At 46.0% G+C, this 72,089-nt stretch overlaps 1 protein-coding gene across 1 annotated transcript; it reads right to left on the bottom strand.

Annotated features, from left to right (window-relative positions):
• Window positions 1-22,243: 22,243 nt before the first annotated feature.
• LOC146854006 (proto-oncogene Mas-like) lies at window positions 22,244-50,385 on the bottom strand. The gene is made up of 2 exons (XM_085651872.1): window positions 49,555-50,385; window positions 22,244-25,138 (listed from the first exon to the last, which is right to left on the bottom strand). Exon 2 carries the CDS (start codon window positions 25,116-25,118, stop codon window positions 24,087-24,089), a length of 1,032 nt encoding a protein of 343 aa, XP_085507998.1. The 5' UTR covers window positions 25,119-25,138; window positions 49,555-50,385; the 3' UTR covers window positions 22,244-24,086.
• Between the last annotated feature and the right edge of the window lie 21,704 nt (window positions 50,386-72,089).

Genomic DNA, 72,089 nt, shown 5'->3' with positions numbered 1-72,089 from the left:
TCCCACACAGTAAGGAACTGACGCATCGCCTCCCCTGTGCCGCAGTAAGGAACAGATTCATCCCCTCTCCTGAGTGTAAGGAACAGATGCATCACCTTCCCTGTGGCCATTTTGTTTGCTTTGCATGTCGCATCTAAGGTACTTTTGGGAAAAGTGTTGCATTTACAACTTGCATTGAACTGAACTATTTCTACCATTTGAAAGCCTTATTAGGTCTCGCCTGACCCAGCGCATGCGCTGGTCTGGCAAGACTTTTTGAGAGGGCTCCAAAAAGTGCTACCAGGCCAGCCTAGACCTACAGTGCATGTGTGCGGCCACGCGCGCCGTGCTTGACGCAAGTACTTTCTCTTTCGTGGCCGCACGGCCGCATTGATGTTTGATCGCGATCACTTTCGCCGCTTTTTGGATTTATGGCCTTTAATCTCAGAACAAACCTTAACCCCTAAGAGCAAAGGGCAAGAGATCGATTTACACCAGGAACAAACTCTAAATGAGGCATTACTGTTAGTTAGCAATAAATAATCCAAGATAAAAAGCCTACACATCAAGTGACATTAAATTAAAAAAAGGCTTCTGCAATTGAACCCTTTAATGTCGCTTGTCTTAAAAAAAAACATTAAGACTCCCAAATATCATTCCTCTCCAGAAGATGTGCAAATCTGTTTCTCATAGTTTGCTTTTTCTAGGAATCGTATTAAACAATGAACTCTTCAAGTAATATTATGTTTTTATAACTAACCACCTTGTTCCAAATCTACGAAAACAAGAAGAAAAATACTACATCTAACAAAGGAATAAGCAGGGTAGAGCAACTGAAAAAGGCAAATGCATTTAAACACCACAGGCTTGCGATGGTAAAAACTCATACCAGGGTTTTCAATTTTGTTTAACAGATGACCTGCAGTTTGAGAACTCTTGAAAAGAAATGGACTGCATTCTCTGTACAGCTAGGAATAGGTACATTTTGGAGTACAATAACACAGGAGTCAGTGAGCACCAAGGATATGGGAAATAATATCGGCGCTTGTGGTGTTTAATCAGGGTTATTAAAAACAATAGGTGTTCATTTACAGCAGTCTCACCCTTCTTTGGACTGTAATTCCGTCTTACACTTTGTTTGAAATTTTTGCAGAGAATTGAACGTGGGCAGATCTTTTGTGCCAATGTGGAAACTCCACATTTGTTAAGGACTGTCACAGGTTTTCTCCATTGACATATCCCAATCCCTGTCAGATCAATACACTCAGAGTGATCAGCAGCATCAGCCTGCAAAGTGAGAGATCTAAATTAGGACTGTTTTTTTAGGTCTGGCCTAGAGTTTCCATTAGCTGACTCACCTGCCTCGTGTATTCCAAAAAATGTGAGAGAACGTATTTGTGAGAGACAGTGAGAGTGTGAGGGAGACAGCATCCTCGGTCAGCCTACTTCATTCATGGGTCTGTTCAAGTGCTATTCACATTTTGTTTCCACCCATGAGAGAGCATACGCCATTGCACAGTGGGTCAGCCTACTTCAGTCGCTGGCTCTCTTCAATGCGAGTGACAGTATTTTTTTTTAGCACTTCTACCTAAAACAGTAGTGGCAGAGTTGGTGGGTCAATTCTCTGCTTTCATTTCATGTTATTTAAATGTATTATTTGTGATGGGTAATTTATGTTTTTTACAAACATTTGCACACTATGTTTCGACAGCTGCAGTTTTACTTTTATTTGCTTTCAATGCCTACCGCATATGTTTGCAAAAGAAAGAAATAACACAAATTGAATACAAATTGAAACAAAAGTAGTCATTTTCTTAGAGTCCGCTATAATACCCTTAATTAGAATTGCATTAAAATGTGTTCAAACTAAGCTCTGCAATGTGGATTATGATTCCGCAGGATCCACAGAAATAAAATCCACACCAGGAGAGGTAACTGAGTTTATCAAGGGGATATCAAGGCCACTGTGATTCCAAAATCAAACAAGCATTGGCATAGCCAATAGGTCTCGCCTTTGGGACCTTATAAGTGTTTAGCCATGCAACGGTTAATGTTGCTGCACCAAGGATTTTGTGCTGGATAACTAAACACTTATAAGGTCCCAAAAGGCGAAACCTATTGACTATGCCAATGCTTGTTAAAGACTAGTAGGCCTGGAGACAGACACGCTCTTCAGAGATAAATCTAGATTAGCCATTAACTCTATCCCACACATTTGTAAGTGTTGGGTCTGCAAACACACGAATGTGTGCAGTGTGCTTCAGTTAACGCCAACATAATTTCTAGCAGCCGCTGCTCTGGCCACTTGTTTGTCGTGCATTTGGGAACGATTATACACAATATATTTATATATACAATAAACACAGTTGTGCAAACACAGAACGTACAAGAACACACACAAGCGCGTATACGGACTCATAAGCATGCACAGGAGAACACAGGCACACACAAACACACACAGACCGGTACTAGAACACAGGTAAGCACACACATATGCTATCAGATTTACAGTATGCATGGGTATATAAATATTTCCTGCGTCTCTCTTTAGCACCAGGACGCACACCACCAAGGCCAGTGCACTGTGTCTCCCTGCCCAGTGCTCTGGGTGCACCAGGACTCGCACCACCCAGCCCGTGCAGTGTCTCTCTGTCAGACGCTCTGGGTGCACACCATCTCTAGTGCAGTGCGTCTCCTTGCCCAGCGCTCTGGGTGCACCTGGAAGCACACCACCCAAGCAGTATCTGTAGTTAACAAATGTACTTCCTACCATTTTTATGTGAGTTTAGAATGTCTCTGTTTGTATCTTTTATGTTATTCATATACTCTAAAGTCCTTATGTCATGTAATGTAACTGGTTTTATTGTAAAGCGCTCTGACACCTTCGGGTACAGTTCACGCTATATAAAAACGCATAATAAATAAATCCCTGGGAGGCCCCACCCCGTCCTCCTCCTTCCTGCTGTACATTATATCTTCAATTACTGTAACTTGAGTATATTTGCACCACTCTGTGTGCCTTCTTCACATACCAAGCATTTACAATGCAATAGGTCTCACATTTGGAAAAGATTGAGCTATTGGCATTGTAAATGACAATGCTTTTTATTATTTATATGTTGGTTTTGAAAACGGATAAATAAAAGGCATTGTCATTTACTATGCCAATAGCTTACACTCCCGCAAATGCGAGACCTATTGCATTGCAAATGCTTGTTTTTGATACTGTATTGTGGATTTTTGTTGTTTTGTTTTGTTTTGGTTTAGAGAAAGATTACATATTTTTCTAAACTGGTGTGGTGTCTATTTGTAGTGTTTTCACTGTGTTACTGTATGTGTTCACAAATGCTTTACACACTGCCTCTGAGATAAGCCTGTCTGCTTGTGCCAACTACCAAGGGGGTGAGCATGGTTTATTTTAGGAGTGTATCCCCCTTACCCTGACAAGAAGCAAGGGTCCTTATTTGGACAAAGGTACATACCTCTGCCAACTAAAGACCCCCATTTCTAACAGGCTCCGACTGTAGAGATGCCTTAAGCGGCTCCTTGGTTTGCAAGGACATTTCTCTCCATGGGGCATGCAGTGCTTCAATGGCAAACTTGGCCTGTTATCTGAAGGGTTTCCCAGTTGTTGCGATTCATCTTGTGTTTAGGCTGATCTCGAAAGGGAGCTAATTGATGCTGAATGATCAAGGTTGCTGCGGAATGGAATGGGGCATCGCTTATCCTGTGACTGTTAATTCCATAGTCACTTGCTGTACACAAGTACTGTTTCCACCTGCACGCTCCATTAGGAAGGCAGCGCTATGGCCGTCGATAAACGTTTCCCACATAAAATTTGACTCCCTAAGCAAACTGAAAGCCAAACTTTTACAGAATGATGTGGCCTTAACTTCTGCCAAAGAGACCTTTTAATAGCCAAGGTTGCAAGGTCCTCCTCCGAGATACAGACACTACTCCATTCTAACTTCACGTTACGTATTGGGGAGCTAGTCCATTGTATCTTTAATATGTCTGATACAAAAGAAATAGTGCACTTTTTTAAATGTATTGGCTCTGGTTTGTTTAGCACCTTTCAGAAGATACTCAGAGTTATACCATCTTTTATACACTCCGTGTTGGGAAGTGTTTTTGGAGGGCTCCCACTTGTCCTGCTACTTGTGGCAGGAATACTAATTCTATTCTATCTGCTACACAATGGACATCCCATTTCAACTTGGAATGGAGACATCACTGCTAGTGCTGCATTGCCATGAGTAAATGATACACTACTACGGCACACCTTGGCTTCAAGAACTAAATGATCACTGGTTCTTGTCGCTCAGGCCAGTCAGGCTTGACTGCATACAACCTGCCTTCCGCTGCCTGCTTTGCAGCCATGAATGCATCCTGGATATCTGTCTCAGATCAGAATTGGTGGTGCCACAGGACATTAATGTACTGTTGGACCCTTTAAAGGCCCATGCATATTGCTATACCCAGGGTATTCCATTGATGATCAATGCATTCTTAGAGCCACCCTGGGATGCTTCAGCTCCTAGTGATGTGAACAACGGCTCTGTGGACAACTTATGGGACACAATGTATCCCCCGGTGGCTGCTCTGTAAACTGGATGGAATCCCCTTTGCTCCATAAACCTGCTACGAGTTGTACCCCTGGTAACGTCTGTGGATGTGGGCAACAGCAATGTTGCGTCTACCACTCGGAACACAAACAATTGCCATTTTCCTTGTGGGAATAATTTGATCTCTTTTTCAAACAAAATTTACCAAAACAGCTTTTTCTTTTTCTAGGCACCATGGCTTTCTGATTGCTTTGGATCTGCAATAATACACTGATTATTGAAACTTTTTGTAATATATTTTATTGGGTATCCTGTTTTTAGATTTTTTTACAGCGCAAATTGTCTGCTGGCTTTTTAGATAGCTTTTTCGATATTAACCCTTAGTATAAGGAGTGGGTGTTATATTCCCGAGTTAGGCCCATGTAGCAAAGCAAATCATTTCTTACATTGTCCTCACAAATAACATTTACAGCTGTGACCTTTGGCCAATGTTAGATTTGTTTCTCCGAAACTAAACTTGCTTTTACATCTGGCTTCGTGCAACATTATCACAACACCCTGAACATCATGTACAACGTTTTGTTTTACACTATGTACGGATGTCATCACTATCTTCATTCTTGGTGCGACAGGGCTATCTATATATCCATAACATCACTAATCTATGTGTACGTCGCAAGGCTGCTTTCTATTATAAAAGATGAGCATCCTGATAGATTAGCAGAAGAGGTGCTGCCGCTGGCACCGAGGGTTCTTGCATGCTGAGAAATCACCATGTTGCGATCTGACATCTTGTGAGAGGTGTCCAGTTCGTGACCACAATGGGGTTCTTCACTCAATTCCATCAGGCAATGGGGTTGGATTCTTGGCTCTTCAACTACACACACTCTAGGTACACTTGGAGTAGGGTTCACATAGTAGGTGTACACTAGCTTACTGCCTTGTGTATATGCCTGTATAAATACATTGATTTAGCACCATGGTAGAACACTACCTACTATTCATGCTTTTGGTGCTAGTAATCACGTTTATCTGCTTCTGTCTCCTAATCATTGAAGCATGCGTATTTTATGCAGCAATATTGTTGGTTCAATAAATATTATTGTAAAAATCCCACTGTGTATTCTTTGTATATTTCTCTGAGAATAAGTGAGCATGGGTGACTGATCGAAAGGTTCTGTACTGTTTCCACGATCCCTGAGTGGTCAGACTTGTCATGTTCAGTAGTTGCCAGATAGCCTTTCGCTCCATGGTAGGTTGGGGGTCTTACGGTTGTCTCTGCTGTGAGAGACATTAAATCTGGTTTTCCTTCAGATCCTTGCCCCCTTGAGTCCTTGACTTTGCAAAAAGACATCATTAGCCCAATCGCTACTGGAAGGCTGCAACCTTTAGATCACCTCCGCCATAGTTCCCTCCAACTGGAAGCAGGCTGCACTCACTCTTCCTAAGAAACGTTTGCCAGATGCCTTCTGCTCAGCAACTACTGATCTATACGTATCTCTCTGTCCTTTCCCTGCAATCTTTTGACTAGTTCAACAGCTGGCTTTCTCTGCAGGCAATGCACAAAAGTGCTCTTCGGTCAGTTTCTGATGACATTCGTACCATCCTAGATCAACCAGGGGCTTCACCTTGGTCTTACTCGATCCCTTTGAAACGATTGCACTTGGAATTTTCAACGCGTATCACTTTTCTCCTCACCTGGAACTTGTAAGAAAGTCGTAGCTTGGATAAAGATAATTCTGTACAACTGTAGCAAACAGTCCATATGCCAACCCTATGCTCTCCCTCTTATCCAATCACACGTGTGTGCCTCAGGGCTATATTTGATCCACACCCACTGTAACATATACATCACTTCATTATTTTGCCTCATTCATTCTTTCCACTTCAAGCCCATGTCCTATGCTGAGGAGATGCAAATTATTGTATCGATCAAGCACAAATCAATATCAACCAAGGCAGATTCTATCACTGTCTGCGAGAGGAGGCACATTGGATTCTAAAAAATTCCTCAAGCTTGACAGTGACAAGCAGGAGAGCCTAATCTATTGTACTTGTCCCTCAATCTGGACTTCCATCTCCAGGGCGGTTGCCATTTCCAGGGCCGTTGGAGCTAGGGAACCTTGAAGTCATCATTGACTTCGTCTCTCTGTCCCCACACCAGTTGGACACATTACTGCTGTCTGCTTGTATTGTCTTTGTATGCTTAGCAAACTTGTTCCTCAGATCCCCATGTCTATCTGAAAGACACCGGTAGAAGATCTCATCATGTCACCTCTGGAAAAGAGTAGTTCCCTTTATGTAGGCATTCCTATCCACTTATCTCGCCGAATATAAGTGACCCGGAATGCAGCTGCTCATCTCGCTCTTGGGCGCCCCCCTCGTTCCTTAGTTTCCATTTTCTACAACTCTGGCTCTTCTTACTTTGAAAACAAATACATATGGGGTAGATTTAATAACATATTGCGCCATGGCTGGGCCACTTTTTTGGCAAAATGTTAGCAGAGATTTACAAAGCCATGCAAGGGCCGATTTGTGGGACCTGGCGTGACTTTGTTAAAAAACACAATAAAAGCAATGCATTATCCTTGCGCTGAGGAGGCGCTCAACGTGTGGAGCATGGGCCTTTATATACATTCACACATGGATTCTGACACAATTCTAGATCTGCTAAGGTCAGTAAATCTGGATTGTGTCAAAATGGAGTGCCTCACAGAACCAGGCAAAATGAGGAGAAATATTTTTACTTCTCTTTGTTACTTTCTTTTTGTATGTGTGATGCATTCCACTTCACACACAGGAAAAGAAAAATGCCCTTAAGTATTGATTTTGTGCAGGTAGGCACCCATTACTGCACAAAAACAATACTGCTGGTAATACAGGCATCCTTGCAGCAAGGTGCATGGGTGCCTGCGTTGGTCCTAGGCTGCACACAGTACATCACCACAAGGCGGGAGAAGTACGCCATATATTAGTAGATGTAGCGCATTTCTGCTTTCTTCATTTCATGCTACTCAACTTTGCTTGCTGCCTCGTGTTGTGTGAAACCTTAGTAAATTTGCCCCCAGATATCTTCTAATAGTACTTTCTGGTGATCCAGTACCTTCTTGCCCTGTTCCTCATCATCAAGAAATCCAGTGTAGGGCGACGCTCTTTTTCCTTCCTATGTACTAAACACTGGAATTCACTGCCCCTTTCTATATCTATGATCCTTGACCATCTGACTTCCTGGAAACATCTGACAACTTGGCTCTTCAGATAATCTTAATTTACCATCTTTCAGTAGCCCTATGGGATGCTTTAGCTAAAGGTCATCCCCCAGGGTAACCACTGCTTTACAAATGTATCTCATTCAGTCATTTAGTGGGGCACTGTATGCACTTCTTAGAAGGACTACTATAGTTTAGTATAACAGACATAACACATCCTTGCAGAGATGTTCAATGGAATGGTAAGAGTATTTTACAGCAGGAGAGGACACCGTTGATGTGAGACGGCAGACAGTTCTGTGCAGGACAGCTCCACCTCTATTGGGAAAGCAACAGATCTTTGCAGATATCTGATATGGGACTGCGCCACCTTCTCAAGGGGTGGGGGGCTTCCCATTAAGGTTGATAGGCCTTTAAAGGGACAATAGGTTATCTCCTCAGTAGGGCTCCCCTATGTTGAAGAGCGCAGCTTGAAGTGCAGTGAAATGATGATCTGCAGAAGGTGGTTACATGAACCGAAACATGCTTGATGGTGTACTACCTGACATGTCCTTTCCAAAGATATTTTCTTTAATTCTACTCTACACAATCACTCGGTCATCACAGACCAAAAGCTCACTTCAGCTAGACCTAAAAAGAAGAATATTAGAAATACAGCGAAGAGCAGAGGAGAAAAGGGGCAGAGGGGAAGGAATGGGGAGAAGGCAGATAATTTGGGGAGAGGATACAGATATATCAGGTAAAGAAGGGACAGCAGAGGTAGGCTTTTAGATAGAGTAGGGTTGGTGGGAGGATGAGCTAGTAGATTAAAAGGCAAAAAGGAAGAGTGAGAGACAGGGAAAGGGAGGCAGAATAAAAGGCTAGAGAAGCAAAGGGAGGGGGGAGATGGAGAAAAAAGTGGAACGGATGTTCATATAAACCGTAAGAAATTATAGACAGAGAAAGAGGGACAGAAAGTATGGAAGCAGGAGTAAAGGGAATGACGATAAAAATACAACTTTGGTGATGTAGCAGAAAGGAAGAGCAAAGATGGACAAGAGATAGTATGGGTAAAGGATAAAGAGAGAGTGGAAGACAGAAATGCAGGGAGTAAAAAAGGGCATCAAAGGAAAACAGGAGAGAAAAAAAATAAAAGAAACAGAAGGAAATAGAGGTGTAGACTGGAAAAGGGCGAGAGATAGCAATGCGAGAGTGTGTGAGAGTGACCCAGATGAGACACAAAGTTGGACTATTTATTTTATTTATTTATTTTGAGAGTTTTATAGAGCGCGAACAAGATCCTTGCGGATATCAGAGCGCTTTACAATAGTACAAATGTAACTTAGCAAACAAGATAAAAGCAGGTAGCAGGCAAATAAACAACATATCGTACAAACAGCAGCAGGGTAGATATAGGGAAAGCATCCCCAAAGTGAAAAATCCGGCGCGAAGGGGGTGATTGGCACATTAAAATAGCATGGCCTAAACGTACAGGATCAGTATAAGTCGGTGCGTAAAGGGTTGTGTTCATGTGAATTTTGCCATGAGAATAGCTTTGACTTCCTTTTTGAAAGATGCGGTAGAGGCATTCAGTCTGGTTTCGGGGGTAGAGTGTTCCAGATTCTGGGGGCCATCCCAGAGAAGGATCGTTTGTATGTTTTCTTCTTGTTGAACCTTTGAGGTTTCAATAGTAGGTTAACGGCACTACTTGAGGATCTTAGACCACCAGAGATCGTTAATTTCTGTGCGAGGTAACTGGGAGTATTATGATGTAAGGCATTATGCGTCATGCATGCTATTTTTAGGTGGATCCTGGCTTCAAGCAGTAGCCAGTTCAAGGCTTTTAACTCAGGGGAGGTGTGAACTTCTTTTCGAGCCAGTGATGAGTCTTGCTGCAGCGTTTATTAAGGCTCTTAGGGGCGCAGTTGTCGGTTTTCGGAGGCCACAAAGGGAGACACTGCCGTAATCCACACGAGGGATGACTAGCGCTTGTACTGCCAACTTGAAGTCATCGACTGGAAGGAAGGGTTTCAGCTTCCTCAAAGTATTTAACTGGAAGTTTGCTCCCTTTGTTGCGTTGCTAATGTGTTTTTGCATAGAGAGTTTGCTATCAAGAGTAATACCCAGAGATTTTGCAGAGTCCACGATGGTTGGTTGCACGTTGAGTGCGGTAAACTGTTTGATCAAGTCTTGCATTAAGGGGACTCTGGCAGGTGGGGCTATAAGGAGGAATTCTGTTTTTAGACCGTTCAATTTGAGATGGTTATCTGCAAGCCATGACTGGGTATTCCTGAGAGTGGAGTTAAGCAAATTGATGTCTTCTAGGGTGTTGATCTTGAGGTAGAGTTATGTATCATCAGCGTACATGTGAAAATGTACGTTAGAATCATGGAGCATTTTGGTCAGGGGTTCCATGAGTAGGTTAAACAGTGTCGGAGAAAGTGGGGACCCTTGCGGCACTCCCAACGTTACTGGTGAGGAATTTGAGAGCGTGTTGTTGACCTTGAATTTTTGAGTACGGTTATGGAGAAAAGAGGTAAACCAGTTTAACACTGACCCTGATAAACCCATTCTGTGTTCCAGGCTGATGATAGGTCTAGTAGGATGAGTAAACAAGATCCGTTCTGGTCAAGGATTTGTAGCGCATCATCAATAATGTGAATCATGGCAGATTCGGTGCTGTGGCCTGCTCTGAAACCGGATTGGTGTTTATCAAGGAGGTCAAAGTGATCAATGTGTTTAGTCAATTGGCGTTGTACACATTTTTCAAGAAGTTTAGCGAGGGTGGGAATATTGGAAATAGGACGATAGTTATTAAGGTCAGTTGGGTCGGCTGTAGGTTTCTTTAGAATGGGTGAGACCTGTCCAATTTTGAGGGAGTCCGGTATGCAGCCTTGTTGAAGAGAACTCTATGATTTTTGTCCAGAGTGGAAGAAGCCATGGTGCGAGGTCTTTGACAGCATTCGCAGGGAGAGGATCAGTGAGGTGATTGGCCGGCTTCAAGGCGTTGAGTGTCCTACCTAAAGTTTCTTCGGTGTAAGTGTCAAAGGAAGACCAGGTTGCATCGTTTTTTGGGCAAGGCTTAGGGGGGAGTTGGCATGGCGGGGTGGGCGGGGGGGAGGTTGTGATTTTCGTAAGAGGATCAGAGCGTGGTGTTCGGTCATTTAGGAGATCCATCTTGATGTTGTCCATCTGATTAAAGAAAGAAGAGAGTTCTTCACAGTTGGGTAGTGGGCGAGCTACGTTTTGAAGCCGTGGAGGAGCGTCCTTGGGTTGTGTTTTGATTAACTCTAAAAGTTTTTGGGGACGATTTTTAGCTTGGTCTAATTGGTGGCTGAAGAAGTCTGCTTTAGTGCGCTTGATCTTTTTGTAGTATGCATCTCTCTTTTTCCTTAGTTCATTCAGGTGGTTAGCAGATGGAGCTGATCTCCAATTGCGTTCCAGGGATCTAAGGGCATGTCTATCCTCATTAAGAAGACCGTTGTACCAGGGCTTAGAAACTTTAGTGGGAGCTCTCTTCAGTTGCAAGGGGGCTACCTCATTGATTAACGTGGACATGGCGTTGAGGTAGTGGTTGGTGAGGTCATGGATGTCGAAGGTACCTAGAGGGGGCTGAAGCACGTTGTAGCTGGAGGAGGGTAATGAGTTAGGGTTGAGATTTTTCAGGTCTCTTTTCCAGATCTTAGGATTTGTAGAATGAGCCGAGGTGAGTTTTAAAGTTTCCTTGATGTAGAAAAGGTGATAATATGATGGTCCGACCAATCACAAGGGTGGATCGACTCCAGCTGAATGAAGTCATTTTTGGCGATTATAAGAACGAGGGTTGAGCCTTTGTTCGGTGTCGGGCTGTTGCAAGATTGGATGAGGGCTAGATCATCCAGGAAGATTTTGAGGCTGTTAACCGCGGCATCATTGCTGTCATTCCAATGGAGATTGAAGTCGCCAAGGAATATTTGGGTGTTTTGACGCCCGATGTTAGTAGAGATCATGTCCATGAAGTGTTCAGTGAAGAGGAGGTTGTCTCCTGGGGGATGATAGATGATGTGGAGTGAGCATACTTGTTTGACATTGCAGCTAATGTCCAGGCATAAGTATTCACATGAGGGGAAAATAGGTGATATGGCTCTATTTACAGTGAGGTTGCTACGATGAATACAAGCTATACCTCCCCCATCTTGTCCGATCTGTCCAATCTAATGATATCGTAGTCTGGTGGGATTAGGATGTCGATGAGTGGGGTGGAGGATTCTGTTAGCCAGGTTTCAGTTAGCACTATCATGTCCAACTCCTGTGACATGATGAGGTCAGCTATATCGGTTGCGTGTCTAGAGGCCGATCTACAATTTAGCAGAATACATTTAAGACGGTGTGAGATGAGGGAAGGGGAGGATCCCTGAGTGAGAGGGATTCTTCTAAGGTTGTTATCGCTGACTCCTCTATTGTTGTAGGTAGCAGGTCTGAAAGGGTTGAGGGGGATGGTCAACTGAGAAGACATACAGGGGTTGGGGAGAGCAGGATCGTAACAGTGTAGAAGAGAGAGAAGGTCGCTCTCTGAGAGCTGATTGATGCTACCCATAGGGCGTGTACGTGTGTTGTGGGACGGGACTGTTTTCCAATTGGACGGAGGAGTTTTAGAGGTGGAAGGAGTGTGGTGCGTGCGATCGATTGAGTTATAGGTTTTAGAGGAGACGGAGCGCCATGATTGTCTCGACAGCACCTCTTTAAAAGAGTGGAGCTCCGTTTTAATTTGGTGCAGCATGATCATAATTTCATCTAGTCTAGGGTCTGGAGCAGATATAGGCGAGGAAGGTGGCTGTGTAATGCATGTGGATGGTTGCGCTAAGGAAAGGATGGGTGTGTGAGCAGTAGCCGGTATGCAAGGAGGTGGAGGCATTGCCGTGCGTGAGAGTGGGTGGGTTGTGGGTGTGGGTGGGGGTGGGAGGATAGTAGGAGTGGTAGGCTGATGTGTGGGTGGGGGAGAAGAAGGGACGGGAGTAGGGATGGTGGTTTGCACTGCCGGACATGAGGTTTCTAAAAGATGGTGGGGTGTCAAGTTATGTGCCAGCAATCTAGGTGGAGGGGGATGGGTGTGCTGTGGGGAAGATGTGTAGGGAGAGGCCATATGGGGCGTAGATGAGGTAATGGGCCATTGGGCTCTTCGTTTCGTGTGGAGAATGAAATCCGTGGTAGAAATCCCATTGTGGGGTGAGAAATAAGGATCAGTGAAGAGAGTTTCGGGGTGAAGTTTTAAAAAGTTGTGCTTAAATCGTTTGGCAGATTGTTTGGTGAGATTAGTGGGATAAATGATGCTATAGGAGTGCAAACCTGCACGCTCCATGATGATGCGGGTAGCGCGGTAAGAGTCTAAACATGCCACGGGCGCCAAGTGAAGGTTAAGACAAAAAAAAAAAAAGTAGAGAGGCTGGAGGTGTGTAGTGTGAGGGAAATTACAGTAAAATCGCAATGTGCTGAGGGGAAGGGGAGGTCAGGCTAATGAGAGGTGGAGGGTTGGAGGAAACTAGGAGAGTCACATCAAAGGGAACGAACTAATGAAGCAGTTAGGTGGTCCATTGTCAGTTTCTTTAGCCTATGGGATCAACCGAGTAGTCCTAATTCCATGTCCATTAGGGAAGTGGGGGCTAGTCTAGTTTTGCTGAGCATAGGAGCTGAAAGATGGAAAGGAAGTCCTATTTCAGTGTTGACTGATTTATGTCAGTAGCTGTGGGCCGTGCTGGGAGTGGACAGGAGAAGGAGATATTTATGGTCTTGGCCATTTTAGGGGAGAATAAACTCTGGTTGCTGCCATCTTTAAGTATATAAGAGGGCATACATGTGCAAAAAAAGTTAGTAGAGTAACATGCCCATACGAGCGTTACCTTGACAAGACCGGTAAGTTTGTTTAGGCGTATAAAAAAAAAATCAGCAGCTGGGATGAGCCAGGTCCTCTTATGATTGGAGGGAGAGTTGCGGCCTTGAAATGTGCGAGTCCTTAGTATCCAGAATGATGATAAAAATTTAGACACTGGGGCAACATCGAGGCAGAGAACGCGTAATCCGCGTTATTTTGTGGGTGAAGGTCTTTTTCATCGGGATCATCCTAGGGGGCGGGCCGAGAGAGGGCTTCAAACTGAGGCCCGTCAAACCTCGCTGCCGCCGGTGAGCCCCGAGCGTCCTCGATGGAACCGAGCACCGAAGCCAGAAAGGGCAAGCCTCCAACAGCGCCATGCCCAATGCAAAGATCAACAGCTGGCGCTTAACACTACCAAACTGTCCTCGCTCCTGTGGCGGGAATCGGACAGGTCGCAGGGTCTGGCCGCACCATGGGCCAGATGAGCAGCGGCATGCAACCAAAGCCCTGATGCTTCAATCAGCTGCAAGCCGAGGGCCAGACAACAGCGGATCGTGGTCAGGTCTCGGGCCACATACTGAGGGTCAAACAGCTGGCGTCTGCTGCAGCTCCCGCCGGAGTTAGCTGCAGGGAGACAACCAACCAGCCAAGAACGCCTGGAGGCGGAAGGTAGCGCCCAGCTCCGTCTTCTCCAGCGAGGTGAAACGCCGACCAGCCACACAGGGAGCACAATCTTCGACGTCGGGGCCTACAGGGGAAGCAGCGAGGTGTACCAGCACTCACCCCTAGATCCTGCAGCGATGTGACCCTCGCGGCTGCCAACCAGGCATCCCAGGGGTCCCGGAGACCGTCTCCGTGCTGTCCTCCGCATCGGGAGGTGCAGGGGAGCAGCGGATGCAGCAGCACTCAACCCCCTGGATCGTCTGTCCTCAGCGTCGGGAGGTGCAGGGGGGCATCGGGTGCAGCAGCACTCGACCCTAGGTTCATCCAGCGATGCGTCCCTCGCAGCCGCCAGGGGTCCCGGAGACCGCCTCTCCATGTGCACCACAACACCACAGCAAACGGCGGCGGAGGGGCTGCAGAGCGTCGCGACGAGGTAAGTTGGGAAGGTCCAGGCGATCCAATGTTACAGGGCACACGATGCAATAGAGAGAGAAGGGCAGTTGACGAGGTTAACCAGGGATATACACCGATGCGGTAATCCCCAACCCGGAGCTCTTGCAGGGAGCTCCTACTCAGCGGCCATTTTACTTATGTAAAGAATCAGAGTGAGTCCGAGGGAGAGGCCCGTAGTGAAAGGAATTGCGTCTTTAAAGCTTACTGGGTTTTGGTCTTTTTAGTGGGCCAACGTGTTTACAATTACTGAATTATGCATTAAATAGGTATTTGGGTGAAAAAAACTAAATTGCCCATAAAAGGTCATTGGAATCCTATCAATTGCTGACAAATGTTACTGGCCCAATGAGCATTAACATGAGCCATTCACCATGATTGTTACTGAAAAGTTCCCAAAAGGTGAACTACTTGTCCTCTCTAGTCAAACGCACAATGTTGCTGCCATTTTCTGAAAAGGTAATTTGTCTTTAAAGAGCTATTGAGCACTGTTGCTTTGGCCAATAGTACTTCCTGGTATTTATAGCTCTAACAATGCAGAGATGTGGTCTGAAATATATATTTTTTTTATTGTTTTGGTTTCTACCAATGTTTCTAGCTCCATGTTGTCTTTTGGGAAAGCTCCCCTCCCCCTATCCACCACAATGGTTGTCCCATTAAAAATATGGCAGTCCACATACAAGTCAGCGGTCTCACTTTAGTCACCCCCAATAGGCCCGCCCTTTCAACCACAAATATTTTGGGATAACGCAAAGCAACAGGACACCATGCTGTGCTGTGTAAAAGAGACAGGGCAGAAATGTGCATATTTACACATTACTCTAGATTTGTCAAGACATGCAGGACCACATAAGGTGGCCTGGCATGGCTTGATAAATCTCACTTAGGTATTGTGTTGCCCTTGCGCCCCCTTGTGTGGTTCAAGGGTACACAAAACCTTGATAAAATATGGGTCTTTGTGTTTCCACTGCAGGCGGAAGACTCCCATCCTTCTACATTTACAGTACTGAACATATGCAGCATGTGCATGGCTGGTCAAAGAGAGCAACCATGGCCATGTTTGCCCAATCAAAGTTAGATGCCCTAGGAGGGGCCTGATCATGTGAAAGAAACCGGGATTTCTATTTTTCTATTTTTCTTGGACATTTTGGGTGTTTTCTTTAAGCATATAAAATGCACCTTGCTGAGAGCAGCACTGAGTGAAAAGCCAGCATATAGTGAGATTCTGATGTCCATCAGTGAAAAATCCTCTCACTGACACCACACCAAGGGTGACACTACAGCTCCTGTGACTAGCGAGGGAGAGGGAGCCATAGGTCTCCACAGGCCCTTACTGGGTTCTGACAATGATCTACCCGTACTATGTCTGCCGATCTCATTGCTACCTCTCTGAGATGAATTGAAAGATCCCCCCTCCAACACTCTGACTCCCTCCGTCAAGTTGTCGGACTACTTTTGCGTAACGTTTTTAACTTTTGACTTAGAACAATCTCCTATTATTAGTTCCTTTATTTGACTTTTAGTGAAACAGTAAAGCAGTTTTTTTATCCACTTTTCATTTATCATTGTTTTTCACGTTGTTTGCGAAATAGTTAATATTTCCTTTTTATGAATATGGGGCCATATTTATCAATAATTCACACAATGTAACACAGCAAGACACCTTGCTGCGCTGCACTGTGTGAAAAGAAGAGAGCAGGAATGCGACATATCTATTAAGATGTGGCACATACTTGATCTCTCATTGCGCTGGTGCACTTTTGTCTGCCTAGCAGCAACACGGGCACCCTTGCACCACGGTGCAAGAGTGTCTGCATTGCAGGTGGGATTGTTTGTGTGCAGGGAAGCACACCTTCACACATAGAAACAATCTTTTGAGGCTTTTTCCTCTTTCTATGTGTGCAGCATATGTAGAAGGAGGAAACATGAGGACAAACAAAGATATTTCTCCTCATTACGCCTCCTCTAGGAAGGCGTAGCATTTTGGCACGTTTGAAAAAACGGGGAGAAATAAAGATATTTCTCCTTGTCACGCCTCACCTGAGGCACAAACCATTTTACGCATTCCCAGGTCTACCACTAATGGTAAATCTGGAAAGTGCCAAATTCCATGGGTGGACACTTGGGAACACCCATGTTCCACCCATGGAACTCTTCCCTGCAGCAGAGTAACGCAAGGCAGCAGCCTGCACTGCCTTGCGTTACTTCCTATATACTAAGTCACACAGGCCATGCAAGGTGGCCTTGTATGGCTTGTTAAATCTCATCTAGGTTTTGGGTCGCCATTTCATCCCCTTGCGAGGCGCAAGGGTGAACCAAAACATTGATAATATGCCCCTGTGTTCCCACTTTGGTATATTTATTAACTCAACTAGGTTCCTTATTTGAACAATTGGTCTCTGCTTACCTAAGCACCTACGTCCGAGGAAGTCTTTTGCTCAGCCCACCCTCCTGAATTTGGGGCAATGAAGCACTTCAGGAGCCTTTACCCTGTCATTGAGAGAACCTAAAGGGCAGTGGTGTAACAAGAGTGGGGGGGCGGTCATCCATTGCACCCATTAAAACAATTGGAAAGAGAATTCAATACTCCCACAAAACTTGAGGACTTTTTTGTGGGTTGGCTTAACTCATATTATGTTTTTACTCTTTTTTGTAAAAATAAAGTATGCTAATTTTGTTCAGTGTTTTTCTAGTGTTTGTCCTTGATTCTTGCTTCTGGTTGTTCCAAACATAGGAGCCTATTCACAACGGCATTTTGGAGTATGTAAAGTAGTACTCCTGCAATCCTCTTTTACATTTTGTTATATGCCTTTCGAAATTGATCCCAAATTACAAAAAGTGGGAATAAAATAGGCATAGTCAGGTATTATTCATATACAATTAGCTCAAATAGAAAGGGCTCTGCCCTCTTGTCACTTTTTTCTAACAGGAAGTTGGACATTTCCTGGCTGATGCACAAACACTTTTAAGAGTACATAAAAGAGTACTCCTGTAGTACATCGGGACACATAAATGCTTTGGGCATCAGCCACACAACATCTAGAGTCAATGTATTTTATTTGAATTGTCTGTACTTCACATGTTATTATTTTGTTATTGTTCACTCCATATTTTGCCTTGGGGTGCAGACAGCTAACCTCTAGCAGAATCAAAACAAACACATTATCTTCTACTTCACCTGAATGTTCCTCCATCACTACCAGTAGCGTAGACACAGGCATTGTTCTAATTCTGTGCACCACCATAGTAGGCGGAGGATGTTGTACATTCTTAGTTTTCTCCTGTTGTAGATACACTAACGCATCCATCTTTACATGTTTTTCTTGAGTGGCTTCAAACATCTCCATGTACTGGTCCACCTGCTCGGCCTCCACCTGATGATGTCCTTGCAACATCAGTATTCTTCACATTAAAAATAATCAGGAGAATTTGCACCATCATACCTGCAGATCTTCTGAAAACGGTGGATACCTCTCTTGCCCTAGTTGAACTAGCTTATTGGAATGCCCTATTCATGGGCATCCAGAAAAGATTTCTTCAAAACTGCAGATGCTACAGAATCCATCCGCCTGACTGGTCAGGAATTTCAAAATATGTGCCTACATCTCAGGCCCTGATCCAGATAAAATGTTTTCCAGTGGAAAAGGTGATAAGAGTTTAAGGCCCTCTGCTTTGTCTTACACAACATTAGCCCAGGCTATCTCCAGGACATACTTATTTGGTATGCTCCATCCAGAAAACTCAGATCCTCGGAGCTACCAAGGACCAAACGAGCATCATGGGGAGGCAGAAGCTTTATGCCTGAAAGGCAAAGTTATGAAACTCTCTCACCATGGACTTAAAGAACTGCTCAGACCTCCTGTCCTTCAGAACATTTCTCAATATCCTGGCTCTTTAATCATTGAATAGCACTGTTTAAGGCTCCCATCTTCGTCAGCTGCAACACCAAGATGCCCATGGGCATTCAAGCACTATATAAAAAGTAAAATCAAATCATTGTATTGCCCTGTAAAAGTGTTTTTTATTTAACCAATTTATAGCTGTGTCTATTCTTGTCAGGCCTTGCTAGGTTAACACTGCTCTTTTTTTGCTATGGCATTCCTTTAGGGCATTTCCCTGCTTTAGAAGTCTAAAGAATACACAATAAATAAGTAGTCAGTCTTTTCCCTCCAAGGACTATTATCACAAACAGAAGCTCAGCAGATTCTGCAGTAGAACTGCTGCCGCTGAGGAAATGTGGGCTTTTCTGATATCACTCTTTTTACACCCTGATTAGTCTTCATACACCCTGATTAAAAGTTGTATGGGGTAGGGTGGGGGTATTTTCCTCTCCTGCTAAATACCATTACCCCACGATGGGGCATTTACTAGGAGTTTTAAATACCTCCGATTCCCAATTTTCACTTGGAAAAGAGGTGTAACATACAGAAGAAGGTAACTCACTAATTTCAGAATGTTTTTTTTGGGCCACTTCTGTCAAAACGTTTTGGCAGGTTTAACCGGGACGAATATATGGGGGTAACACAGCAGTGGTGTGTTAATGATCACACAATTTGTAGGGTCGATCCCTTTGAAATTCCTCTTTACACAGGAATCAGAAGGTAGCCATGAACCAGGACCTTACAATGTCAGAGAATTCCATAATGTAGCAGGTGTGCAGCTTGCATCCCACGAACAAGCTGCTAGCATACAGGAGTTTCATTCTTTAAGAATTGTGATGTTTCTTAACAAGAGACATTGTACTTATGATATAAATTAGGTTTCCTGGACATTTTTGTTAGTCATAGCAGCTACTGACATCTAATGCATGCCACCATTCTGTCCTAGTATTACCACAGGGTTGACATCTGGTGCATGCCATTCTGTCCTAGGATTACCACAGGGTTGATATCTGATGCATGCTATTCGGTCATAGTATTACCACACTGTTGACATCTAATGCACGTCATTCTGTCCTAGTATTACCACAGCATTGACATCTGATGCATGCCATTCTGTCCTAGTATTACCACAGGGTTAACATCTGATGCACGTCATTATGTCCCAGTATTACCACAGCATTGACAGCTGATGCACGCCTTTCTGTCCTAGTATTACCACAGGGGTGACAGCTGGTGCATGCCATTCTGTCCTAGTGTTACCACAGGGTTGGAATCTGATGCATGCCATTCTGTCCTAGTAGGACCACAGGGTTGACATCTGGTGCATCCCATTCGGTCCTAGTAGGACCACAGGGTTCACATCTGGTGCATCCCGTTCTGTCCTAGTATTACCACAGGGTGACATCTGATGCACGCCATTCGGTCCTAGTATTACCTCAGGGTGACATCTGATGCACGCCATTCGGTCCTAGTATTACCACAGGGTTGACATCTGATGCATGCCATTCTGTCCTAGTGTTACCACAGGATCGACATCTGGTGCATGCCATTCTGTCCTAGTGTTACCACAGGGTTGACATCTGGTGCATCCCATTCTCTCCTAGTGTTACCATTTGATGCATGCCATTCTGTCCTAGTGTTACCACGGGGTTGTCATCTGGTGCATGCCATTATGTTTTAGTGTTAGCACAGGATTGACATCTCGTGCATGCCATTCTGTCCTAGTATTACCACAGGGTTGTCATCTGGTGCATGGCATTCTGTCCTAGTTTTACCACAGGGTTGACATCTGGTGCATGCAATTCTGTCCTAGCATTAATACACATTTGACCTCTGATGCATGGCATTCTGTTCTAGTGTTACCACAGGGTTGACATCTGATGCATGCCATTCTGTCCTGCTTTTACCACATGGATAACATTTGATTCATTCCATTCTGTCCTAGCATTAACACGATTGACATCTGGTGCATGTCCTTTCCTCCTAGCATTGACATAATTAATATCTGATGCACACATTTCTGTCTCAGCATTACCACGTTTGACCTATTGGGTGCATGCCATTTCCTCTTAGGATCAACATGTTTGACATTTGATGCATGCCATTCTGTCCTAGCATTACCACAAGATAGTCATCTTGTTCACGCCCTTTCCTCCTAATATTAACACATGATTGACACATGATGCACCCAATAATGTCCTAGCATTACCACAGGATTGACATAGTGCATACCCTTTTCTCCTAGCATTAACACATGAGTGACATCTGATGCACACAATTTTGTCCAAGAATTACCACGATTGACATATTGCGCATGTTCTTGCCTCCTAGCATTAACATATGATTGACATCTGATGCTTGCCATTCTGTCCTAGCATTACCGCAGGTGCTGATATGACACTCTTTTCTTCCTGCACTCTAGGGTCCCGATTCAAAGGGAGAGGGGCAGAATGCACTATATTTAACATTATATGACACATTCCTGTCCTCTCCTTGCACTTGCGCTCAATATGCTGCCTTACGCTAATGTAGGCATGCAAGGGTGCCTGTGTTGTAGGCAGGAATGTTTTTGTGCAGGAAGTGTCAACTTCCTGCACAAAAACAATCCTCTGAGGCTTTTCTTTCGACATGTGCTGCAGGATGCAGAATGTAGAAAGAGGAAAAATACAGGAAAAATATACATATTTCTCCTTGTCACACCTCCCCTGGAAAGGCATAGCAATAGGATAGATTCTCAAGTCTACCACTCATGATAAATATGGGAATGAGCCAAACCCCATGGGTGGATGCATGGGAACATCCATGCTCCACCCATGGAATGCATTCGTGGTGCAGAGTAATGCAGAGCAACGACTTGTGCTCCTTGCGTTACTCCAGATTTACCAAGCACCGCAGAGACAAGCAAGGTGACCTTGCGCTGCATGGTACATTTGACTTAATTGTTGTGTTGCCTTTGTGTTACCTAGCGTGATGCAAGGGAAATGCAACACTCTGATAAATCGGTCCCTCAGGTCGCTGTAGGAGAAGGTGCGGGAGGCATCTTACTGTCACTGCATATAAGGTCCAATAACTTTATTTTAAGTGATCAGTAGGTTTTGATAAACAATGCGTGCTTGGAGGCATCTGAAAAGACAATTCGAAGTGAAAGGAGGCATCCACAGAAGATGGGTGTATATTTTTGTCAACCTCCTTCGTGTAAGATCATATGACCTTCATTCAGCAGCTTAAAATATCTCTTCTTCATCCTGGAGTGTGGACCTCGTGTGCGGCTGCTACATAAATCTGAAAAAAGGTTTACACTTTCTCTGTGGGTTGACACAATCCAGAAATTGAACTAATATTTACTTTTTTGTGTATTTTTGGCGCATATATTATATGTTATGTGTTTTGTTGGTTTGTGTGGGATATCTGTGCATTGCACATGTGTGTATCCCTAACATGAGTTGTGAATGCCTACCCCTCTAAAGTGCATGTAGGGCTGAAATCTCCACAAGCCCAGCAAGGCCCCTCTACACATCCTAAGCTGAGCCCTATTAATACATTAGAGAGCAACTTGTGCACTGAGATGTGTCAGTGGGTTTACATTTGAAGTTAGAACAAGCAGCTACCAAAATCTTATGTCTACTGTGTGTCCACAAGCACTATGAAAAATGACATGACAACAACACGTGGCAATGAAAACGTCTTTATTTGATACAAAATTACATTTATTCTCCTGAGGTGGTGCACGTATAAAAGACATGTTCCTTCATTAAAAATCTCACATGCCAGTCCATATCTACAATCCTGAAGAGGAGGACTGATGTGTATAGTGTTGGAGTAAAGTTATTACTTATCGCAATTCTTTTTTCACAGCATCCTACTTGAGAGTCCTACAGAACTTGCTTTCTAGCATCGCTGTCACAAATGCCACTCTTTCTGTTCTTCATGAAGTTCATATTGTCAGAATGACCATGAATTCCTTAATGATTACCATCAAGTCAGGTAGTTTCAGGTTACTGAGGCTTGGTGAAAATGGTCTTCTAAACATATCAGAACCAGGGTTTGTTTTTCCTGAAAGATTCTGCTCCACCCCCTTTGAGTCTACAACATTCAATGGAAGAGTCAGGAGTAACTTGTCTGGATCCATCTTTTTGCAGTTCTTCTCGTGACCTCACTTACTGCTGTCATCTCTTGGCATGTTGACTGGTCCTGAGGGCACTTCACTTCCACTTCTGTCCTCTGTGCCGGAGAAGCAAGCATGATATTACCGCAGCGATCATTCTTGGATTCTCCGTGGCCTTTTATAACAAGAACACACTTTTATGATTTCCTAATCTGACATTCATTTGACGATGACTACCATTAAGTACATCACTCTTACTCCAGGCAAGCCAGCATCAGTGACTGGCAGCCATATCTGCATTATCCTTTGCCAGGCACCAAGTACACAGAGTTCTCAGCTTCTGTGATGCACCTAGACTAATGAGGCTTGCTAGGACAACCATCCACCTTTAAGAGGAATGACAGGATACCCAATAGGTCAAGGCATTCCACACTCAGAAGCGTTTGAAACAAGTGCCTGACCCAAAAATGCATTAATACAGCAACATCCTTCTGTTTTAGGCACACTCTCTTCCACAAAACCCCAAGGCATGATACCCACACATCCACAGTATCTCAGCTTCACAAATCCTATCCCTTTTAGGTGCATCTTCAACATGATGCTGAGCCATCTCAAGAGGATTCGCTGAATCACCTGTGTGGGCTGCATCATCTGGTGTCTTACGTTATGCTTTTCCCGCCTCTCCAGGCAGCAGCGGTACAGTGGAGCCCAAGCCCAGGAAAGAGCCAGGTAACTGTACTTGTGTCTATGTGTAGGAAATTCTTCCATCAGTACAGTCATGCAGAAGTCATTTTTCGGTGTAATGCATTCCATTTCGCACTAACTTTTCTATCACAAATTACCATTGACTTTACTATTCTCCTTTATCAAAGTTGTATCCGCTTTTCCTCAGTCTTTCATCTCTACATTTTAAAAGTTTGAGCGTCTTACTCCCATCTTTAGGCTCTGAATCGGCTCAGCTACCAGCTTTATACTTGTATGCCATTGTAAGTCAGATTTTGTCTCAATTTGGCACATAGAATTTGTTTTGTTACTGGTCAGTGGTGGTATTCTCTCAGTCCTGAATTGAATCACAGGCAGAGATTTCCTAACAATTGTTCGTCTGCCTACATCTCACCTCCACATGCGCAGTTTCTCCATTTTTTAACCCGTTGACTGTCCGGTAACGTCATGGCTATGTCACATCTCCTACTGCCTGTGAAAGGTTGCCCCGGTCAGAGAGTCCTTGGAAGTGTTCAAATCTTACCACACAAAGTGGTCTTATTGTTTCACAAATACAATACATAAACTACAGACATGCACTGGCGCGGTTACAATTTGCACAGTTAAACATAAGCGCACATCTGGAAATGGAACTTCTTGTGGCCTTATCAGTTCTGTCCAGCTTTGTCATTCATATTCCAGTCATTAGGTTTGAAAGCTGATGTTAGAATCCGTGGTATCGCCCTCTTCATTGGATTTTGTCATTGCACATCCCACACCCCTTTCCTCCTCTTCTTCCTCCTCCCTGAAGACCTTCTTTAGGGCCCTCTCAAGATATTCACATACACCTTTCATGTTATGTCTTCCCACCATGAAGTAGACAAAGGGGTTGGCGCTGCTGTTTATTGAGACACATGCGTAGCTTGCAAAGAAAAAAGCCCCCGCAGAGAAAGAGGAGGGTAGGGTCTTCAGGTAAAGCAGAAGCCATAGAAGTCTCACGGGTGCCACCGAAATGAGGAAGACGATGACCGAGATCACAATGACAACAAAGAGCTTGGGTGGTTGGCCTTTCTTAGTCGTCCTTTGGATCTTGATCACTAGTATCAGGCTGGAGGAGACCATTATTGGAACAGTAATGACAAAGATTAGGACAGTCAGAAATATCTGGACTCCTGTACACCTCCCTGATATTTTGCCGAATAGGTTTTGGGGACACACAAGGTTGTCCACCAGTGTCACCAAGCCAGAGAGACACCACAGGAGGGCACACACAAGGACAGATTGGATTTTTGGCCGGCTGCAACGGTACCAGAAGGGGTAAAAGACAGACAAACACCTCTCCACGCTAATGGCAGTTAACAAAAACATGTCTGCAGTATTCCCAAAGTCAAGAAAGATCTCCAGTATGTCTAAAACCTTCCTTGGATTGGCAATGTTGTGCTTAGGTTCCAAGAAAAGAACGATGGTGACAGACATTACGGCGGAGATGCAGATGAGGTAGATGAGATCTGCGACAGCAAGGTTGAGGATGTAGACTGTGTATTTGGTCCTCTTGATTCGGAAGCCAAGGTACCAGAAGACCAAACTGTTTCCGATGATCCCCAGTAGAGAGATTACTAAAATGAAGCCAGCCGCAGTGACAAAACCGTTCACGGACCCTGCAGAATTACCCATTGCAGTCCCATTAATGCGTCCTGCACCGGTGTTGTTGAGGGACATGTTTCCAACATTTGCCATGGGTAGATCTTCCTGTGATCCTGTAGGGGAAAATACAAATTTACATTACTCTCAAGATATTTTACCATGTTAAACAGACATAAAATAGAGCATATGGTAGCACTTTACACTTGAGATATATTATTCTTGAAGAAAAGCCATTGAAATATTGTAATAGTGCAATTTACCTTATAAAGTCCATTATATCAAGTGCTACCCTTCACTACTGTGACATCTGATTCATTTAGTGTCTTAAGTCTATATCCTTCTGACACTAAGGGGAAAGTTTAATTATTGAAATGACCAATTAGCTGTTAGATCTCTGCTTGATCTGAATTAAGTAACAGGCTGTTGAGGCATGTCAGTAGCCTGGTAGAGGTGATTTCTGTCCCTACGAGCAGGAGCACCAATCGGAGGAGTCTCAATCAAAACCCTAGGACTGCATACATATTGTGAAGTTGTGGGTAGTTACAGACATCTGGAAGGTGCAGTTTGTTCTTAACTCCTTGGGCATTACCTGCAAGTACATTTACATTTTGTAACATTGAGCTCCCTCATCCAGGCTCACTGCAGTGACGCGAAGAATGATTACAAGTGACAGAGAGGGTTTTCCTTCCCTTGGTAGTAATTGACAAGACTTCCATCCAGAGGCTGGTTAGGGTGTAAGCCTGATTCTAAGTCTGCACCTCAGTGATTAAAAGCTGCCACAGATTGGGCCAAGGGAAGCATTGGCCTAATGGCGTTAAGCAAAGGGGCTCATTCACTTTCCATGAGTACGGTGCACACCCTTCTCGTCTTCTGACCACAGTCAGCAGATGAACATCCGAAAAGGAGCAGGGGAGCTGACTAGGTTGTTTGTCGAGGACATGTAGGGGCTGGACCCAGGCCTTCTGGTTCGGGATCTGTACTTGCTACTGAGGCCTTTGTGGTGATGCGTCCAGAGTACGGGAATGAGCCTTCTGCAAACCTCTACTAGTGCATGGTGCAGTGACTCGGAGGCCGAGATACATCTCTGGCTTGGAGTACATAACCCAGTCTCGCATGACTCCAGCAGGCTTTGGGCTCTTGTAAGGTAGACAATGTGGAGCATCTGTGTTTCTGGTCTGTTTTAGTGTGCCAGGGGTCTCTTGTCTTCTTCATTGACACACACTTTGCTGTTTCCCTAATAAGCTCAGGGAGACCTGAACATGGATGGCAGCCCCGACCCTTTGACACCCTGATGAAAGTGCAGCAGTGACCCCCTTCTTCATGATTAGACCCCCACATTCCTGCTGCACTCTGCGGAGTGGCGTCCTGCTATCCCCCACCTGGACCACTGAGATCATGGTTAGCAAAGGCAGGGTCAAGGATACCAAAAGGCTAGCTAGGGGACCACCGATCTCTCTGCTGCCACCTCCGTTTACCCTCCTTGCCTCCAACATCTCCAAAGAGCTCGAGCAGATCTGGTGCTGCATCCGGTTCCATCAGCAACATCTTGAGAGGGCTGCTGTGAATCCCAAACCGCAAACCATTCACCATCTCCCACCTTAGCAAAGTAACACCACTGATGTTCAGTGGCGCTTAAAGCGGACAACACACGCTACCGACCCTCTAATCCGGCAACACGAAGACACTATTTTTCCTTGTAGAACGCATACATGTTTGGTAATTGAGGCAAGACCCAACCCTATGTGAATCCAATTATTGGGGGGAAAAAAAAAAAAATTATAAACAGGAGACTCTGACCATCCATCAACGACTCTTCTGTACCGTCTCAAGTGCAAAACAAAGCGCCAAGAGGCCATGTATGAGCCACTGTAACGCGATAACAGGACATTAACGTATCTTGAACACTGTGGAAGTGCGTATGGTTTTACAAAGAGGGTAAAAAGAGCTAAAAAAAAGTGACAGCTCATCAAAAAAATCAAGAATTAAACAAGCTATGCTAATCACAATTTATTGCTATATAGAGGTGATATAAAAGTGCTACGTGTACTCCATTTATACCTTTAGAACAAAAGTAGACACTAAAATGTACACATTGCTCCGAGACAGAAAGAGTTTTAAAGAATGAAGGAGCTGTGAGCAAAAAATAATCCCTATCAAATGTTTTAGTTACAACCCAATATGGCCTCGAGTAGGGATCTCGCGCTCTTGCCATGAAATGTATTTGTAAAGATGAGGCTAAGTCATTCCTTTCCAGCGCGGTTGTATCAACATATTGTCTTAAAGTCCTTAGTTCGACCGGCAGTTCTCATCAAAGCAAAACCGTGCGTCAGGGCCTGGCACACAGCACAGCAACACTCCTTCTCAGAAGCAAATAAGCTTTGTGGCAAAAAGAAAACCATGGGCTGCCCTTAGAGCTGCTTTCAAGGCTTCAGACAGTATTAAACAAAGTGCTGTACATAGTGATTCATACCACATTTCTACCGCTTTAAAATGCTCTAAAAACGAACTGTTATGAACAGTACTCAATTTACCGACTTCGGAAGGATGGAACCCTGAAGCAGCCTTGCCAGGATTCTTCCTAGTCGCTTGCAAATTACCACTTTTTTCAGAGGCGTCCATTGAACTCACTGAGTTATTCGGTGTCTCTCTGTACTGTCCCGCCCTTCTAGAGGCCATTTTTTCGAAAAACTCCAGTAACATTGGATCTTACACAGCCCACAGGACAGAGCCCTATATCTATGTAGCAGCGGTTCATGTACGCCAACAGCAGCAAAGTGAGTGTGCCACTCCATGGGGCTGCTCTGTGACTGGGCAGGTTGAGGATCCCGCAGTTCACCAGCCTTTCTTCCAGCATGACCAGTCCAGCCGTGCCCGGGCTGAAAAGCTGCAGTGATGCTGAACACAGGGCAGGTCCTGCAGCCAAAGTGCCCAAGGGAAAGCCTGGTCTTCTAATGACTACTGGTGTGGTAAACGCAGTGCCACCAGGTACTCTGGGGTGAGGTTATATTTTGCTATGTTATGTTATCTGTATGTGTAGCTGCACATATCACTCGGGAGGGTATGCTGGTGCCTGTGAAGGGAGGGGCACTGGCCTTTCTGGGCCCCATTGGAAGAGCCAGGTTGATTACCTGGCAACAAGCCCTGCTTTCGATAGGTGTGATGGATTCTGTATTTCTTCTTTCGGTGTCATCAGGTTGTGACGAATGGTTTTTAGCCCCGCTGCAGTACAGGGTCAAAGATAATACAACGGTGGACCTTTGCAGACCTGCGGCCGGCTGGCACACGAAACCAACACGGTCGCCAGGCTTGCTTCCCCTAAACGGGCACCGGGGCCTAAAATCTGCACCTCTTTTGGGACATGTTTTAGCACACTAACATTTTGTTTATCTCGGGGACTATTTCAGGTCAGTACTCTCCGCAAGGTCTATTTGATGCAGGTTTCCTTGACAGGTCTTATGTTTACCTATCAACCCTGTTCTCGTGTTCTCCCATTCACTTCTGCTTCCTTTCTCGTGCAGCCTCTGCTTACAGTACATTCTCTTTTGTTTTACATTGGCACCTGTTCCCACTTTCTACACAATCATGCTTCTAGTCACAACTTCCTTGTTTCCGTGACGGTCGGACACCACAGCTAAGTCCCTTTAAAAACAAGGGAGGAAATTGTAGCGCCTTTTTTTCTTGCTCCTTCTATCTAGGCACATATTTGAGACATATCACAATGTATTGTAACTGATCAAAGGCTGATAATAGAACTTAGCAGATAAGAGTTCCAGTCAAGTCATTAGCGGAAATCCTGGGAGATGCAGAGAAGAAAGATATGATGGACAATGATGGGAGCAGGGACAGCCAGCAGAAGATGCCAGGAGCTGAAGAAGACAGGGAAGATGCTGGAAGCAGAGCAAGGCGTGATAGATGCCGGAGGAGACGAAGATGATGGCAGTAAACGAAGAAATTAAAGATGCCAAGAGCAGAGGAAGACATGGAAGATATGGGGAGCAGAGGAAAACGTAAGTAAGGCTAGGAGCAGATGAAGAATTAAGAGATGCAAACATCAGAAGAATTGACATCAGAGAGTGCAAAGCCAAACAAGGAAGACTTAACAAAGGCCAGGAGCAGAGTAAGAATTGAGACATGCCGACACCAGAGGAAGCTATGAGAGATACCAGGAGCAAAGGAAAGCATTGGATAGCACAGATGCCAAGCAACCCTTAAGAGATACATAAAGCAGAGAAAATCTTGAGATGCAATGAGCAAAAGGAAGAAATGTAAAATGCCAGTACCACAGAAAGCTAGCAAGATGCCAGAAGCAAAGAAAGGCATTGGAGATCACAGATAAAGAAGATACTTGAAAGGTGTCAAAGCACAGGAAAACCTGTAGGAGGATGAGGGCAGAGACATCGTTAAGAGATGCTGCGAACAAAGGACAGAAGGTGGGATTCCTGGCACAGGTAATTAACTAGAGGTTACAGAAGAAGAAGAAGAAGACAACGTGAGAGATGCCGGAAGCAAAGGATGGTTTGTGACATGCAACACCAGAGGAAGCAATGGGAGATACCTTAAGCAAAGGAAGACATTGGGGAGTGCAGATCCTTGAGAAATAGCTAATGCAGAGGAAAAAGTGACAGGGTCTGGGAGCAGAGGAAGGTTTTAAAGATGCTGGGAGCAGAATTAGCCATGGAAGATGCCAGAAGTAGAGAAAGCCAATGAAGATTCTGGGATCAGGAGACTTGGAAAATGCTTTGAGCAGAGCAATTCTTGAGAGATGTGTGGAGCAGAGGAAACCTTGAAATATGCCTGGAGCAGAGAAACCCTTGGGAGACGCTGAGAGCAGAAGACACCTTGAGAGATGCCTGGAGCACAGGAAACCTTGAGAGATGCTGGAGCAGAAGGAACCTTGCGATATACCCGGAGCAGAAGAAATCATGACATATGCCTGGGGCAGAAAAACCCTTGAGAGATGCCTGGAGCAGAAGAACCCTTGAGGGATGCCTGGAGCAGAGGAAACCTTAAGATATGCCTAGAGTAGAAGAAACCTTGAGAAATGCCTGGAGCAGACGAAACCATAGGAGATGCAGGAGAAGAACAATTGGGGGAGATTTGGGGCAGAGGAATCCCTGGGAGATGTAAAACATGTCCTCAAAAGTAGGGTACGTAAAGTTAAAATGTATAACACCCTTACAGTGGCAAGGCCCCAAACTCTAGTTACACTGAAGCAGGTTTAGTTGGTCCATAGAAAAGCACTGAGAATTGATATTAACAAACGCTATTTCTTCCTAAGAACCAGCAAAAAACTTAATTTGTGGACTTCGTAAAATATTTATTACAAATCGAGATCATTGATGAAGTCGGATTTGTACTAAATATTTTACAAAAAGGTATTTTTTAATTTTGCCTACCTAAAGCCTCTAAAATGCCATTTGCATGAGCTTCCAACCATTACTCAGAAGCTGAATATCTCAATAATGAGTCGTGAACTTGCTCCCAGAGCTAAGAGAAATGCCTTCGGTGCGGTGTGGACAGATGTTCTATTCCTGGATAGAATGACCATCTGGGCAATCCCTTGGAACTTAAATAACTTAAAAGAGGTGTATCCTGCCACGGACAGATGTCCGTAACATCTGGACCTCCCCTCTCTTTTGTCTTTTTAGCCAATCCGGCACCAATCCCAGTAAGAGGAGCTGCCTCCAGGACCGGTTTTGAGTGACCAAAAAGGAGAGACATTGCTTATTACCTGGGCACACCTCTAGCATGCGCAAGGGATGAAAGGTTCTGCAATCTTGGTTTTAGGTAGACATTGGCACTGTATGATTCAACTGCTGCACAAGTAGATAGGGTTATCCCTGGGAACATTTTTCCTATTGGTTATGGATGGGTTACGAGTCAACCACACCCACAGGCTAGTGCCAAGAAGAAACACTGCACCCCTGGCCATACTCTTCAGCTCACTACTAGACTTGTGGAAGACAGAGGAAGGGCACCTGCTGTTGAGATGTATGAGTAGACCCCTAAGAGTTGGTCCTGCTCCCACTTGTTCCCAAGACTTAGAAGTGGACTCCAAGGGTCAGTTGGCCGAACTCCTGTTAATCTACACAATGCAAAAGCTGCAAAAAGACCATATACCTGGAAGAGCCCAACTGACCAGTTTCAAATGGACCAGCCTGCACCCAGCTGGTGACTTCTGTTGGAGTGAGTCTCGACCCATAAGTCCTGTTCCTGAGGTCCAGGAAACTTTGGTTAGTGAAAGAGTGAACCCCTCATGCCCAACACAAATTATTGGGACTTGGCAACTTTTTGCTAAATTTCTGCCTGGAAAACCGTCGTGGAACTGGGACTAACCCGCCAGTCGTTGAGCAGCAGCAAATCCAAGTCAGATGTCCTAAGTCCGACCAGTAGTCAATCAATGCCAACCTTCTTTGGGCATAACCTGCAGGCTTGTTCGGCCAAAATACAACTGAAATACGACTTCCAGAAAAATAGTCAAAGACTGGAGGTATAAATCTTCACCGGGTCTGACACTAAACAGTATCGGATTGACATTGACACCTTCCTAGGAGTGAACTCCGGACTTTATCTGTAGAGATTTTCCCACCCTCATCGACAGCTTCGCCGAGATCTCATCCTTCATCAACCAGTCATCTGGTCTGCAGCCTTGCCCCTCTGAGGACTCTACCATCTAGACAATTTTCTAGGTAACTCTTTGACTGGGACCAACCTGGTCCTTGTATCTGATGCGTGTTGCATCGCAGATGACCTCATACCTTACCCTTGTCCTAGTCTAGCATAGCAAGTTGCCCATGCTGGACACTTTGTGCTTTTGGGGCTTTCTTTTTCCTTATTTCTTTCTTTATATATTTCAAAAAGTACACATTGCCACAGTAGACCTTCGTGTGCTAATGTTCGCCTTGCGAAAGGGCAGGATACTGTTACTCACAGAGAAGTTAGCCAGTGCCTGCAGTGGGCTGACCCACCGTCTTGCTCTATGCGGCAGTGGGCAGAAGGAAAATGTGAGTAGCAGAACAACAGACCGATGGATGAAGAGGGCTGGCTGAAAGCCCCCGTCAGTGAGCATATTATACATACACATTCAGTAAAGTCAAAAGGATTGGCCAAGGTCAGACCTAAAAAGCAATTAATAACAGTCTGATACCAGTGGTGTAATGCATTCAGAGTGAGTACAGATCTGCGGACTGAAGGGCCTTTATAGCCCTTTATAAAACCAGCATGCAAAGCCAGAATTCTGGACTGGACGAGACACTCATGCAAAAGCATTGTAAAGCTTGAACGTCTGTTCCACACAGTGCACTGGCAAACAGCTCTGTCTGGAGTTTTCGCCTGGAGTCAGGCAGGACTTCAGTCCTAGAACTGAGACAAACCTCCTATATTCTTGATGTACTTCTGTGTCGCAATCCTTTCAGTAGTGATTAAAGAGTTGCATGGAGGGCTCGTTAGACGTGCCTAGAAGTTCTTGGTACAATAGAGTAAACCAAAGATGGGATGTTTGAAAGCCTGTCATATTGTGGCACACAATGGACCTACACGCCGGAAGCTCTCTGAAACCGAATTCAGCGTGAGCTTCACCAGCATGCAAAGCAAAAAAAACTGACCTAGAAGAGCTACTCATGCAGGGCTCTGGAAAGCTTGAGAGCTCTACATGAAACCCCCAGAATAAGGGATTTAAAATGGGATGTAATAAAACATCTTCCTTTAGAACAGTGTCCTGATAACATAGCTCCAATGCAGGGTTATTCCTACAGCTTGGCCTTCGGAGCCTCTAGTTTTAAGTCTGTCTCTTTCCATAGCGAGGGTCAGAGGTCAGACTTGTAGTTTAGTTTTGAGATGTGCTGTCGCTGCGGTTTGGAATAAAGCTCCTGGGCTGGCTCCAGAACGGCATCTCAGACAGGTGGCAGCTGTGGTCACGGTCAGGTTTAGACGTGTATCTGGGAAGTCATGCATGTGATCAATATTGTGCCACTGCACGGTTTTGCTGACGTTTAGGAGTACACAAAGGAGAAACACAATATTGACTTGTTGAATGCGGGTAAAGGCTTCCTGTTGCACAAACGTTAGACAGGTTTATCGGTACATCGTGTACTGGTGAAGCTCACGCTGAATTCGGCTTCAGAGAGCTTCCGGCTTGTAGGTCCATTGCGTGCCACAGCCGAGGACCCGCAGTTTTAGGGGTGTTCGGCACGCTGCCAGGGTCAATGTTTGCCTCGGTGCTAAACGTGCCTTTAATAGTGATGTCTCAACGAAAGTCAATGTTTCCTCTGTCACTTGGCCTGGGATGCTGTGGTGTGGCCGTCTTCTGCTTCCTCCTTAGCGTTCCGGTGAGTGGTAGAGTCTGGAAAGAGGTGGGATATCGTCAAAGTCAAGTCAAGGTCACGGCTCACGCGGTGGGCACATTCCTTCCATGGGTACATTCCTCCGGTGGGTACATTCCTTCCATGGGTACATTCCTCCGGTGGGCACTTTCGGTGGGCACATTCCACCTGTGGGTACATTCCTTCGGTGGGTACATTCCTTCGGTGGGTACATTCCTCAGGTGGGTACATTCCTTCCATGGGTACATTCCTCCGGTGGGCACATTCCACCTGTGGGTACATTCCTTCGGTGGGTACATTCCTCAGGTGGGCGGTGCACAGGATGGGGGAGCCAGGGATGTGGATTCTGAAATGTACTCCTCTTGTCATGTCTGGGGGCAGCGGCCTTGCAGTTGCTGTTTTTCAGAAGTTGATGTAGGGCCTGGTGGTGCCCACTGCAGTCCTTGTGACACCCAAGATTGCTTTGTGAAGCCTCCAGGGTTTGACTGGGCAAAGATACTGGAATACAAGCCTTCAAACGAGGAAACTGCCATAGGCAGGTGATATGATTTTAAGACTTTACTTTTGAAACTAATACTTACTCAATCAAGAATTCGTCAACGAAGATGTTAGTAAATTATAAAGAGACAATAAAATAATCAATATAGAGCCAATGAAAAGGCCCAGACTGTCTAAATACATTTTTCAAGGGAAGGAAGAGCACCGATTCCTTGATTTTAATGTCTACATCTAAAAACTAAAGACTACTATGTATACAAATGATAGGCTGGTACCACTGAGAAAGGAGACATTTCCAAGTGGTGGATTTATGACTGCACAATAGGCTCAATCGCCTAAAGAAAAAGATCACAGCCGATGTATTAACAAATGATTGTGGAAAGGCTGCCGCTGTATTCGAGCAAACGCATTTAACTAGAATGCTAATTAAAAAAATATTACTCATTGCTGCAACAAAATTTAGATTACTGACCACCACTAAGTGGTTGATTGTATTGGATTTATGATTGAACAATGGGCTCAACCACCTAAAGAAAAAGATCATAGCCAATCTATTAACTAATGATTGTGGAAAGGCTGCCGCTGTATTCGAGCAAACTAGAATGCTAATTAAAAAAATATTACTCATTGCTGCAACAACATTTAGATTACTGAACACCACTAAGTGGTTGATTGTATTGGATTTATGATTGGACAATGGGCTCAACCACCTAAAGAAAAAGATCACAGCCAATCTATTAACTAATGATTTTGCCACTGTATTTGAAGAAATACATTTAGGGCCTGATTATGTCTTTGGTGGTCTCAAAGCGGGGCCGCCAAGCTGCCGCCCCATGACTGTCAAAGCTATTAAAGACCACCTGCAAGAGTGCAACTTATTTTTACTCTGGCAGGCAGTTCTTTGGTGGTCCCACTGTGGTGCACCGCAATGGGAGCATCAAAGGCAGTTCCTGCAAAAGCATGGATTGTTAAGTCCATGTACAACAGGAACTGGGGGAGCATGCACACAGGGGGGGCACAACGTGTGCCCCCCTGCATGCACCTTATGGTGCAGGGGCAACAGGGGGGCCTGTAGGCCCCCTTTATGTACTCACTACCACACTTTTCATAGCGGTAGCACCGCCATGAAAAGTGTATCAGTGAAAAACTTCTAATATGCTTGGCGGTGAAGCAGCAGCACCGCCAGCATATTAGGGGCCTCAGACACCTGCATCACATCGAGGGATCGTGGATCCCTGGTGGAAGCAGCAGTCCAACAGTAGAATTGACACAGTCCTAATGCATCGGCCGGATCTCCAGTATGAGGGTCCGTGGACCGCCACAACGGGTTCGGTGGTCCTTTGGACTGCCGGACTGGCAATAAGGGCTTTAACTAGAATGCCAATTAAAAACAAATTACTCATTGCTGCAACTAAATTTTGATCATTGAATACCACAAAATGTGAACGAAAGTATAAATGTCACATTAAGCAATTAAATGTAGAAATAAAAACAAAATGTAAGCAAAACCCACACTCTGCTAAGTAAGACCAACATATATACTATAGAGACCTTGACCTGATAGACAACCATAGCCGCACATCTTGAAAATGTAATGGGATTTATGTTCATTTACTGGCCCACAACTGGACCAAAACCATGCTTTTTTCAAACCACTTTCTGCATAATTAATTAAAAAGCAATAGGCTTTACAGGCAGTTCAAATAACGGGGTATGCAGATCTTCGTGACCTTCCACCCATGTTCAAGAGGAATGCACCACCCGTTCTCATTTCTACCTCTCTACTACTTTTATTTTCCCCGAACGTCCCTTCCTAGTTGATTTTCCTTCCTATATCTTGACTAGGAATCCACACGGAGTGGAGAGAGTGAGAACATGAAAAGCTACACATCTCTCTCAGTCGTTAGGCAGAGAGGTGATCCCCCAGTTCGGGCTGATCTTTTAGGCTTAGACACTACTGCTACAGACGAGGTTTCCAGGATCTTATGGATTCAGGGAGCAAACACCAGTAAATGCACACCACTCTACGAGGCACTACCTCAACAGATGCGATTCTTCATTGTAGACAAACAGATGCCTTTGTATGAATCATAAAATGACCAACATAGCAGCAAGTTCCTGCTGCCATTAAATAAATAAAATCAGCAATAAGTCTGCCCACTCTGGATGAACCTATCACTGCAACATCAGCTTAAAATACGCCAGTCAAACATTTTAATAAAATAGGTACATTCTTCCCAAATTGCTAACTGTTAGACCTGGTATCATTGGCATCGGTTTCCCCTGTATTTTTGCGTTTGCCGCCTGTTATTTTGCTGTGTGTGGATTTTGTTTTTGCTGGTCTAGATGATTTGGGCACTTTGCTACTGCTGTTCAGTGCCAAAGTGCCAAGTGCTCAATTTGTAAATTGTTGTTATGGATTGATGTTTCCATGATTGGTTTATTTGGGTTACTGTTAAGTCCCTTGTACAGTGCAGTGTGTGTGCCCAGGGCCTGAACACCAAATTCTGCTAGTGGGCTTGCAGCACCGATTGTGCCACCTACACAAGCAGCCTTGCAAGAAGGTTTCAGGCTTGCCACTGCGGTGCCTGTGTGCAGTCTAGTACTTCCATGTCAACCTGGCAAGTGCACCCACTTGCCAGGCCCTAACCTTCCCTTTTCTTACATGTTAGTCACCTTTTTTTTTTTTAATAGTCTTTATTCGTTTTCTATTCAGCACATCATACAGCTGTATATACGTCATTATGAAGTACAAAACATAATACATATTAATTCGCATAGTTGTGCCCTCTAGGTGGGGGAGCGGGGGGCAAATTGCTGCATTCAATTTTTCTCCCAAGCATCAAGTAACTTCAAAGATTAGCAAAAATAGTACTGTACTTCGCTATATTGAAACTCAATGCCAAAGAGAAAAAACATAAAGACTTCCAACCCGATACCACCGTGCTAGTTTGCCTATTCCATATAGGTCGTATGTATATATCTGCATAATATGTTGCTCATGTAGATTGCTGACTGGCGGGCCCTATCGTATTGGATACGGTTATGGGAGCAAAGTAATCAGGAGAGTACGCCGCCCAAGTGTTGCATTATATGTGGGTGCAATCCAGTCATGTCGGAGGTGTCGTGTCAGTGTATATGTGCATATGTCCGCGCTTCCCTGTTACGAGCATCCCCGGATGTGGGTGCTCGAGGTGTCGTAGTTGCTTTAGGCAGGGGCACAGCAGTGTTTATAGCTTATCACCCATGGTCGTTCGTGTCCCTAAGTCTACAGTCACATAATGTTGCCAGTCCACAGGCTGGATCCTGGCTGATGGGCTTGGGAGTTGCGTTGACGATGTGTCATGTTCCGCCACTAGTGCGGGCTGAAGGGCCATCAGCAAGTGTCTAATGGAAGGGCCAGTCGGGGTCTTCTAGGCCATAGCTATAGAGCGTTTGGCCAGTACCAGTGCCAGATCAATACATTTATTGAGGTTCTTCCATCGCGCATTTCTCTTGGTGATGCCTAGCAGATAGTGCGCCCCTGGATTGCAGATATGGTTCCCGTTGCCGCAGCTACTATGTCGAGATCCTCCTCCAGTATGCTGCAATATAGGAGCACATCCAGACCATATGCAGGAAATCAGTGTTTGTGTCATGGCACCTGGGGTAAATAACGATAGATGTTGGATACATTCACACCAGTCTGTGCGGAGATAGGCATCTGTGATGCGAATAATTTAATTGCATGAATTTCAAGCGGGCATTCTTGGATATTGTCTGGGGAATGTGGGGTAGGGCGGCACTTAGGCATTACGTAATGTGACTAGGTGCTATGGGCTGCCTGTAGTAATGCGCAACCCTCCGTCCTTTGAAGCAGAGTTCTAGTGCCTGATCACTCAATCAGTTCAGGTTGCCCTAATGATATTGCCCAGGGGTCTAGTTCAGCTAGTTCCACTATTTCCAAAACACAGGGATGCACCGTATTTACAACAATAAGGTGCATCCCCATGTTTTTCCTAGTGCTGGTGTTACAAATAGCGGCCTAGCACTAACACAGGTGCTGTTGCACCATAGTGCAAAGTGTGCCTGCGTTGCAGGAAATTATTGTTTATGTGCAGGCAGGTGTACCTTCGCACACATAAACAATCCAGAATAGAAATATGTTACTTCTATGTGTCTTGCATTCTGCAGCACACCTAGAAGTAGCAAATCAGAATAATTTAATGATTAAGTGCAGGAAGGGACACCTTCCTCCTCATAAACAATCATTAATGGTGTTTTACTTGCTCTATCTGTGCTGCAAAATGCAGCACAGATAGGAAAAGCAAAAACGAGGAGAAATATAAGTATGTCGCCTTGTAGCACCATTTGAAACGGCCTCAGATTTACAGATCCTTGTAAATTCGAGGCAGCGTCAAAAAGCAATGGGTGTTGCGGTGGAACGCCCACGGCAATACCCATTGCACGCTCCTTTCAAGGAGAGTGATGGGTGGAACCGTGCCGTGAGTACAAGATAGCGTTAAGCCACTCAAAGTAAGTATGGAGAAGGGCATAGCGCCATCTGAATATCAGTAAAACAGATGCTCTGGTGGCGCTAATCCCATGTAAATATACCATTTAGTGCTTTAATTTCTCTTAATGACCTCCTTGCCTTTAGCATAACAGGGAAGATCCTAAGCTGCAGGAACATAGCATGATAGGGTTGAAGGGGCCTAGTTGCTTGAAAGTAGTCACAATGCTCGAGCAAGAGAAATAATGACAATTGAAAAGAAAAGCAACTGTTAAGAGGCAAATGAAGAGAGAATGAAAGAAGTAGTAGAAGATTAGTAAAGACATATAGAGAAAGAAGTAAAGAAGGAAAAAGTAAAAGGCATCAAACAGAGGGAGCAAAAAAGAATGAAAAACAGATGGTTTGAAAACTAGAACAAAAAAAGACAAATGGAAGGAAATAAGAAAAAAGAAAATGGAAAGAAGGGTGGACACAATAAATAAAACAAAGAAAGGGAATGAAATGTAAGAAGAAAGGTAGTAAGTTTAGCAAAATACCCAATTTTTCATGATCAGCTCAAATTGTTGAACTGATACGGGTGTGTTTTTTTACTCTGCACGGATACTCTGCCAACCAGGCCCCTGTGGCTCTGACCTCTAAAACATGTTGAAATTGGCTACACTACTAATAAGCTAATTAACTTACTTAAATGACCCCAGAATATAGTGTAATGTTTACCCAGGGCCTGTAAGTTAAGCGTCACCAGTGAACTGCAGCACCAGTTGTGCCACCAAAGGAATGACAGTCATGACTTCAGGCCTACCCTGTAGTCTGCCTGTGCAGTTTTAAAACTGCAGATTTGATCTGCCAAAAAAGCCCCCTTTGACAGGCCTAAATCCTCCTTAGAAATATTAATAGATCACACCAAAGTAAGCCTTAGAGCCAATAAGGCAGGGCAGGGCGCATGGTATTTAAAGGTAGTACATGTACAATGTTATTGTTAAACATGCCTTACAGTGACACGCCCTAAATGCTATTTTCACTGAAGCAGGGTTAGGAGTTCCATAGTAAAGCAGTGGGCTGCAATATTGCATTTAATAATGATGTATCGTCCTAGGATACAGCTACAAAGTTAATTCTTGGACTTTTGTAGAATATTTAATATAATCACAATTCACTGGTAAGGTAAGATTTGTAATAAATATTTTAGAAGAGGGACCACTAGAAGCCCATTTGCATGAGTTTCCAACTGTGCGCCAGAAACTGAATAGGTGCCTTGGTGAGGTGTGAACTTGCTTCCAGGGCTGAGACAAAGGTCTCGAGTGTGGGGATGTGTTCTGATTCTCTGAAGGGCTGACCACCCGGGCTGTGCTCAGGAGCTTAATTAATGTCAAAGAGGCCCACACAGCCAGGTACCAAAGCAGGTGGGAGAGGAGCTACTCCCAGAACTGTTTTCAACTGACAGCAGAGGAAGGGTTGCACATTTTCCTGGCCACACCTATCGGATGGACACAGGAGCCTTGTTCAGGGTGGAAGAAGGTTCTGCTAGGTTGGAATTAGGTATAGAGTGGCCCTTTGCAGTGGTTTATAGTGGGGCACACAGGAAATGCTAAAAAAAAAAAAAAAGTGGGTAGGGTTACACATGGGGATTTTTCCATATAGGTCAAGGAGAGGCCGGGAGACACCCTCACCCACAGGCTAGTGCCAGGAATATAAATGTGGCACCCCTGGGTACCCTCTTCAGAACACTACTAGACCTGTGGAAGACAGAAGGACTGCACCTGCTTTTGAGTCTTGTGAGGGAACCATAAACGCTGGACCTACTCTCACTTGCACCCAGGACAAAGCGGTGACTCCATGAGTGAATTGGTTAACCTCCTACTAAGCTACTGGTGCACCTCAAGCTTCTGTAAGCCTTTTACCTGAAGTTCCTGCCTTGGACCGTGCTCATGGCTTGTGCTTGAATGAGTCTTGACCCCCAAGTACGGCTCTGGAGGTCTTGGGACTTTTGGCTGTGTCAAAGTGTTCTCCTCTTAACATCCTCAAAAACCCTAGGACTTAAAAATGTTTTGGTTCCAAAGACCTCCAGACGACAGGGACAACCCTGCAGGTCACTCCAACAAAGGTACGTTGCCACTGGGCCAATGATTCAGGGGTTTTCCACATCAGCAAATCTGTTTCAGTGATACGTCGCAGAGAGTCTCTCTGGCCTTTGGAGCCCTGTTCAACTACTGCTTGCAGCCTTCTCTGCTAGAGGAATCAGAGTTCCAAAAAAGTGACTATGTCTTAAGGTAGAACTCTTCACTGGACAAAGGAGCCACAAGTGTCCGCCAGACGGGAGACTTTCCTTGGGCACGAATTTTGAATTTCTCATGTTCGGCTATAGGATTTTTGAAGTCCACTTCAGAGACTAAACTCCTGATTACAGGTTGGCGGTCTTACTGCCACATCATTGCAGTGGTGGTCCCAAATCCACGGCAGGGTTTCTGACAGCAGGGAATATTTTTCCATATGTGATGACGCAGGTGTGTACATTTTGACTACACAAGTGTTAATTGTATACATATGCATGGCACATGTACTGGGTATTTGTACATGTACTTTGCCATTGCTGAGGTCTGGATCATATGTGTCCAGTCAATGGGTACGGACTTACCTGGCTTTCAGAGCCAACAGGGTTGTTTCCTTTGGGGGCAAGTTGCTGCTGTATAGTGGGGCCCTGGAGGAAGGTATTCACCTGGAAGACTGAAAGGAAAAAAAGGAAATGGGTGAGTTTGCACCCCATTTCCTTTAATTTTGCCGACTCGAAGCAGGCGGTCTCACTGCCACATTGGCTTGATGGCAAGGCAACTCATAATACAGACAGCAGTAACCTTTTCTGTACCGCCCTCTGACAGATTCTCTACCCCTGCCGCCTTAGCAGCAATCTGCGAATGGCTGGCAGTACTCTGGCTGTCCTCCCTCCAGCAACCTGCTGACATTGTAACTCCGCAGACAGACTGCCACCTAGGTGGGCGTGAAATCCAACACCACCGCGACGGTGGGACCATCACCGCCAAACTCATAATCAGGCCATTAGTCAGAAGGTAAAACTTCCAATCAGGACCTGGTTTCTGTGAACAACCCGCACTGCATTGAGTTAGGCCTCAATCACACCTAGTTACAGGTCAAGCGCAACCAGATGACTGTGGTTGTTGCTTAACACTTTTTGAAACAATTTTCATTTAACACTTTTGAAATTCATATCTTTGGTTCCCTTGATCAGATTGTGTTGTTTGTGCCATTTTACTCCTTGAATTATGCTCTATTTGTCTGTAGTGGAGTGGGATTTTTATTGGGGTGTGTTTCTTTTTTTTACAGTTTTTGTACTTCTAAATGCTTTAAACATGTTCCTAACTTAAGCCTTTTTTGCTATGTGCCATAGCTACCAGGGGTTGAGCTCAGGTTTAAATTACTGAAATGTTTACTGGACTTAACAAGACAGTGATATTATTTCTTGTGGTGCACTCCCAACAACACCAACTTTCGCATTGCAACAAAGATTGGACAAAAGAAAGAAGGAAGGAAGGAAGGAAGGAAGGAAGGAAAGAAAGATGGAAGGAAGGAAAGAAAGAAAGAAAGATGGAAGGAAGGAAGGAAAGAAAGAAGGAAAGAAAGAAGCAAGAAAGAAACAAGGAAGCAAAGATTGAAGGAAGGAAAGAAAGAAAGAAAGAAAGAAGGAAGGAAGGAAGGAAGGAAGGAAAGGAAGGAAAGGAAGGAAAGGAAGGAAGGAAGGAAGGAAGGAAGGAAGGAAGGAAGGAAGGAAGGAAGGAAGGAAAGAAAGATGGAAGGAAGGAAAGAAAGGAAAGATGGAAGGAAAGAAAGGAAAGATGGAAGGAAAGAAAGAAAGGAAAGAAGAAAGGAAAGAAAGAAAGAAAGAAAGAAAGAAAGAAAGAAAGAGAAAGAATAAAAACATAATACAGGGTGCAAATACGAGTGAGAATGTGAGAGAAGATAGAAAGGCAGAGGCAAAGAAAGAAACCCTACCCGGGACAGTTGTGGTAACTTACTTCGGCCGGTCGTTTTGCTTACTCACTCAGTGCCATTCAGGGTACTGTGGGGTTATTTTTATGGCATCTACCTTTGTCAGAAATCCCATTGTAATAACAGAGTGCATAGAAAGCAGGCTCGTTTTTAAATGTAATTTACACCAACTGCCTGAGAGCCTGAGGGTTAAGAGCGGGATTTCCAGGCATGCACCTAGAATCCATGTGCAGCAAGATGTGCCTTTTAGCAAATGCATTACAGCAAAACTATGTGAGCAACTCAGTGTCAGCATGCGGCGCCTTGTGCAGTGATATATTTACCACAGTGTGGTCTGCTGGTCCTAATGGACAGAGCTGACCACCATTGCTCGTGCCACTAAACTTCCCGTCGGTCTGGATGGGTCCTGAAAACAGATGAGGCCGCCCTGCTCACATTACAGGGCGGGCAGGAGGTGCGCTGCATGATAGGCAGGGCAGCAGGGTCAGGTAGCATCTTTCATATTTACTGTTACTGTGGCCTTGTCAGCTTGAGCAGGACTCTTCACAGTGCTGGATGAGGTATACAAAAAGTGTTAGAAATGACATGAAATACCACATGTCTCCATCTAGTGCTACTCGCAATATGAACCTCGGATGAAATTCTGAACGAGCCCTGATGAAATTCAAGGCTGTGGCCTTTAGTTTATCAATCATTAGGTCATCTTGTGGTTCTGGAGATACACAACAACCAACAGAGTTACTAGTACTACTATTCCATTCTTTTAATGAACATTGGGGAAACATATTGAGATGGTTACAAGTGTCAATGAGAGGTTGGAGACATTCTTCTGTCCCTAGATACTTCTTATATTCTGTAAGTGTCTATATATACCTATTGTATCCATCATGGTTTGAAATTATCCTGTAATAGCACGGATTTGCAGCAACCATTTTTAACTAAAGTCGTATAGATGATTTAGGTGATTCATTTGAGATCTGTTTTGAGGAGGTATGCCACTTCCTATAAGTGCACCACCGTTTGCACTTGTAGAAGAAACATGGGTGTGATTCAATTTAATTATCCAGTTTTAGAGGGTAAGTTTTAAGGACCTGTGGTCATGTCATTCCTCCTCAACACTGTAATTGTCAGAATCTGCTAGAGACTAATACATTTCTTCCAAGGGGTGGAAAGGATGTGGAGGGCATGTTAGCCATGCCTGTATCAGTAGTGTGAGCCTTCATGGAGTATCCATCTATAAACAACTGAATGCCCAAGTGTTGGAATCTCCCTCACGGAAGTGACATGTATTGTGGAATTACATTTTAAATGATTAGCTAGGAAGGGCAAAAACTGTCATTTTTACATCATAGAATTAAATTTGTAAAGCACATACAATATTCTACTCAAAAGAACATGCACCTATTTTGTCCCCCCCTGTAATAAAAGGTGCGCCTTTTTTATTCTATTCACGCTCTGCCTTATCGTTCATTCTTTTAACCTCATCTACCTCATTAAGCCTCATCTACCTCAGTAAGCATCTCTAGTTCACCTCTCTCTACCCCATTTCTTCTCTCTGTCTAAACTCTTTCTGGACTTCACCTCTCTGTCTCACCCTTATGCCCATCTCTCTATCTCCCCATTCACTCTCTTCCTCACCTCTCTCCTGCTCACCTCGGTATCTCTCTCTCTGTATCCATTTCCTTCTCCCTGCCATCCACTACCTCTGGCCGTTTCCTAGCTATTCTTGTCGTACCACTCTCTGACTTTCTACCTATCTCTCTTTCTCTGCCTCACCTGTTTTACTTTCTTTCATTCCCATAACTGACTTAACCCTTCTTTAATCTCTCTCCCCACTACTATCTCTTTCTAACTTACTCTTCGCCTTACCTTTCTCAAATACCATGCTTCCACTCTACCACTTTCATACTTCTACATCACCTTTCTCTGCTTCATGTCTCTCGATTTTTTGTACCTCACCTTTTTCTCATTATCTCCGTCTATCATTCTATGTTTCTACCTCTGCATTTCTCCTTTTCCGTGTGCTTCCCACTCTGTTTCACACCTCTCTCGGAACCTCAAGTCTCTGCATCTATCAGTGCTCCTGTTTCTTTCCTCAGCCTACTTCATCAGTGTCTGTCAAGCTCATCTTTATATGCATTTCCCCCTGATCCCTACCACACTTCTATCTATACATCTCTCTATGTAAGTCACCTCTCTCTACCACACTCTACCTCCCTTATGCTTCCTTGTCTCATATCTCTCTTACTTCACCTAACCTCTTTAACTCGTCACTATATTTATCTTTCAATCGGTCTATGGTTTTATATACCTATCCCAGTCTCTTGATCTCAATTTTCTCCACTGCACCTCTGTCTACTGATCTTTGTCCATCATTCTACCTGCATACCTCTACATCTCTGACTCTGGATCCCCATCTCTCTGTTTTACTCCCTCTCTACCTCAAGACTCTGCTTCTATCTAACCCCCGGGTTCTTTCCTCGATCTTCATCTGTTTCTCTTAACCTCATCTTTCGCTTTACCGCTCTTCTTATTTTCTCTCTCCATCACTCAATATCTGACCTCTGGCTTTCGCACAATATCGTCTTCTTTCATTTGTCTCTCTGCATCACATCCCTCTCTGCCTCACCTCTCTCCACCGCTCCCCTCTTGCTCACTGCTTTCCACGCTCTCGTTCTACCGGATCCTTCTCTTCACATTGCTCCATGCTCCACTTTTACTTTGGGCATATAAGTTGTACTTTTTGCCTCCTCTCTCTCTTTCTGCTCTCTCGCTCATCAATTCCTTCTCTTTTTCAACCCACCTTCTCTACCACCTTCTCTACCTTACTTCTCCCTCTAACCCACTTCTCTTTCTTCCACTCTCGTTATATCTTCCTTTACCTCACCTCTCTCTCTCATATCACTCTCCACTCTGCCTCAGTCTTTCCACTTCTATATCACACTCGCAGCTCATTCTATATCTCACCTCTGTATCACATTTTCTATCCTCACCACAGCACTCGTTAACTCTTTTCACCCCCTCTCTCTGGCTTGTCTAGCTCACTTTTCTCTTTTCCTAAACTATCTTTCTAATCCTGACTTCTTATTTCACCATTCCCCTACCTTACTTCTATCTGTCTTCCATACCTCTCTCTTTAATTATGCTGCTCCCTCCCTCCACCTTTGTCAGTGTTGACCTCTCTCGATCTCTCCTTCTGAGCCAAGGCCTGGACCACTGCTTAGTCTGACAGAGAAGGAAGCCTGGCTGCAGCAAGTGAGGTACTTTGCCAGATTCCCAGCAATGAAAGGCGAAAGTCCTTGTAGCAGGGTTTTGATTTGTGCAGATGCTGTGAAAACAAAATATGTCTTGCCTGGAGCCAATAAAATACTTAAGATGGCCCTTCCCTTTTTCTGCCCACTGTTAAATTGGAAAAGGTTTACAGCATTTTTAATGTCAGTAAAATGTTTTCATGTTGATCTGAAAGGACCATAAAAAGGCTGAATGCAAATGCAATTAAATTGAGTGTGCTTAGGGCATCTCACTGCTGTGCTTGGAGAGGAAATGCAGTCTCATGCCATACATGCTGCCTCTTCACTAAACAGCACAGTTAATATGGCATCACACTGTCTATGGAGGCTATGCATTCACCAACGAACAGTGCAATGTCAAATAAATGTCACTGATTTGTGGACCTTTTCTATAAGGTAATGTAAATGCTATATAATGGGGGCTTGGGGAGATTCATACTGCAATATGGTAGACAGAGAAATATTTAATTTATTTTTATAACTGGTCAGTAGGATGGTTCGGTGTGTGGAGGCGGAGCACTGATGATGTAATATAGAGTATACGAAAATATAGCAGTGCGTTGTGTATAAAAAAATACATGCAATATGTACTTCAAGAAAAGTGTCATATCCAATGTATTTCCTGGATTCGTTTTGGATTGGCATTTCGATGCTTTAGTACCATTTTAGAAATGTTAGAAAATATGTAATGATGGTTTTGGGTAAGATGCGTGTATTTTTTAATAGTTGTGCTTGTGTCCATGTTATATGTATTTCACTACTTGGAAAGCAAACAGTGCTGTGCGTTAGGAGGAGGACATATTGCAGCTGTGTTCTGCAGCATAGCGCCTCCAGCTTTATGCACCAGCTCAAGGAGTACACGCACATTTATGGCACTGATTGGTTAAGGAATGCCCTTTTGTATCAGGCACTTTGGTGAAGTTTATAAATCCTTCATTTTGTGATGCACTGTTGGACTTGGCCCTTTTTGCAGGGTCATCCCTGATCTTTTTGCCCTCCTCCTGTGTTTTTCCTGACCTGTTGGTGGTTTTATGACTCTGGGCACTTTACCACTGCTGATCAGTGCTAAAGTGCATATGCTTTCTATTGTAAATTATTGTAATGGATTAGTGACTCCATGAATGGCTATTTGATTTACTTGTCAGACCCTAGTACAGTGCACCATGTGTGCCCAGGGCCTGAAAATCAAATGCTACCGGTGGGCTTGCTGCACTGGTTGTGCCACCCACCGGAGCGGCTTGTAAAATATGGCTCAGGCCTGCCACTGCTCACTAGTGCAGAAGTTACTGCAGGACGTCGTGCCAGGTGAGCGTTGTAGGGAGAGAGACATTCTTTAAAGAGAGTCATTTTCTCTCTGGATTTCCCTTCTCTTTTTGAAAATCAGGAGCAGCAACATTGTCGTATGTAACTAACAACCATTGACAAAGCCAATAGTCCTGACTCGTTGTAGGTATGGTGCTACTTGTATCATATATCTGAATGGAATGACAGAAACAGCAAAATACAAGTCAGGCGGCACACTATGCTAAGCACAGATTTTTAACTTACATGTTTTAAGCCACACCATTAATTTAATTGGCCACGCCCCTTGGAGAGACCCCTCAGTTTTTTCATCCCACTTAAAGCCCTGACATTATGCCACATCCTCGCGCCAGCACTTTTTCCCCGTAGTTTTATGTAGCGCAAACTCGACCCGAAGGTATTGGAGCACTTTAAATGAGCACCAGTTATTACACATTCATTCTTGTTTTTTTAGGCAAGGGTAGATTAAGTGGTTTCACAGTTCCAAAGTCGGCAACTCTGGCTCTACACTACACACCCAGCTGAACACGGACACTCTGGCTCTACACTACACACCCAGCTGAACACGGACCAAACAATACGGACACAGACATACACACCACACAGGGAAACAAATTCAATGAGAAGAGTAACAAAAAAAAAAAAGTTTTAAAAAACACGCCACATCGGAACGGGACCCATGGAAGCACACCACAGAAAGATGAACCCCGTAATGACAAGGGTGCACCCGTGGAGGGCAAGGCATGTCTCGTCATGCAGGTCTTAGGCAGGATGATTCCTCCCAGAGTAGTTTACACAAGGAGTCTTGGCGGTAAGCCATGGAGGAGCGCCTAGTGAGGCGCCTCCGGGAGGACTGAGGCCGCCTCCCCGGTGCAGTCAGGCCAGTGCAGCTCAGGCTCTAAAAGGCAGACGCTCAGCAGCTGATTCATCCAGCTGGACTGTTGTGAGTAACGCGGAGCCACATCCACAGGGAGGGCAGCCAGGGGCAAACCAGTAAAAAGGCATTAGTCACGGCGTTTCGTAACACACATGGCTTGGGCTGTACTCCACAGGCGTCCTGGAGCCAGCTGGCCACACTGAGAGACGCGGGCCCTCATGAATACGTCTGTAACTCCCACACTCCCTCCGTTCCTTCCTCCCATCCTACCTTCATGCTTTCCTTCCTTCCATCCTACCATAATTCTTTCAGTACTTCCTCCCATCCTACCTTCATTCTTCCCTTCCTCCCATCATTATTTCATTCCTCCCATCCTACCTTCATTCTTCCCTTCCTCCCATCATTATTTCATTCCTCCCATCCTACCATCATTCTTCCCTTCCTTCCTCCCATCCTCCCATCATTCTTTCCGTCCTTCCTCCCATCATTATTTCCTTCGTCCTATACCTCTTTCGTCCATCCCATCCATCCTTCCTGCATGACTTTCTCCCTTCTTCCCTTCTCCCGTCCTGATCTCTCCTTCCTGGCCTCCTCCCTTCCATCCTCTCTTCCTCCAGGTCCTGCAGTCCTTCCTTTCTTCCTTCTTTTTCTCATTCCTTCCCCGCCTCCTTTTGCTTCCTTCCTGTCATGCTCTCCTTCCTTTTTTCCTCTGCCCCATTCCTCCCTCCGTCCTGTTCCTTCTCCTTCTCTTTCTTGTTTTTTTCCTTCAAACCTCCTTTCCTTCCTGTCTCCCTATCTTCTGCTTTACCCTGTCCCTTCCTTTCCTGCTTGCCTCTTTGCTGTCATCCTTTCACCTTCCTCCCTCTCTGCTTCCTTCGTGTTACCTTTTTACGTTTCTCCTTCTTTCTCCCTCTTCTTTTTCTCCTCACTTCCTACATCCCCCTTTCCTTTTACCCTACCGCTCTCCTTCCGTGCTTGCTATATATACATATATTGATGAACTGTACCCTAAAGAACCCACAGAGTATGTAAAAACACGTCGAGACCCGTTTACAAATCCACACTACACGTGGTCTTGCATAGGCTTAAATATGCAAGAACTCCCTGTCGAATGCACAGGCAGGCATGGTGCTCGGAGAAACCAGCAAACGCCCACACACGGTTACTCTTTCACAGGCTTTCATTCATATTTATGCACGTGGAGGTGGGGATGGGGTGCACAGACCTACAGACCAGGACCACTATGTTTAACCAGAAGATGCAAGCTCTTGTCCCGGGTCTGTCGCTCAACCAGATGTTGTTATCCAGGAAAAATCATGTTGGCTTTCCAGAGGTGCTCCCATTGGGAGCTCTTAAAAACAGCGGGGTACAAAACTGTACATTTCACACATCTTTTCTCACACTTGGGATTCCAGACACAAAAGTAGACACCAGCTGATAAAAGGGGTTGATACCGACACACACCCAAATAGATGGGAAAAAGTGTATGCATAATAATACAGATGTACATGCCACTGAACATTGGTGCAATGTTGCATGGTGGATAGGGCCACCCAAACATAAACAAAGACATACAGACACACAGAGGTAGGTAATGATCTCATTGTCCATGTGTATAGTACAGATATATACACTCTTAGAGAATGTCACAAACAACTAGAGACCTACATTTTCAATAGAGCAGTAATAAACAGGACTACAAGTCCCATAAGGCAAAGAGACGGACTGGCCTGGACCAGCTACTCACCCGCTGACCGAGGAAAAGTGATAGCTCTGCTGTGCTAGTGATAATCTTTCAGGCACCCTGCCCGACAGCGGAGGCCTCTCGCAGGGGTCCCGCGGGCTCTGCAGCACCTCTCCTTAAGTCTGCGGGGTTCCCACGGGCTCTGCGGGCGCGCTGGAGCAGCGCTCCTTTAAGTCTGCGGGGGTCCCACGGGCTCTGCGTGCGCGCTGGAGCAGCGCTCCTTTAAGTCTGCGGGGGTCCCACGGGCTCTGCGTGCGCGCTGGAGCAGCGCTCCTTTAAGTCTGCGGGGGTCCCACGGGCTCTGCGTGCGCGGTGGAGCAGCGCTCCTTTAAGTCTGCGGGGGTCCCACGTGCTCTGGAAGATTGTTCTGCGGGTTTGGCAGGAGGCACCTCCCCGCCCCACGCTCGAGCTGGGCCCTTGATGTCCGGAGCTGCAAGCTTAGCGCAGTGACCCCTAGATACAGACACCCTTCTCACCACCCGGTGTTGCGCACACTGTCATTCACCCTAAAGTGCCTCTCTTTCATATATCCCTGGCATGTGAATGCCGGGATGGAAAGGGCGTGGACTGGAGAGGAGTCAGTGCTCAAGTACCAAAATGAACGTAAGTTCAGGGGTATTTCCACATTGCTCAACAGCCACTGAGCGAGCACACCCGAGCACCCTGCCCTCCAGTCCTGACCTCCTTTCACGCATCAGTTCTCGTGAAGCGCCGGAGGCGGTGCGGGCGCCGCCTGAACTTGCCTCACGGGCCCGGCTCTGCCAGGGAGACGTCACTATCCACAGGAGTTCAAGTGTGTTTAGAGTGGTCTTCCAGACTGTCTGCGTGACGTATCGTTTCCGGTCAGGCAGGCTCCAGTGGGATTATGGTTCTGGCCCCCTCATATACACATTCACCATATTGGGCAATGGACGGCATGGAAAAGGGGACTTGCAAACGGGATGAGCAGAACTTTCCCTAAAAATGGATATCATTTTTTGCTGGAATTCAAAAACTGCTTATGCAAGGTCAAATGGACTTGCATTTTTTATAAATGTGTATTGGACCTTCATTTCACTTCATTCTAAGTTTAGACGAAGAACTCAGGACAGTCCATGTCACATTTTATGTTTTTCCGTGGGTATTATATTCTATATATTCAAAACATTTTTGGGTTCTTTTTTTAAAAAGAAACAAGGAGTTAGACATTTAATCGATGCATGTGAATTGTTTCTTTACCTGAAATGTGTTTGGGTGCCCTCTTGAAAGCTGTTGTAAGAGCACGTTACTCCATGAATAACGTTTTGCTCTGATGCGCGCTTTTGCACTATATGTAGTTTTGAGGGTGCTGGATTTCTAATTCTTTTTATTCATTACACGTCATATTTATGTATGCTGATGGTTTTTTAGATCTCGCCTGACCCAGCGCACGCGCTGGTCTGGCGAGACTTTTTGTAAGGGCTTAAAAAATATGCTGCCATGGCCGGCCTAGAGCTACAGTGCATGAGCGCGGGCGCGCGCTTACGAGCAGAGGCTTTCCTCTTCGTGCTCATTAAGCGCATCGCTCGCCGCGCTTGATCGCGAACGCGATCACTTTCGCGGCCAATGCTTGTTTCCAATTGCAATTGTAACCCTACTCAAACACATTGCCCTGATCTCAATTTACGTTGACCGTGCCTTATCTTTGTAGGCCTGCGCGAGCGCTTGTCTACATGATTCAATCTACTTTCCAGCCAAATGCACTTTTTTTTTTTCTAAAGACAGTTTCTGAGAACGCCCCGTGCAAATAGCATGTGAAAGGTATGGACAGAGTACCGACCTAACGCAAGAGAAGGTTTTTTAACAGCATTGTCATATTGTCGAGCTGTTGTGGTTCTTCTACAGATAAGCCTTGCAGGCAAACAGCTGAACTGTCGCTTTCAAAGTTAATGGCATTAAACTGGGCCTTTAGTAAACGAGATGTTGTCTCAGCCATTGTTCTCCGCGTACATGGCGGGGTTACCACCCTCACCCGGCAGCAGAGCTTCTGAGACTGCATTAACTTTTAGCCCCGATAGGGCTATCGCCTGATCTCCGTTCGAAAAATACCGGAAGTCTTCTGCACTGGGCAAAGGGGTCCTTCTGCCGCCGGCACCGCCGCTACGAAGGTACAGCACGTGCCAGGCGCAGACCGTGGCAATGGAACTCACAAAACCAGGGCGTTTACGCGGAGCAGGAACAATAAAGGGGCCCTTCAAAGTGTTCGATCTGTCAGCATTTGCTGTTCTATTAAAGGCAGACTACCACACGCCCACTAGTAAGATGACTTTATTGGCTAGTACCTCCGCTCTTAAAAAAAAAAATAAGTTAAAAAGGTCCAGCAACAACTATGAGCAGATTTGGCTTAGATGTTCTTTTCATGTTCAAAGTGAAAACTAACTTTGTCACTTGGAAAGGCCCACCAATAAAACTTTAAGTCAAACTTTATCATCAAATGGAGCTGGCTGTGGTGGCTTAGTGGACTAATGCGGCCATTGTAGGGGCCTGTGTGTGACCTCATTCATGGTCACATATTCAAATGCCGGTGGGCCCACTCTGCCTTTCATCATTTGAAGGTCGTTCAAATGAATATCATTGAGTTGGGTATCAATAAACATCTGTTATTCAGCGACAAGATACGCGTGGGAGAACGTGCGCTTTACAAATATAAGTTATGTTGTGACGCAGAGATCTGGTGCCCCTGCAGGAAAATGCTGACACCGCTGCTTTTTTTCCAGATGCATATCGCTGCATCCACAGCTGACCAGGCCAGAAGCAGATTCAGCAGGGTGACATTTCGTGTAGTAATATCGAATTTAAAAGGGAACACAAAATTAAAGGACTTGGGGGCATATTATCAAGACAGGCGATAAAATTATCGCCAGTTTAGCGGCAGAAAACTGCCGCTAAAACGGCGATAATGGGCTTGATAATATGCTCTATGGAATTCCAATTGAAGCCCGTGTTAGATGTGAAGGACCTGTCTTGATAATATGCCCCTAGGTTTGGTGGGCCCACGCCCTGTGTGACTCCCTGACAGGAACGAGAAGCCGGCTGTAAGCACTGTTTACTGAATGAAACCAAGGGACAAAGCCAAGAGGCAGAGCAGTCCTGGCGATCCACGTGGCCGCATTAAATGACTTATCCCAAAGGCTCTTCAACCGTCTCTAGATTTATTGCTGCACTAGATACAACGACTCAAAGCTCAAATAATCAAATGCAACCACTTCTCAATTTATATTAACGATTAAGACATAAACGGGGCAGCAACATAAAGGAATAGGTGAATGATGCCAGTTAGAACAGAATACTGTTGACACATTGGTACAGGAAAACAGCCAAAAACGTGACTCTTCAAACGTGCTAAAGGTAAAAACAGTGGTGGCTTCTAATGCTAACAAACGCATCAGAGCAAATTCATTGGTGGTGTATCAGGTAATACCAGACACCGACAGGTATTTTAAATAAGAGTCACTAACCTACGTGACACCATCCAGTCTAGAATACTGTTATAACTATATTCTTTTTAGTTGTAGATAGTGTTTTTTCTGAGGTCCTGAAGAATCGCGAGTGTACAAACTCATAGCGAGAAACATGTTGACCATTTTTTAGTTCACTCACACATGAGACATTATACTCCGTTGAGTGCCACATCTTCACGTTTTTAATCAGGGAAGGAGGCCCCCAGAATAAAATTGATTCCTAGCTGGCACTCTCAACCCTGTTTTATACCACTTAGTCACATCTACACCACTTAGGCCCCCTCACCCGCACTTCACCATACGGCAGTTGAATTGAAGATCTCCGACAAAGTGCCCCTTATTAAGGGAGCCCGTTAGGCATTGCACCGCCGGCCCGACGAGGAGCAGCCCATATGATGAAGCATGACAACTGCAAGGGTGTGTGAGGGCATTTTTATCCAACAAATGGATTACCAACTTCCAACACACAGTGGATACAGTTGGTTCTAGCCTTCCTCTTGACTCTTCTCCCTTCTTTCATTTTTGAGGAACAGCGGAAATATCCTTTTTGAGATTGTGTATCCTAGGGGCATCTCTTCCTGCTGGACCACCCGCTCCCCTGTGAACGGAAATAGCCCCTCCTGTCCCTCTCTTTGTAATTCATGCTTTGCACGGCTTAAACACCCGTGGGACCTCTACCGGTGGGTGAGATCTGTTCTATCCCCCAGTATCGACGTTACTTTTTGATTTTACGCCTCTACCTCAATTCCACCCATCCACATATGGAGGGTCAGGGTTTGAGCTATGGGGACGACCATGCAGCGGAAATACTCAGGACCCCCTCCATTCTGGGTCTTGATTACGAGACTGCCACAGGAAGCCAATCGGCCGATTGGCAATCATTATCAGACATGAAACGAGAGTGGGTACGGATTACATTACATGGTGCCCTCATGACTGAGTACTTTAGGGCTAATATTTCACCTAATGGCCTGATAGTTAAAAATTTCCCCAGGATTTTCTGGGAGGATGGACTATTCAAAGTTGAATGGTCCCAGATCTCCTGGAAGTGTACAAGAGATCTTCTCATCCTCATTGTTAACACAGCCAAAAGACTAGCGGACGAGCTACTGATACGGATCCAAGCCGCGGAAAGCACGTTGAAACAATCCAACTCTGGCTCTAGTTTTAAGTCCAAATTGACTGAACTCAATAATGAGATCGCCGAACATAAAGAGTATCTGATGAAACAAAAAGTTGTGAAGTTACAAAAGGACATTAAACGCTTCGAGAAAGAGAAAGTGTACCCATATCTCAAAGCTGATTATGTCCCACCCAACACTAACTATTCATCCGATACTGATACCAACTCTTCCAGAAGAGGGTCTTCTACCAACAGTGACTCCAGTAGTGAATACTCAAGACCAAATCAATATAGAGGGAAGAAGGGCAGACAAGGATATAATACCTATCCTCCGCCTCTGTATCAAGGACCAGCTTTTTGGCAATACCCTATGTACCAGCAAGGCCCCTCACAATTTGGTCCACACTGCCCACCCCAATTTATACCCCAAGGCATGAGCCAGCCTTTTTTAGGCAGAGGTTGGGGCAGAGGGCGAGGGCGAAGAAGAGGGGCCTTACAGGAAGGGAAAAGAGTACAGTGGGAAGAACCTCCCCAACGAGGAATGGAGACCAGGAGCCACAGCAGCAGGAAACAAACCTAGTTGTGAACCTGTCGTCCAGACAATTGACACAGACAGAAGATGACGTCCTCCAAAAAGGACTAGGCTTTGTCCCGACACCCAGAGTTGATCTGTTCATGCAAACCTGTGAATTACACCAATTTTTCCGCAAGATCCGTCTCAGATTTTTCTTTGAAGGAAAAACAAAGATACCCGAAACTGATTCGGGTCTTCGCAATCCTTCTACTTTCACCCCACATGCTGGGATGGTACCAAATGAAGTCCTGACCTACGAACAGGCAGTACTTAAGGAAGTGAAAACAATTCAAGGACGCCAATTTTTCAACAACATCAGCAATAAAGAGAGATTGGCTATTGAGACACTGGCCAATAATCCAAGTATCACTATTAAACAAGCCGACAAAGGTGAGGCCACTGTCATAATGAGCACAACAGATTATGACACTGAATGCCTACGACAACTGGGGGGATAGGAAATACTACACTCCTATTTCTAAAAATCCTACAGAACGCCTGAAAACAACCATTACCAGTCTGGTTGATTCAGCTGAAAGCCAAGGATGGCCTAGCGAGAATGAGGCTTCTTTTCTCATCAAGAAAGAACCAAAGACCCCCTACTTTTATGTCTTACCTAAAATCCACAAGGGGTCACACCAGTACCAGGCCGTCCCATAGTGTCAGGTATTGATTCCATTCTCGAACCCCTTTCGCAATTTTGCGACTATTTCCTGCAACCCTTGGTGAAAGATACCCCGTCATACATACAGGACACCACTGATGTACTACGCCTACTTGATCAGATTCAGGGCACTGATGACATCAACTTTCTCATCACCCTAGACGTTGTAGCCCTTTACACCAATATCCCCCAAAGGGCCACTCTGGAGGTTATTGAGGTGATTTTGAATTCAATCCCCTGGGAGTCACTTACCCCTCCATCTTTCATTACAGATTGTGCCACACTAGCACTGACTGAAAACTTCTTTGAATTCAGGGGCCAACTTTATCACCAGACACAAGGTACTTCCATGGGGAGTACCTTTGCTCCTAGTGTAGCCTGTTTGTATATGGCTTCCTTTGAGGGAGAACACATCTTCTGTGACACTAATCCATATCGCCACAACATTCGCCTATGGAAACGCTTTATCGATGATATTCTCATCTTTTGGACAGGAGATTGTGTGAGCTACACCGAGTTCTTCACATGGATAAATAACCTCAATCCCTACTTAAACTTCACCATAACAGCGTCCCCTACACAGATTGCCTTTCTTGATTTAACCATCAAGCTGACACAGGGTCACTTCTCAACTACTATGTACAGGAAGGCGACTGATCGTAATAGCCTGTTACACTTCCAGAGTCACCATCCCAGATCACTCAAAGAAAATTTGCCCTTCGGGCAATTTCTGAGAGTCAGGAGAAATTGCAGCACATTAGATACATACAAAAGTGAATCAGCAATCCTGGCCCAGAACCTGAAAGCAAGAAACTATCCACAGAGGAGTATCACTCTGTCTAACAAACATGCCCGCAATAACAACAGGGAAGGACTCCTGGAACATAGAAATGAGCAAACTGTTTCAGAAGCACTGACTTGTGTCACTACTTTTACACCGGTCTCCACACAATTGACCCGTGTGTTGAGAAAACACTGGGACATTCTCAATACAGGAACCTTGCACCTTGAAACACCACGCTTTGCATACAAGCGATCCAAAAACATCAAGGATATGCTTATACGAACTAGGCCCAAACCCCAGACTAAGTTCCTACAAAACACACTCTGGCAATTACCCCCGGTGAAGGGACACTATCCCTGTGGGACTTGTAGTGCTTGCACTTTTACTTCTGTACATAAAACTGTCACACTTAACAGCACCTTCGTTTGGGAACTGAGGTCCCACACAAATTGCAATACATTCAATTGCATCTATCTGCTTGTCTGTCCCTGCGATCTCTATTACGTAGGGATGACGACTCGCCCTATCAAATTGCGTATTTCTGAGCATCGCAGTAGTTTCCGCTGCCATAAAAACAACACCAAACTATGTGTACATTTCCATGAGAAGGGACACTCACCGGACTCGGTAAAATGGCTAATTCTAGAAGCCAATCCCCATCTTACCAAACCGAGTCTGTTCGCGAGAGAACAGAGATGGATACACCGTCTATCCTCTAACATTGGGGGCCTCAACAATGATATCCCTTGGGGCTCGATAAAAACCTGAGCTATTCCACATTATACCAGTAGCTTGACCCTTATGTTAGATGACGTTACAGTCCTACTACCAGACTTACATCGAATTGGCATACAGTCCTAGACCCTATGTGCACCACCTACATTACCCTCCCTAGGAGTGTCTCTAACAATTATGATATGTGTTCCCACATTGAACATCCTTACACTGGGTTCACTGGCCTTAATGTAGCTTCGGTTATGTAGCCATTCTTTAGCCCTCCGTTTTAAGATGGCCGCCACAGTTATGAACATCTTTGGTCAATTGATCAAAATTTCATCCCAACCCATGATGGCCGCCATTTCCTCCCACTACCCACACAGACGCTTGCTCCACCCTCGCCCGTAGTCATCTGACTAAGATTTCCTCTTTTTAGTCCTTCTTCACTGACGAACAAGTCACCTTCCGGACTCGGTGGAGAGGGTAGGTGAAAACGGATGGCATGAGCAACGTGAAATGTAAGTAGATTCACGCCCTGAGCACAATACTGCTAACGCCTGACCTCACTTCCAACTGGGGACCCGGCCCGCACTAGCTTTAGAGTAAAGATTGTTAGCACATTTAGGTCATTGCCTGACAGCTCGTGCCACCTCTAACTAATTTAGGCGCCCATGCATCAGTCCATTCCGAATATCTGTCGCTAAACTCTAACACGGAAATGTTCAGCCTATTTGATTTGTTACGCCGAACCTCCGTGACTTTTTTCACTGGCTTGCATCAGCTTAGAGCCTGCCGCATTGCGATTTTTGGTTTACGGGACTTGTCTCTGGGTAAATTAACTTCCATTTCTACCCACTCAATGATCCCTTTACTTAGGATCCCCGTACAGCCGCACGGCTAACACCCCATGCTCCATATACACAAGAGGGTATTTCTATCAACCGCCTCAAGCACAGTTAACCTTTTGACTCCTGAGGTGATAGGTAAATCGCTCCTTGCTTGCAGCCCACGAGCCGTGCTGATTCATTTTTGTACATACTGCATATATCTGGTGCATCATTGAGGATGATCTCCTTTCACACTGACTATTGATGTATAGATGTTACTTTATATTATTTTATTTTATTTTATTGCCATATGCTTGCTACTACATTGTACCAAAATTGTGCTGCTATGCATCGTGTCTTTCATTGTTGCTTTACCCACACCAATATTTGGTCCTGTGTACAGTTCTACTTTATGAGGAATTCTAGCTCAATGTACACCCACCGAGTACTGTTGCTGTCTAAACTGATACTAAATAGGGTAAGTCCTTTCTTTAGTATTTCCCACTGCATTTTTATGAAGTCCACATAGGTGAATAGCCACTTCTAGTTCACCGTGGGGATACACCACCAATGAATTTGCTCTGATGCGTTTGTTAGCATTAGAAGCCACCACTGTTTTTACCTTTAGCACGTTTGAAGAGTCACATTTTTGGCTGTTTTCCTGTACCAATGTGTCAACAGTATTCTGTTCTAACTGGCATCATTCACCTTTTCCTTTACAGGTAATACCAGACACCGACAGGTATTTTAAATAAGAGTCACTAACCTACGTGACACCATCCAGTCTAGAATACTGTTATAACTATATTCTTTTTAGTTGTAGATAGTGTTTTTTCTGAGGTCCTGAAGAATCGCGAGTGTACAAACTCATAGCGAGAAACATGTTGACCATTTTTTAGTTCACTCACACATGAGACATTATACTCCGTTGAGTGCCACATCTTCACGTTTTTAATCAGGGAAGGAGGCCCCCAGAATAAAATTGATTCCTAGCTGGCACTCTCAACCCTGTTTTATACCACCTAGTCACATCTACACCACTTAGGCCCCCTCACCCGCACTTCACCATACGGCAGTTGGATTGAAGGTCTCCGACAAAGTGCCCCTTATTAAGGGAGCCCGTTAGGCATTGCACCGCAGGCCCGACGAGGAGCAGCCCATATGATGAAGCATGACACCTGCAAGGGTGTGTGAGGGCATTTTTATCCAACAAATGGATTACCAACTTCCAACACACAGTGGATACAGTTGGTTCTAGCCTTCCTCTTGACTCTTCTCCCTTCTTTCATTTTTGAGGAACAGCGGAAATATCCTTTTTGAGATTGTGTATCCTAGGGGCATCTCTTCCTGCTGGACCTCCCGCTCCCCTGTGAACGGAAATAGCCCCTCCTGTCCCTCTCTTTGTAATTCATTCTGCAATATGAACCACGGACCCCAGTACCGCCTGTAGGAGAGTAGGGTCTGCAATCCTATGATCACCCAGATTTTTTGCTTTTGCTTCATTGGTTTACGACTTTCCCCGGCTGTGGGCCTGCCAATCAGACCCACAGCCTAGCTGTTCTCTCTCGAAATTAACACCCATGTACATTAGGTGCATCCACTAATTGGAACTGGGCCGCCTTGTCAGTCCCTGTCTCAGCATACCACAGGTATCCAGGGCATCGGTGTACCCAGGGCCTACCAGGGGCTGCAGCATGTATTATGCCACCCCCGGATGGCCGCCCAAATCTGACACAACTGGCTGCACGACAGCTGGGGCAGCGTGGTGTAATCACCCGTTGCTATGGGTGTAGTATTCCTACGCCTAACCCTAAGATGGACACATGGATTCCTATCAGTCACTCCTATGGCAGGCCTTATCAATCCTGAAGGCAGAGTGTAGGGAATCATGTGGGACGGTGCTCTGGCGCGAGCTGAGCCTGTCGACGGCTTGCGGAACCAAGTCCTAATAGCCGTTCCATGGTGACGCGGGCCAACTACTTTTAGTGCATAATAACCCTTGCGGTTATTTTCTAACTTTGGCATCGCATCACCTACACATGTCGAGTAAGGTGTCATACGAATGGGAATACGAACCCCTCGCCAGTCCTGGCGACGGGGTTAGCATTCCCCCCTTTTAGAGGGACACGACATGGAAGTAACCTTGAACCCCGGTTAAAGTTGACTCGAGCCTCAGCATCACAAAATGGATGCTGCCACCAGACACAAGTCTGACCTCCTGCTGCTGGGAGACCTTCCAGCGAGGGGAGCTTGGACAAAGGGTTTCCTGTCGAGGGCGGTGTTAGCACCATCCCAGACAGGGTTTGTGTATCCCAGGTAGGCAGGGCTGAAAGGAAGGTGATTGCAAGTGGCACCCCGGTGCTCACTGTGCATAGCCCGGCTCAAACCAGTTTCGGGGGCACACCAGCACCTGAGCTGGGGCGAAGCCGGACAAAGGATAGGGGTGTCACCACCCCCCTCCTGGCTCCACCCATAGGTAGGACCTAGTCACGGGCCAGCCCCTTTTCTTAGAATAAAGGTAGGAGCGAGCCCCCTTCCCAAATTGGATAATCAGATAATCGGATCACTCTGAATCTTGAACTACTTTCCACGAAAGGAACTCTTGACTAATTCTGAAGACTCTCCCTTGTGGCTAAGGAGTAGCCACCCTGCACCAGCAGGCACCACCTAAGCGCTTGCGGTTTGCTGTACGTCTCTCCTACGGATCAAGACTGCCCAGCTCGACGAGACCCGAGTTCCCTGCCATCTCTGACCTTTTACCTACCTCATCAGCCCAGCTGAGAGTCGTAGGTGTGACGAGACCTGCGGGACCGGCTATCTTCAGAACCTGCACGACGCTTATCTAGCACGCCCACCGAGGGACCCTCGAGTGAGTGCACCTAGGGTTTGAGAAGCCCTAACCCTGAGCAGCTCCAGCACCGAAGTCTGCCTCCCCAGCATCCACGAGATCTGCGTGGGGGCCCTTCCGCTCCTTGCTGTTCACCGCGTTGTCCGACCACTTGCCGACCGGCTTGTGGCCCTCTTCACGACGCACCACGACAGTCTTTCATCACTGGTCTGGTTGCTCCAGACTGGCTCTTGCTCCCCTTCAACAGAGGAGTACCACGGACCCTCCTGGTCCACTCCTGACGCCATCTTGACTCCCCCGCTTGGGTTGCCACTGCCAAGACCCGCTGCCCCATTCCTGGGCCCAGCATCATCGACAGCAGACACCTTCGTGGGACAGCTCGCCCTCCATCCTGGTCGCCGCCGCGCCTCCTGGTCCGAGGAACAGCCGAGTCCGACGTCATCCACTCACCTGGTCGAGGTGACTTCAGCCGGTACCCTCCTGGTGCCCACACGATCGCTGGCTAGCGGTTGAGAACTGAGTCCCCTCTGCTTTCAGGTTTCCTTCATCCCCGATCCAGGCTTGGATCTCGCTGAACATCGTCACTGGTCGCCTGCCAGCAACTTCTTCTTTCAGGCTCCTGAGACTACAACGAGGACTCCCGACACCTTGCCGAACTTCACGCAGCCGCAGCCTCTGGGCTAGGTAACTCGAGCATTTCGGTGCTCCATCGCAGGTTCGCTCTACCAGTGTCCAGTTCCTTTTTCGTTTAGTCCCACTGATCGGATCACTCCGGAATCAGTACCTCCAGACTCTAACCATTCGCATTTCACTGTAGTGTAGATGGTCTCTCGTGCCCCTCGGGCATTTGTGTAAATTGTGCAACTGAAGTATTTTCATAAGAGTTTTGTAGTGTGCTTAGCTCCCTGACTCATAAAGAGCCAGGGTAGTCTTGTTATAAATAAATATCCTTTTATTTTCATAACAACTTGTGTGGTGTCCTTTCACTTGGTGTTCAAGGGGTATATGTGATGGTAAACAGCTGGCTTAACACGCCCTCTAGAGTTTAGCCTAAGACTGCTCGTATCCACGCTACTAGGATAGCTGGTCTATAAGGTTGACTTACAACCAATCATCAATAAGGGTCGTTTGGAATGATACACAGTGATCACTAGAATAGTGAGCACTACATATCAGGCCAACTTCTCACATTGGTGAGCAGCGGTTGGGATTTGAGCTTGCTGTTGTTTTACCACACACGTATCCTAAGAATATCGAAGTGAAAGATCACATAAGTACCCAGGTACATATAACTTAACTTAGAATACTCCGAGTTCTACTGAACCGGCTGTTGTAGTGTAACAGGGCTTAGCACACCCTGACTACAACTCTTAGCAAGGGATCAGTAGGTAAACCCATAGTGTAGGTAGGTGCAACACTTACACCTCACTAGAAAAGCATGTCGGTCCACGGAGAGTCTGCAGGGACTCCCTTAGTGGTCAGTGACCCTCCACAGGTCGTGTCACGATATGCAACTCTTAGCTTCAAGGAGATGAGACAACTGTGTGCCTCCAGGAAGCTAAACCAGGGTTCTAACCCTACCATCGCAATACTGATAGGTCTCTTAGAGGCGTACGATGCTAGGAGGTCCTCTAACACAGGTCCCCCCAGTGCTGATGGGAACATGCCTCCCTTAGAGGGAACCCTCGGTGGCCCAGACCTCGACCTCCACACAGAGGAGGAGGACGACGACGAGTTATCAGGAGACGAGGCAGACAAAGGTCCAGTGGTAGTCGGCAGGCTTACAAGGACCAACTTAAGCAGGCATGAGAATGGAACTGGGGGAGCCCCGGGCCCACGCTCAAGCAGGCCTAACCTTGGGAACGGACGAGCTAGGTCTCTCTCCAGAGGCTCTGGCAGATCGGTTCATACACATGTCTCTCAGGCGTCTTCTCAGAGAGGAATGACGTCCCCTCAGAGAAGGGAGCATGAAGCGAAGATGCGGGAAGTCAATCTGAGGATCGAGCGGGAAGAACTTGCCCTCGCCAAAGAAAGACTTGCCCTGGCCCGAGAGCAGAAATTAAGTGGGTTAGATCCCACTGGTGGCAGCATTCTCAATAGAGAGAAAGACAGGGGTATAGACACTAGACACCTGAGTAAAATAGTGCCCCCCTTTAAACAAGGGGACGACATCCACAAGTGGATAACTGCCTTGGAGAGGGCCTGCACTGTCCAGTGCGTCCCCCCAAGTCAGTGGGCAGCTATACTGTGGCTTTCCTTTGAAGGTAAAGGAAGGGACAAGCTCCTCACTACAAGAGCTGAGGATGCTAACAACTACCAAGTCCTGAAGAACACACTGATTGATGGGTTCGGCTTAACCACGGAACAGTACCGGGTGCTGTTCCGGGACACCCAGAAAATTCAGTCTCAGGATTGGGCTGACTTTGTCGATTGTGCCACTAAGGCTTTGGAAGGCTGGTTGCTGGGTAGCAAGGTTACTGATTACACAGGATTGTACAATCTTATCATGCGAGAACAGATTTTAAACAACTGTCAGAACCAATTGTTGCATCAGCACCTTGTCGACTCGGATCTGACCACTCCCCAAGAATTGGGAAAGAAGGCAGACAGATGGGTCAGAACAAGGGTCAAGCAGAACCAGAATCAGAACCAGGGTGGTCAGAAGAAAGCAGACCAGAAGGGTAGTAACAAGAACGAACAAAATGACCAGAAGTCTTCGACAGGTCCCCAACAAACCAAAGAGGGTGGGGGTCAGGCTTCACAGAAGAAGAAGACTCAAGAAGGCCAGTCAAAAAGGTGGTGCCAATACTGTAAAAGTAAGACTCACTGGTTTAGTGAATGCACCAAGAAAGGAGGGCAAACTCCTGCCACTGCAGCCCCTAAGGCACCTGCACCCCCTAGTACAGTCAGCAGTGGTAGTGCGCCTCCCAAGGCATTAGTTGGGTTAACCTTGGGAACCGAGGGGAGTGACGACTTAGTCGGCACGCTCACTCAGGCCGTCCTTGTCTGTACAGGGGATATGGATATGTCCCCTGATGCCAGTCCCAATACTTTGGTCAAATACAGACAGACACCTTTGATTAATGGAAAAGTGGCTCAGGCCTACAGGGACACTTGTGCCAGTGTCACCATGGTGACGCCTAACTTTGTGGACCCTGGACAGATCATGCTAGGTACCAGTTACCTAGTGACCAATGCCAGCAACGTCACTACCAATCACAGTATGGCAGTTGTTGATTTTTCCTGGGGAGGGGTAAGTGGCCCGAAAAAGGTTGTGGTTAGTTCAGACCTCCCCGTAGAATGTCTGTTGGGCAATGATTTGGAAACGTCACAATGGTCAGAAGTGGAGCAGAGGACTCACATGGAGATGTTAGGCTTGCCAGCACATGTCCTTGCTGTGACCAGGTCACAGGCCAAAAGATGCCCCACTGAACAGGTGCTGGATCCTGGAAGAACGGACCAGACACCTTCCAAGAAAAGGAGCAGTAAGGGTAAGGCTTCGCCTTCCCCCTTGCCCCAGGTCGTGGATCAAGTCTCCGAGGAGGCTGACCTTAAAGAACTGAGGGAAACTGAGCCGCAAGAGCTTGAACCTGGTCAGGTTGAGTTTCGGGGCTCAGGGGGACCCGCTAGGGAAGACCTGGGGAAGGCACAGTTAGACTGCCCCTCACTTGAACCCCTCAGACAGCAGGCTGCTGCTGAGGCTGCAGGGAACGCCACAGGTACCCACAAAGTGTACTGGGACGATGGACTCCTGTACTCCGAGGCAAGAGACCCCAAACCTGGCGCGACCAGGCGGCTGGTCATCCCTTTGTCTCTGAGAGGTTTCCTCCTTACCTTGGCCCACGAGATTCCCCTTGCAGGTCACTTAGGCCAGAATAAGACTTGGGACAGAATTGTTCCACACTTTCACTGGCCCCACATGTCCGAAGATACGAAGGAGTTTTGCCGCTCCTGTGTCACTTGCCAAGCCAGTGGTAAGTCAGGTGGCACGACAAAGGCCCCCCTCATACCACTACCGGTGGTGGGGGTACCCTTTGAACGGGTGGGGATCGATATTGTCGGACCAATGGAACCCCAGACAGCATCAGGGCAAAAGTTTATACTGGTGGTGGTGGACCACGCCACCAGGTATCCTGAAGCTATTCCCCTTAGGACCACTACAGCACCTGTGGTGGCGCGGGCCCTACTTGGAGTGTTCTCCAGAGTGGGCTTCCCTAAGGAGGTCGTCTCAGACAGAGGTGCAAACTTCATGTCGGGATATCTGACTGCTATGTGGAAAGAGTGCGGTGTTAACTACAAGTTCACCACACCCTATCACCCACAATGCAATGGGCTTGTTGAGAGATTCAACAGGACCCTAAAAGGGATGATTCACGGGCTACCTGAAAAGCTTCGGCGGAGATGGGACGTCCTGATACCCTGCATCTTGTTCGCCTATAGAGAAGTCCCGCAGAAGGGGGTTGGCTACAGCCCTTTTGAGCTTCTGTTCGGACATCCTGTAAGGGGACCCCTTTGTTTGGTGAAGGAAGGATGGGAGAGACCTCTCAGAAAGCCGGCTCAAACATTGTGGACTATGTGCTCGGTCTCCGCTCGCGGATGGCGGAGTACATGGAAAAGGCATCTAAAAACCTTGAGGCGAGCCAAGAATTACAAAAAGCTTGGCACGACCAAAAGGCTGTCCTGACTGTGTACCAGCCTGGACAGAAGGTGTGGGTGCTGGAGCCGGTGGCCCCAGCAGCACTCAAAGACAAATGGTCTGGGCCCCACACGATCATTGAGCAAAAGGGAGAGGTCACCTACTTGGTAGACCTGGGAACTCCCCGGAGCCCCCACAGGGTGCTCCATGTAAACAGGCTCAAGGCATATGTCGACAGGGAGGGCATGGGCTTGCTCATGGCCACGGATGAGGGACAGGAGGAGGAGAGTGACCCTCTCCCGGACCTGCTCTCTCAGAACCCTGACGATGGGTCAGTAGATGGTGTTGTCTTTTGTGGCAGCCTCTCTGGACATCAACAAAAGGATTGTAAACAGGTTCTTCAATCCTTTCGACATATGTTCTCTCTGACGCCCAGTCAGACCAAGTGGTGTACCCATGAGGTCGACACTGGGGACAGTCTGCCCGTAAAGAGTAAAATCTATCGGCAGCCTGATCATGTCAGAGACTGCATCAAGACAGAGGTGCAGAAAATGTTGGAGCTGGGAGTCATTGAACCCTCGGACAGCCCCTGGGCTAGTCCCGTAGTTCTCGTGCCGAAACCTCACACCCAGGGCGGTAAGAAAGAGATGAGGTTTTGCGTGGACTACAGAGGTCTCAATGCAGTCACTAAGACTGACGCCCACCCGATACCAAGAGCAGACGAACTTATCGACCGGTTGGCTTCGGCCAACTACTTAAGTACGTTTGACCTGACAGCTGGGTATTGGCAAATCAGGTTAGCTGAGGAGGCCAAGCCCAAAACAGCATTTTCTACCCCGGGTGGGCATTATCAGTTCGTGGTAATGCCCTTTGGTTTGAAAAATGCACCTGCCACCTTCCAAAGGCTGGTGAATCGAGTTCTCACTGGGTTGGACGACTTCTGTGCGGCGTATCTGGACGATATCGCTGTCTTTAGCTCCACCTGGGAGGATCACCTGGTCCACCTGAGGAAAGTGTTAGAGGCCCTGCAAAAGGCAGGCCTCACTATCAAGGCCACCAAGTGCCAGATAGAGCAGACACAGGTTGTATACCTGGGCCACCTTGTAGGTGGAGGCCAGGTTCAACCATTGGAGAGCAAAATACAGGCCATCCAGGACTGGGCTCCTCCAACCACCCAGACTCAGGTTCGAGCTTTCTTGGGCCTGGCTGGTTATCACCGGAAATTTGTCAGAAATTATGGATCCATTGTGACCCCGCTAAACGACCTGACAAGTAAAACGATGCCAAAAAAAGTTCAGTGGACGGCCAGCTGTCAGAAGGCATTCGATGACCTAAAGCAGGCCATGTGCACAGCACCTATCCTAAAGAGTCCAGACTACTCCAAACCATTCATTGTCCAAACAGACGCTTCGGAACTGGGTGTGGGAGCTGTTCTATCTCAACTGAATTTTGATGGTCATGACCAGCCCATAGCTTTTATTAGCAGGAGGCTGACCCCTAGAGAGAAGAATTGGTCAGCCATTGAGAGGGAGGCCTTTGCTGTGATTTGGGCCCTGAAGAAGTTGAGGCCATACTTGTTTGGCACCCACTTCAAAATTCAGACTGACCATAAGCCCCTCTTGTGGCTAAATCAAATGAAGGGCGAAAACCCCAAACTGCTTAGGTGGTCCATTTCCCTACAGGGGATGGACTTCACAGTGGAGCATAGACCTGGCACTGATCATGGCAATGCAGATGGGCTCTACAGGTATTTCCACTTAGAGCAAGAAGACTCACCTGGTCAAGGTTAGCTTATTGTCCCAAAGTTTGGGGGGGGGTCATGTAGGAGAGTAGGGTCTGCAATCCTATGATCACCCAGATTTTTTGCTTTTGCTTCATTGGTTTACGACTTTCCCCGGCTGTGGGCCTGCCAATCAGACCCACAGCCTAGCTGTTCTCTCTCGAAATTAACACCCATGTACATTAGGTGCATCCACTAATTGGAACTGGGCCGCCTTGTCAGTCCCTGTCTCAGCATACCACAGGTATCCAGGGCATCGGTGTACCCAGGGCCTACCAGGGGCTGCAGCATGTGTTATGCCACCCCCGGATGGCCGCCCAAATCTGACACAACTGGCTGCACGACAGCTGGGGCAGCGTGGTGTAATCACCCGTTGCTATGGGTGTAGTATTCCTACGCCTAACCCTAAGATGGACACATGGATTCCTATCAGTCACTCCTATGGCAGGCCTTATCAATCCTGAAGGCAGAGTGCAGGGAATCATGTGGGACGGTGCTCTGGCGCGAGCTGAGCCCGTCGACGGCTTGCGGAACCAAGTCCTAATAGCCGTTCCATGGTGACGCGGGCCAACTACTTTTAGTGCATAATAACCCTTGCGGTTATTTTCTAACTTTGGCATCGCATCACCTACACATGTCGAGTAAGGTGTCATACGAATGGGAATACGAACCCCTCGCCAGTCCTGGCGACGGGGTTAGCATTCCCCCCTTTTAGAGGGACACGACATGGAAGTAACCTTGAACCCCGGTTAAAGTTGACTCGAGCCTCAGCATCACAAAATGGATGCTGCCACCAGACACAAGTCTGACCTCCTGCTGCTGGGAGACCTTCCAGCGAGGGGAGCTTGGACAAAGGGTTTCCTGTCGAGGGCGGTGTTAGCACCATCCCAGACAGGGTTTGTGTATCCCAGGTAGGCAGGGCTGAAAGGAAGGTGATTGCAAGTGGCACCCCGGTGCTCACTGTGCATAGCCCGGCTCAAACCAGTTTCGGGGGCACACCAGCACCTGAGCTGGGGCGAAGCCGGACAAAGGATAGGGGTGTCACCACCCCCCTCCTGGCTCCACCCATAGGTAGGACCTAGTCACGGGCCAGCCCCTTTTCTTAGAATAAAGGTAGGAGCGAGCCCCCTTCCCAAATTGGATAATCAGATAATCGGATCACTCTGAATCTTGAACTACTTTCCACGAAAGGAACTCTTGACTAATTCTGAAGACTCTCCCTTGTGGCTAAGGAGTAGCCACCCTGCACCAGCAGGCACCACCTAAGCGCTTGCGGTTTGCTGTACGTCTCTCCTACGGATCAAGACTGCCCAGCTCGACGAGACCCGAGTTCCCTGCCATCTCTGACCTTTTACCTACCTCATCAGCCCAGCTGAGAGTCGTAGGTGTGACGAGACCTGCGGGACCGGCTATCTTCAGAACCTGCACGACGCTTATCTAGCACGCCCACCGAGGGACCCTCGAGTGAGTGCACCTAGGGTTTGAGAAGCCCTAACCCTGAGCAGCTCCAGCACCGAAGTCTGCCTCCCCAGCATCCACGAGATCTGCGTGGGGGCCCTTCCGCTCCTTGCTGTTCACCGCGTTGTCCGACCACTTGCCGACCGGCTTGTGGCCCTCTTCACGACGCACCACGACAGTCTTTCATCACTGGTCTGGTTGCTCCAGACTGGCTCTTGCTCCCCTTCAACAGAGGAGTACCACGGACCCTCCTGGTCCACTCCCGACGCCATCTTGACTCCCCCGCTTGGGTGGCCACTGCCAAGACCCGCTGCCCCATTCCTGGGCCCAGCATCATCGACAGCAGACACCTTCGTGGGACAGCTCGCCCTCCATCCTGGTCGCCGCCGCGCCTCCTGGTCCGAGGAACAGCCGAGTCCGACGTCATCCACTCACCTGGTCGAGGTGACTTCAGCCGGTACCCTCCTGGTGCCCACACGATCGCTGGCTAGCGGTTGAGAACTGAGTCCCCTCTGCTTTCAGGTTTCCTTCATCCCCGATCCAGGCTTGGATCTCGCTGAACATCGTCACTGGTCGCCTGCCAGCAACTTCTTCTTTCAGGCTCCTGAGACTACAACGAGGACTCCCGACACCTTGCCGAACTTCACACAGCCGCAGCCTCTGGGCTAGGTAACTCGAGCATTTCGGTGCTCCATCGCAGGTTCGCTCTACCAGTGTCCAGTTCCTTTTTCGTTTAGTCCCACTGATCGGATCACTCCGGAATCAGTACCTCCAGACTCTAACCATTCGCATTTCACTGTAGTGTAGATGGTCTCTCGTGCCCCTCGGGCATTTGTGTAAATTGTGCAACTGAAGTATTTTCATAAGAGTTTTGTAGTGTGCTTAGCTCCCTGACTCATAAAGAGCCAGGGTAGTCTTGTTATAAATAAATATCCTTTTATTTTCATAACAACTTGTGTGGTGTCCTTTCACTTGGTGTTCAAGGGGTATATGTGATGGTAAACAGCTGGCTTAACACGCCCTCTAGAGTTTAGCCTAAGACTGCTCGTATCCACGCTACTAGGATAGCTGGTCTATAAGGTTGACTTACAACCAATCATCAATAAGGGTCGTTTGGAATGATACACAGTGATCACTAGAATAGTGAGAACTACATATCAGGCCAACTTCTCACACCGCCTTTTAAACAATTAATCTGGGTTGCCCTGCACAGTCCTGATGAAGATCCGCAAGGCCTAGGAATAAACCCCCCTTTTTGGCTACAAGTCGGATCGAAACGTCGACGCCCCCCCCCCCTTGTTTTGCTTGGACCTTGAGCCCTGATTTCACGTGCCCTCTTGGAATTAATTTCCATTTTGAAATTAAATTAAATATATCATTGTGTTATTTTGGCCAGGCATTGTTAGGATGGTGATTGACAACCAGTCCTCTTGTGTTATGCTTTGACATATTAAACCTTTTACGCATTTCTGTGGAAATATCCACTTCTTTCACCTCACTTTTGAGCACCCTGTCTTCTGCACGTCTCCCCCCGGAGCAACCTTTCCTAAATTGCCATTTGTATTGAATACTTTTGTCTTGGGTCTCACCAATTGATTCTAATAAATATATGGTGATCCAGAATGTGGCCTGTCTTTGCACTTTTTTTAAATTCCATGTTGTGTATTTAATTTACAAACTTGTTAATTTGTAATCATTGATTGAATTGAAATATTGGTCCAGGACCATTGTCTTTTGTATCAAACACTACCCAGGTCCTTGACCGGTTTCTTTTGTGTTACCCCGTTCTTTATAATGGCATCATAACTCCACCGACAACAGAATAAGGACAAGCATTGGCATAGCCAATAGGTCTCGCCTTTGGGACCTTATAAGTGTTTAACCATGCAACAGTTGATGTTGTTGCACAACGAATAGTGTGTGGGATAAATAAATACTTATAAGGTCCCAAAAGCGAGACCTATTGGCTATGCCAATGCTTGTAATGTAATGAGTTGAAGTCTTTTTATTGTACTTTTATGGATATAACATGTATTCTAATAAAGGAATATTGAATTGACTGAGAATCTACCAGTAGGGGTAGGGTGGAAAAATCAAAAGTTATACATAGCTCAGAGTCATAGTCAAACTAGAGATATCTTACAGGCTCCTACAGCAATGCTTTAAAGAGCTCCGCGAAACCAACATTACCTAACTCTTATATGCTGTCCTCAAACATCTGCAGTAAGAGCTCCGTGCACATCTTCAGCAATGGACAAACATAGAGAATTAAATAGCTACACACAAATTATGAAACAACATCTATAGTGGAAAGTGCCCTCTGGTTACCAAGGAGCCAAATCAGCAATAAGATGACCAAAAACCAGCATCATGTTTTCGTCAAATGTTAGAATTAAATATTCTTAAGAAATACATAACTCCCGCACTGTGCCCACTCCATTATACATGCACTCTCCTATCCCTGCATTCCTCAGGATAAACAGCTAACAAGCTTTTGTGGTTATAGAGGTCATTGTTTGCCGCAGTTTTATTACAAATAAAACTACCCCCTTTTTGTCAGGCCAACTAACCCTGCCAAGGCATCCTAAAGTGAGTGGCCCTACTCCTACACACCGCCCTGTCGGTGTGTCTCCATAACCAACCATTGTACCCTCACTTCTCCTCTAACTGATTGCCTGTTGTCCAGCACTGCGACACTGCTGTTCCTTAGGTAAGTGTGGGTGGGTCAAAACCTTGGTGCGCCGCTTCCACCGCTCTACGATAAGGAGCTGCACAGGGTGAGCGGTGACTTATAACCCCCTCCATTCTCCCGCCTCAGTCGGCGGTGTCCCCCCATTGGGGGGTTCGTACCTCACCCGCTCCCACCATTGGCCGAGGGGCATGGTTCCTTTCTAAAAAGTATAAAACATTGTTTTTTAAAAATCTTCTTCTCCTGGTGTGTTTCTATCATAGGGTTTTTCCTTTTTCAAACTTGCTTTACATTTGTTGAGAACATATTGAGATATCTTTTTTCTGTATAGAATGCACAGATCACAGCAATTGTATTTACCCGATAGAATCAATTTTTTACTTACATCACTCCAGTATAATACACTCTCCTATCCCTGTATTCCTCAGAATAAACAGCCAAGATGCATTGTGGTTATAGTGGTCATTGTTGGCTGCAGTTTTATTACGAATACACGCATTTACTTTGGTTATGAATGTATAACAACAAGGTCATAAATCATCATTTGTGAACTGTCATACTTTGGTTGTCATAAATCATATACTTTGCTTGTCATAACACATTGTTTGCCGTAAATCATTTGTACATCACAAATTCGTAAATCGCCCCGAAAGTTCATTGGTCAGTTCTTTTGCAGGCTTATCTCTTTTCTTGTCACTTCTGGGTCATACCATTGTTTGGTTGGTTCCCACACTCTTTTCGTGCGGTGGGTAGCTTTTCCCTGGACTTAGGCTGCAACTCGCTACCTTGTTAGTCTCATTTGTGCTCTGCCGTCAGGTGGGGTCTGGGCTGCAAGTGCCGTCTCCATTTGCTGCCCCCTTTTTGTCAGGCCAACTCACCCTGCCGTGAGGCATCTCAAAGTTAGTGGGACTACTCCTACACACCGACCTTTCGGTGTGTCTCCATAACCAACCATTGTA

Source organism: Triturus cristatus, chromosome 4_1 (genome assembly GCF_964204655.1).
Source record: "Triturus cristatus chromosome 4_1, aTriCri1.1, whole genome shotgun sequence".
Lineage (NCBI taxonomy): Eukaryota > Metazoa > Chordata > Amphibia > Caudata > Salamandridae > Triturus > Triturus cristatus.
The sequence above is the reverse complement of the archived record's forward strand: the minus strand, read 5'-3'. Positions and strand labels throughout refer to the sequence as shown.

What these genes read in the sequence shown, in the direction of transcription:
- LOC146854006 (XM_085651872.1), bottom strand. Translation starts at nt 25,118, where the DNA reads ATGGCAAATGTTGGAAACATGTCCCTCAACAACACCGGTGCAGGACGC.